The 52,191-nt window shown below is 44.7% G+C and overlaps 2 protein-coding genes and 1 long non-coding RNA gene across 7 annotated transcripts; all 3 read left to right on the plus strand.

The window, feature by feature from the left end:
- Positions 1-270: 270 nt before the first annotated feature.
- Positions 271-1,634, plus strand: LOC106612795 (uncharacterized). Of its 2 annotated transcripts, XR_001330371.2 has the most exons (4): positions 271-562; positions 680-723; positions 893-1,049; positions 1,391-1,634. It is a non-coding gene; the product is annotated as an uncharacterized lncRNA (long non-coding RNA). The 2 variants fall into 2 exon arrangements; XR_001330367.2 differs by having other exon boundaries at positions 472-723.
- A 7,717-nt stretch (positions 1,635-9,351) lies between these two features.
- On the plus strand, positions 9,352-28,163 carry LOC106612794 (transcriptional adapter 2-alpha). Of its 2 annotated transcripts, none has more exons than XM_014214300.2 (15): positions 9,352-9,627; positions 12,318-12,424; positions 12,518-12,577; positions 12,729-12,820; positions 13,008-13,165; positions 13,724-13,812; positions 14,118-14,190; positions 14,328-14,391; positions 16,432-16,475; positions 25,496-25,606; positions 26,114-26,185; positions 26,457-26,589; positions 27,043-27,086; positions 27,402-27,481; positions 27,911-28,163. In XM_014214300.2, exons 3-15 carry the CDS (start codon positions 12,575-12,577, stop codon positions 28,094-28,096), a joined length of 1,149 nt encoding a protein of 382 aa, XP_014069775.1. In that variant the 5' UTR covers positions 9,352-9,627; positions 12,318-12,424; positions 12,518-12,574; the 3' UTR covers positions 28,097-28,163. The 2 variants fall into 2 exon arrangements, with proteins under 2 accessions (XP_014069775.1, XP_014069774.1); XM_014214299.2 differs by lacking the exon at positions 9,352-9,627 and adding an exon at positions 10,852-11,142.
- A 12,266-nt stretch (positions 28,164-40,429) lies between these two features.
- On the plus strand, positions 40,430-49,015 carry LOC106612793 (dual specificity protein phosphatase 14). 3 transcript variants are annotated; one of them, XM_014214296.2, is made up of 3 exons: positions 40,430-40,522; positions 40,622-40,970; positions 46,898-49,015. In XM_014214296.2, exon 3 carries the CDS (start codon positions 47,009-47,011, stop codon positions 47,636-47,638), a length of 630 nt encoding a protein of 209 aa, XP_014069771.1. In that variant the 5' UTR covers positions 40,430-40,522; positions 40,622-40,970; positions 46,898-47,008; the 3' UTR covers positions 47,639-49,015. The 3 variants fall into 3 exon arrangements, with proteins under 3 accessions (XP_014069771.1, XP_014069772.1, XP_045580568.1); XM_014214297.2 differs by having other exon boundaries at positions 40,463-40,970; positions 46,995-49,015; XM_045724612.1 differs by having other exon boundaries at positions 40,477-40,970.
- The last annotated feature ends 3,176 nt before the right edge of the window (positions 49,016-52,191 follow it).

The following is a 52,191-nucleotide window of genomic DNA, read 5'->3' on the forward strand; positions in this document are numbered from 1 at the left end:
TAGGGACCATTCATCCCTCAGAGCAGACCACAGTTTAAGTCAGTTTTGGCCAGGTAACCAACACACGCAGAACTGCTAAAGGCCATTGAGTTTCAAATGAGTAAACTACAACAATTTAACTATATGATCGAGGAAATTGACCCTCAAGCTTGTTTGAGACTTAGTTTTCACTTCCATTATGTTTTATTCAGTACAGAGGATATTAAAGCTAGGAATGCATTTTGTAATGTTGCAGACCCAGAGTGAGGAACAGCATGAGAAAAATAAAGATGCTGGCCCCTCTGAGTGTCAGAATCATAACAATTGCCATCCTCACCAACCTCTAACGTTATTGATTTCAGCTACTGAACTGTCCAACTACTCATCACTGAATTTCAAATGTTACAATAACAGATTAAATTAATGTGTAACTCAATTAGCTTATATTTGCTGTAACATCAAATAGGTGGCTATGACTATTTTTCTAGATCCCACAACAATGTAAAGAAGACCAATCTGGCACCAAGACAGAGGTGTATTATGAAAACCATTTTCTTCCTTGGGAATGGAACATCACAGCCTTGTGAGTTGTCTGTGTATTTGTTTTAGTGATTGGAATTTGGTGATGGTAAGGAACCTTAAGGTGTCTTGAAAAATGAACCAATCTTTTATACCTAGGTCTACTTTTTTTTCTTTTTAGAATTCAGAACAACCACGTGGAATCAACTGTGCCTGTAAATAGCAGTAAGTAAAGCTAGTGGAATTAAAATGGCCTACTAGAAAGTATTCAGTCTACTGGTTTGTCTTAAAGTTTTGAGATTTCAAAATTGTACTAATTGACACCTGTGAACATTGTATGATATCATGTCATTTATTGCTTTCACTTTAATATCTTCAAATCTCCTCACAACAGCGGTGGTCCCATTTCAGGCTGGGGTGGCAGCTGTGAATATACCTCATCTAGGCTCCATCTCAATAGGATCATCTCCAGACTGTGTCCAGGAAGCTCTACCTCATACCGACGGCTCTTCCTCACAGCATTCACCTCAACACCAGATTCTGCAATGATGGTAGTGTTTCAAGATAGTGAGGGAACAAAAGCACAACCATATCTTCAATCAAGCAAGGTATCTAGTTATAGCTCAAACAGAATGGAGGCACACAGAGCAGCAACATTAGTAAACATATTAATATTACATAGCGTACACAAGAATCCCCAAGTGTGAATTCACAGCAACTGCTAAATGAAATGATACCATGCAGAAAGCACACCCTCATGTTATGACTGATCTATCACAGATCTAAAACTGAGAGGAAACTGGTGGTGTTTACCAAATGAGTCACTCTCAGTCAGATATGAACAGCTGTCATTTCATGAGTGCTTCTAACCTGTTCTATCCTGTTGTTGCAGCAGCCATAACATCAGGTATGAAGAGCTCCAGGAGCCTTGGAAGAAGAGATTAAGTGAAGGAAGTGGCTGCTTTTGAAACAATTTCTGCTGCTATTTTCTGTTGTTTTTAAGATGTATGTATGTATGTATGTATGTATGTATGTATGTATGTATGTATGTATGTATGTATGTATGTATGTATGTATGTATGTAGCTAGGCCATGTATGTTTTTGTATTTAAATAAATATATGTTATTACTTGTGCATTGAGATAGCATTTATGTTCCAATCAAAATCATAAAAACACCAAGAGTGCTTTGGTGGTTCCACTCTAGTTGCAGATAGTTTTTTCTGATATATTAGTTATCCTTCAAAATGCTTTACATTTGAGCATGAACGGTGCAGCATTTGCGTGAATGCAGTGCATCGATCTAGCCATAATATTATCGCCTTGATCACACTGACAGCGTCATTGCCAGGATGACCAGAGGAGGGTGACGTGTGGTCCCAACAGATCAAACGATCGCGGACAGCAGACGGAACATACAGACGCCCAACTGGACACTGGGTGGGAGTGGGCTCTGTACGTAACGCCCGCTCGATGTCCGCGTTTACCTCCCATACCACCGGTGCCACCAGGCAAGAAGCCGGAAGTATGGGAGTGGGATCCGTGGACCGCTCCTCTGTGTCATACATCCGGGACAGTGCGTCTGCCTTAGCGTTCTGGGAACCTGGTCTGTAGGATAGGGTGAAAACAAAACAGGTGAAAAACATGGCCCACCTTGCCTGGCGAGGGTTCAGTCTCCTCGTCACCCGGATGTACTCCAGATTGCAGTGGTCAGTCCAGATGAGGAAAGGGTGTTTAGCCCCCTCAAGCCAATGTCTCCACGCCTTCAGAGCCTTCAGAGCCCCACATCATAGTTTCGCTCCGCCGGGCTGAGTTTCTTCGAAAAGAAAGCACAGGGGCGGAGCTTTGGTGGCGTACCTGAGCACCGAGACAGCACAGCTCCTATCCCAGCCTCAGACGCGTCCACCTCTACTATAAATGCCAAGGAGGGATCAGGATGAGCCAGCACGGGAGCCGAGGTAAACAGAGCCTTCAGGTGACCAAAAGCCCTGTCCGCCCCAGCTGACCACTGCAGTCGCACCAGTCCCCCCTTCAACAAGGAGGTAATGGGAGCCGCTACCTGACCAAAGCCTCAGATAAACCTCCGGTAGTAGTTGGCAAACCCTAAGAACCGCTGCACCTCCTTTACCGTGGTTGGAGTCGGCCAATTACGCACGGCTGCAATGCGGTCATGTTCCATCTCCACTCCTGACGCGGAAAGGCGGTACCCTAGGAAGGAGACGGACTGTTGGAAGAACAGACATTTCTCAGCCTTGACGTACAGGTCATGCTCCAACAGTCGACCAAGCACCCTGCACACCAGGGACACATGCTCGGCGCGTGTAGCGGGGTACATTAGAATGTCATCTATATACACCACTACGCCCTGCCCGTGCAGGTCCCTGAAAATCTCATCTACAAAGGATTGGAATACTGATGGAGCATTCATCAACCCGTACGGTATGACGAGGTACTCATAGTGCCCAGAGGTGGTACTAAATGCCGTCTTCCACTCATCCCCTTCCCGGATAAACACCAGGTTGTAAGCGCTCCTGAGATCCAATTTTGTGAAGAAGCGCGCCCCGTGCAATGTCTGTCACACTGGCTATGAGTGGCAGCGGGTAACTGTACTTCACCGTGATCTGATTTATACCTCGATAGTCAATACACGGGCGTAAACCTTCATCTATCTTCTTCACAAAAAATAAACTTGAGGAGGCAGGTGAAGTGGAAGGCCGAATGTATCCCTGTCCTAGAGATTCGGAGACATATGTTTCCATAGCCACCGTCTCCTCCTGTGACAGAGGATACACGTGACTCCTGGGAAGTGCTGCGTCTACCAGGAGATTTATCGCACAATGCCCCCGTCGATGGGGTGGTAGTTGAGTCTTCTTACAGAAGGCGAGAGCCAAATCGGCATATTCAGGGGGGATGTGCATGGTGGAGACCTGGTTTGGACTCTCCACTGTAGTTGCACCTATGGCAACACCTACGGTACACACCTCCCTGAGCACTAACGTGACCATCCCTTGAGAGGCCTCTGTTGCTACGAAATATTGGGGTCATGATAGGTCAACCAGGGAAGGCCCAACACCACAGGAAACGCAGGAGAATCGATCAGGAAGAGACTAATTCTCTCCTCATGACCCTCCTGCGTTATCATACATAGGGGAGCTGTGACCTCCCTAATCAGCCCCGACCCTAACGGACGACTATCTAAGGCATGTACAGGGAAGGGCACATCATCAGGAACAATAGGGATCCCTAATCTAAGTGCAAATGAACGGTCAATAAAGTTCCCAACTGCACCTGAATCTACTAGCGCTTTATGCTGGGAATGCAGGGAAAACTCAGGAAATTCTATACACACACGTGCGCAACAGGAAGCTCTGGGTGAGTCGGGTGCCTACTCACCTGGGATGATCCACCAGTGCCCTGCCTGCTGCCTCGACTCCCTGGGGAACCTCCCCAGCACCGATCAGCAGTGTGCCCTCTGTGGCCACATGTGGTGCAGGAAACGGCCCCCCCTCCGGTCACCCTCAGAGCAGCACCTCCGAGCTCCATAGGTGTAGGGTCGGAGGTGCTGGGGGATGGAATGGACGAGCCCCGATCCGGACGTCCGCAGGTGGCCAATAGGTTATCCAGCCAGATGGATAAATCAACCAGCTGGTCGAGGGTAAGGGTGGTGTCCCTGCATGCCAGCTCCCGACGAATGTCCTCACGTAGACCGCACCGGTAATGGTCGATCAGGGCCCCTTCATTCCGTCCCGCGCTGGCTGCCAGGGTCCTGAAGTCCAGTGCGCTCCTCATCCCCTGTCGAAGATGGAACAACTATTCCCCCGCCGCTCTCCCCTCAGGTGGATGATCGAATACCGCCCGGAAGCGGTGGGTGAAATCCTCGTAGTGGACCAACGCTGTGCCTTCTATCCCCCATACGGCATTGGCCCACTCAAGTGCTCTCCCCGACAAACAGGAGATGAGGGCGGACACGCTCTCGTATCCCGAGGGAGCCGGGTGGACGGTCGCCAGGTAGAGCTCCAACTGGAGCAGGAACCCCTGGCAGCCGTCCCATCATACGCCCTCGGGAGCGAGAGCCGAATCCCACTGGGTCCATGTGACGGAGGAGTGAACAGCGGTGTGGGTTGGGGTGAAGTGGATGGAGGTGTGGGAAAACCCCCTCTCTTCCTTCGCTCCATGGTGTGCAGCACGCGATCCATGGCTGTGCCCAGATTTTGGAGCATTGTCGCGTGCTGCTGGACATGCTCCTCCACTGGTAACGGAGGTGCGTGTTTAGGTGCGTGTTTCTGTCAAGTGTCTGTGTGCAGCGGGTAGGACGGAGTCAGGCGCAGGACACAGAACTGTGTAAAAACGTACTTTACTCGAAATAAAACACAAACTAATTCCATACAGGGAATACAATCCAGCTCTACACAAAAGAGCGACCACTTAACAAAGAACAAACACGCACAAAACCATGTGGGAACCAGAGGGTTAAATTGGGAATAAATTATAATGTAATGGAAACCAGGTGTGTACAATCAAGACAAAACAAATGGAAAATGAAAAGTGGATCGGCGATGGCTAGAAAGCCGGTGACGTCGACTGCCAAACGCCGCCCGAACAAGGAGAGGCACCGACTTCGGCGGAAGTCGTGACATAAGGCCTGGCCATTTGTTTGTTTTTGCCCTATGTTTTACCAAACACACATCTGCATACACACACACACCACCTGTCTATACAAATACATATTTGTTAGTGGTGTTAAAACCGTGTCTGGTTTATTGTGTGAGTTTTTCTACTTTTTTTTTGTAGGTTCTTCACAGGTTAAAAAGGATGTACCTTAAAGATCACACAAATGCAATTTACTTAAGTATCTATTGTCTGAATTTTGGATGAACACATGTAAGTTCTCCTGATGAGAAATGTACTGAAAAACCCAATGTAAACCTGGTGTAGAGAATCTTTGAAATGTTTTACAATAATGAGTCTGAAGTAAAGGGAAAGAAAAGTTAAAGAACAGACTCAAAGAACAGGTTTTGAATGACCTCTGTTCTGACTTTCTAATCTGTTCACCCTCGCTAGAAAGATCAGGGACATTGGTTGAAATTTAAATGTAATATGTAAACACTGAGAATTATGAAGAAGTTTATAATTGATCAGTAGTTCTAATTGTGATTTGGATTGTGAGAAGGAGAGAGAGAGGGATCGCTGTCCCTGAATAAGGGAAACCTGTCTCTAGTCTATTTGACTATTCCTTGATGTCATGACTTCTGCCGAAGTCGGTCCCTCTCCTTGTTCGGGCGGCGTTCAGCGGTCGACGTCACCGGCTTTCTAGCCATCGCCGATCCACTTTTCATTTTCCATTTGTTTTGTCTTTGTTTTACACACCTGGTTTCAATCCCCCAATGACTTGTTCATTATTTAACCCTCTGTTCCCCCCATGTTTGTTTGTGAGTAATTGTTTGTCTTGTATACGGTCCGTTATTGTGGGCTCGGTATATTGTGTTTTAGTTGTGAATACTTTAGTAAATACGTTGATTACTTATATCTGCTGTTCTGCGCCTGACTCTCTACACCAGCTACACACGGGCCCGGTTACACTTGAATTCCCGTATTATATAAAAGTATTTCCTTATGAGTTATCAAGGGTTGTAATTCTAATTTTATTTGTTCAGATTTGTTTATTTTTATTTAACCGGCACTGTTGGGTTACCTTGGATGCATGGATCACAGTGTGGATTGAAGCCTTCCCCACATGAAATAAGGAAGCAAAGACTGTGGCTTAATGCCTGCTACATGATATTGTTCCACGATTCAGTGTACCACAAAGTCTAGATAGCAATAAGGGGACACATTTCAACTCAAAGATAATAAAAGAACTGTGTGACATTGTCACGTCTGCTCCTGCTCCTCCCCCCTGGCGTACGACGTTGCCAGAGTACTAACCACCGGTCCTGAGATTCATCTTACGCACAACTGTGAATCATTATGATCCAACAGTGCCGGTTAAATAAAAATAAACAAATCTGAACAACATATAAAATTAGAATTACAACCCTTGATAACTCATAAGGAAATCATTATGATTCACACCTGGACTCCATTACCTTCATCATATTCCTCCCCTTTGTACGTCACTCTCCCATGTTTACTCACCAGTTGGTATTGTTCTTGTGTATCGGCATAGTGCCTTATGTTAGTGTAGTGTGCTTGGTTTTGTTGTTTTATTAAAACGTTTCACCTGCACCTGCTTTTGACTCACCACCCCATTATTACAGACATGATGCAAGTTAAGAGAAATGTGCATGTACCAATTCAACCGGAAAATTCTGAACTTGTAGAACACTACAATGGCGTTCTGAAAAATTAACTGGCAAAAATATGTGCTCAACCAGGACTTACCTGGGTGGATACACTACCCATAGCTTTGTTTTCAATGCGTTCCACCCCAGTCAGGAAAACTGGACTTAGTCCACATGAGGTACTCATGGCCTGTCCCATGAGGACCCCAGCATCGCCACCAGCAGCAGTCCCAGATCTGCATCTGTTGGATGACACTATGATGAAGTACAGTATAACTCTGACTAACTGTACTCAAGCTGTTCACTCACAGGTCTCTGCTGCCCAAACCTCCCCAGACGACTGTCCCCATCACCATCTCCAGCCCTGAGATTGGGTAATGGTGAGGAGGCACGGCAGAGGTAAAGAACCTTCAAAACCCAGGTGGAAGGGACCACAACAGATCACCCTCACAAGCCCAAAGGTGGTAAAGTGCTTAGGAAAAGACGCCTGGATCCACACCTCCCACTGTAAGCAGGTAGCAGAGCCAGAAGATGTTACTCCTGTTACTCCTACAACCCAGTAGAGGCACTCTGCTTACCCTGGGACCTCCTACAACCCAGTAGGGGCACTCTGCTTACCCTGGGACCTCCTACAACCCAGTAGGGGCACTCTGCTTACCCTGGGACCTCCTACAACCCAGTAGAGGCACTCTGCTTACCCTGGGACCTCCTACAACCCAGTAGGGGCACTCTGCTTACCCTGGGACCTCCTACAACCCAGTAGAGGCACTCTGCTTACCCTGGGACCTCCTACAACCCAGTAGAGGCACTCTGCTTACCCTGGGACCTCCTACAAACCAGTAGAGGCACTCTGCTTACCCTGGGACCTCCTACAACCCAGTAGAGGCACTCTGCTTACCCTGGGACCTCCTACAAACCAGTAGAGGCACTCTGCTTACCCTGGGACCTCCTACAACCCAGTAGAGGCAATCTGCTTACCCTGGGACCTCCTACAAACCAGTAGATGCACTCTGCTTACCCTGGGACCTCCTACAAACCAGTAGAGGCACTCTGCTTACCCTGGGACCTCCTACAAACCAGTAGAGGCACTCTGCTTACCCTGGGACCTCCAAAAACCAGTAGAGGCACTCTGCTTACCCTGGGACCTCCTACAAACCAGTAGAGGCACTCTGCTTACCCTGGGACCTCCTACAACCAAATAGGAGCACTCTGCTTACCCTGGGACCTGCAGCCATTGTGTCTGTGGGCATCCTCTGGGTGGTAGTAGACTTCGAGCAAGAGGCGGGTGAACGTGCTAGTAACCTCTCCCAGACCTCTCTGCTCCAACGAGGCCCGGCTTAAACAAGGGGAAGCCCAGGAGTAAATGACCCCGCTGACCTGAACCTGGACTCTGATGACCCCGCTGACCTGAAAAGATGAAAAAGAGGACATGAACCTTATGGGGTTTTCCACGGGTCAAACACTTTCTTATAATTAGCTAGTAATATCTCTGTATTACAGAATGAATCACATTGTTGGGTTTGTTACCAGACAGTGCTGAGACTATGCCATTACTAGCTATACCCCTCTGTGCTTATTAAATATTGATGCGGACCAAAGCAGGTGACCTTAGAGACATAGAGCTTGATTGGGTGGAGGACAAGGTGTATTATTTTAGAAGATTTGATTTTAATAATGCCACCTCTCTGCCTAAGCAACCCATCACCCTGGCCTACTCTCCCCCAGGTTATTTGTGTTATATAGCAAATGGAATCGGGCTCCAGTTTGGGGAAAGTTATTGTAAGTATAACCTTTCAGTCTACAATAACATAACCTTACCCTTATTGTTGAGAAATGAAACATTCCACCCTAACATGTCGATGGGAATACATTATAAACTTTAGAATGTCAGTGTGTATGCTAAACCTACTTCCTCAGTCAGTGAAACTATGTATGTGTTTGGGGGGAAAGCCTACTATTATCTGCCTACAAACTGGTCAGGATCATGCTATGCTGCCTATGTTGTTCCTGCTGTGCGTGCTACCCCAGTACCCCCAAATCACCTTTTCTCCCACTTGTATAGGAGGACCATTGTAATGTTTTTTTCTCTGCATTAATTCCCAAAATGGCATGACAACTGTGCTTGATTCCATTAGAGAACTAGCAAATGAAGTAGAAAGAATACGTAATGCTACCGCTACTGCTTTTGAAGAATTAACTGCTGAACTTGTGGCTATACCTACCATGGTCTTACAAAATAGATTGTCTTTGGATATTCTCCTAGCAGCTGAGGGGTTTGTGCAGTGGTGGGTGAAGAATGTTGTACTTACATTCCAGACTTATCTATTGGTGTTGCTGAGTAAGTTGCCACTATCAGACAGGTGGTATATACTGTAAACCAACAAGATAACGAGAGAGGTCAGCATCTGTTTGCATGGGTGAAAAGTAGCCTGAGGAACATTAGAACTCTTGTGTTGCAATGTCTCCTAGCCCTGGTTGGAGTCCTTATGCTATCATTCTGCCTGTTCTCATGCATTACGACCTTGGTGAGGAGATTGTGTGAAACAGCAGTATCTCTTCCCCACCAGATGGTCATGACCACAGAAGTAAACATGAATGAGCTGATGGATCTTACCACTGTTTCACTCTTTACCATTTAGAGTTTGAGTTCTTACCTGTGAAATCAGAGATAGATCTCCCTCGCAGCTGCTTGATTAAAGATTTTTCTATTATACAATTAAACAGTCTCTACCTTAATCTTTGGATCGAGTTGTCCACAACAGTACTGAAGGTCGGGTTCATAACACTTCCTGCGGATATTTTGCATCAGATTACCCCCCCGAAATAGGGACAAAATCAGCAGACAACAGGTAAAGTAGGTTGAAATGTTTGTTCAACATTCTGACTTGTAATGGGACTGTTCGGGAATGCTGAGCCTAGATGATAGAGATGAGTGTGTAAGTATTTCACTCTCAGATTCTAAAAGATCCTAGCTGTATGTATGCCTATCTATAGTGCCTTCAGAAAGTATTCACACCCCTCAACTTTTTTCCATATTTTGTTGTGTTAGAGCCAGAATTGAACATTTATTAAATAAAGATTTGTTTTGTCACTGGAGTACACACAAAGTGGAATTCTTTTAAATTTTATTTTGACAAATTAATAAAAAATGTTAACTTGAGTCAATAAGTACTCAACCCCATCATCATTGCAAGCTTAAATAAGTTCAGGAGTAAAACTTAACAAGTCACATAATAAGATGCATGGGCTCACTCTGTGTACAATAATAGAGGTTAAAAAAGAATGTTAATGCCTACCTCACCTCTGTACCCCACACACACAATTATCTGTAAGATCCCTCAGTCAAGCAGTGAATTTCAAACACAGATTTAACCACAAAGACCAGGGAGGTTTTCCAATGCCTCACAAAGAAGGGCACCTATTGGTAATTGGATAACAATGTAAAAAGCAGATATTGAATATCCCTTTCAGCATGGTGAAGTTATATCACTTTGGAGTTTGTATCAATACACCCAATCACTACAAAGATATAGGCGTCCTTCCTAACTCAGTTGCTAGAGAGGAGGGAAACTGTTCAGGGATTTTCCCATGAGGCCAATGGTGACTTTAAAACAGTTAGAATTTAATTGCTGTGATAGGAGAAAACTGGCATTTTAGTTACTCCGCAATGCGAACCTAAATGGCAGAGTGAAAAGAAGGAAGCCTGTACAGTATAAAATATTCCAAAACATGTATCCTGTTTACAACAAGACACTAAAGTAATACTGCAAAAAATTTGTTGTTCATTAGTTTACTCCAATTAGGGGAGGGGTGGTTTGGACACACCTACTCATTCAAGAGTTTTTCTTTATTTTGACTATTTTCTACATTGTAGAATAGTAGTGAAGACATCAAAACTATGAAATAACACATGAAATCATGTAGTAACTAAGAAAGTGTTAAACAAATCAAAATATATTTTATATTCGAGATTCTTCAAAGTAGCCACCCTTTGCTTTGATGAAAGCTTTGCACACTCTTGGCATTCTCTCAATGGGATGAGATTTGGGATGGTATTTTCATGTTCCACTCAAAATCATAAAACAAACCCACCGAGATAGCTTTGGTGGTCCAACTCTGGTTGCAGATAATCGGTGTTTTCCGATAGATTAGTTAAGCTTCAAAATGCTTTACTTTTGAGCATGAACGGTGCAGCGTTTGCGCGAATACATTGCATCCATCTAGCCAGAGAATCAACAAAGTTGCGCAAATGCTGCCTTTTCAGACACGCTGAATCGAACGCGAAGAAATACATTGGCAACAAACAACATATTCGGGCTTCAGCTGATTGGTTGACCTTATGGACGGCTTGGCATGTTTTGGAAGTAAGTGTTGGCTAAATTGCAGATAGAAACAGCGCACAAACACGGCTGAAAACGAGTTTGCACGAGATATGGTTATCCATCTAACTATCTGCTCAGCTCGTCGCACTAACGCAACGTTAGCTACATATAGCTAGATAGAAGGCTAGCCCAGCTAGCTAACAATTATCCATTTTAGCTAACTATGTATTTGCCTTCATGTAGCTAATCGATTCAACCAGCTACTGTAGCTAGCTAACCAATGCATCACTGTTAACTACATAATTGTCAGCTAGCTTCCGACTTGAAAGACCTAAACTAGCTTGCTAGTTAGTGTATTCAGACCCCTTGACTTTTTCCATATTTTGTTACGTTACAGCCTTATTCTAAAATTAAATTATTTTTTCCCTTCATCAATCAACACACACTACTCCACAATGACAAAGTGAAAACAGGTTTTTAGAAATGTTTGCAAATGTATAAAAACTCGAAATTGAGCTCTGGTGCATCCTGTTGAAATTGATCATCCTTGAGACGTTTCTACAACTTGATAGGAGTCAATCTGTGGTAAATTCAATTGATTTGGAAAGGAACACACCTGTCTATATAAGGTCCCACCGTTGACAGTGCATGTCAGGGCAAAAACCAAGCCATGACGTCGAAAATTGCTGTACAGCGACGTTCCACCTTAAAACTTGACAGAGCTTGAGAGGATCTGCAGAGAAGAATGGGAGAAACTCCCCAAATACAGGTGTGCCAAACTTGTAGCGTCATACCCAATATCACTCGAGGCTGTAATCACTGCTAAAGTTGCTTCAACAAAGTACTAAGTAAAGGGTCTGAATACTTTTGTAAATGTGATATTTCAGTTGATTTTTAATGCATTTGCAAAACATTCTAAACCTGTTTTTGCTTTGTCAATAGTGTGTGTAGATTGATGAAGGGGGGAAACAATTTGATCAATTTTAGAATAATGCTGTAATGTAACAAAATGTGGTAAAAGTCAAGGGGTCTGAATACTTTCTGAATGCACCTTCTGTTAACGTTGGCTAACTAGTTAGCTACTGCTTAACCTGTGATGCTGGCTTTAAATCTGACCAATAATACAGATTTTAACAGAAGATTTCTAGTAGCTAACGTCTGTGTATGGTTACCAGTAGAATTGGCCAGATTTGGACATTACTCTGACTTATTTTCAGATGACCCTTCTGACAAGCCCCCATGTCGAGGTTGCTCATCTAACCTGGTGGAACCCTACATAAAATGTGCTGAGTGTGGACCCTCACCTTTCCTTCTATGTCTCCAGGTGAGGGGTGCACATTGCATACAACTGTTAATACATTTAGCCTAACTTGATAACTCTACTGACACTATACCCCCCCCCCCAAATATGTTTCAGTGTTTTACCAGAGGGTTTGAGTTCAAGAAACATGAGAGTGATCACAAGTATGAAATAATGGTAAGATATTGGTGTTAATTGTGCCGTCATCCATTCTGAGTAATGCATATTATTATAATATTGACTATTAAGTTATCCATTATTTACCAAAATTATGTTTCTGGCTAAACAATACTGACCATGCTCAATACCATGCCTCCCCCTCACACAGAAGTCAGACTTCCCTGTGCTGGAACCTGGCTGGACGGCACAGGAGGAGATGGCCCTGCTGGAAGCAGTCATGGACTGTGGCTTTGGGAACTGGTTAGTACACGCACACACACAATCGCTCTCTCTCTCGTCATATATTACAAACTTGCAGACGAGGGGCCATTTGCAGTCTGTGACTTGTTTCGTAGCAGCCCTCTCGTGTACTGTCTGCCAATATCAATATAAACATGTTCAAATTGATTACAAAAAAACGATCACTTTCCTATTTGACTCTGCACAGGCAGGATGTGGCGTATCAGATGCGCACCAAAAGCAAGGAGGAGTGTGAGGCCCACTACATGAAGAACTTCATCAACAACCCCTTGTTCTCCTCCACCCTGCTCAATCTCAGACAGATAGAGGAGGCCCGTACTGCAGACACAGCCATTCCCTTCAAACGTCAGTATACACACAACACACCTACTCCTCTGGATTTCTCCCTCCATAGTAATAAGGAGAGTTTGTTTGTCATACAAGTTATTATAGAATTCTGAAGCCATACAACAAATACAATTTAGGCTATGCTTCAAAAGAAATTGTAAACTGGGTGGTTCGAGCCCTGTATGCTGATTGGTTGACAGCCGTGGTATATCAGACCGTATGACAAAACATTTATATTTACTGCTGTAATTACGTTGGTAACCAGTTTATAATAGCAATAAGGCACCTAGGGGGTTTGTGATATACGGCCAATATACCACACCTCAGAGCTGTGTCCAGGCACTCCACGTTGTGTTGTGCGTAAGAACAGCACTTAGCCGTGGTATATTGGCCATATACCACACCTCCTCGGGCGTTATTGCTTAATTAGACTTTTGTGTATGATTTCCAGCTGATAAAGGCAGGGAGGAATACATGGCTTTTGTCATTTATTATCTCATATGCAACTACATTGTTCTTCATTTATGCTTGCTTTCTTTCACAGCAGTAACATGTCTATGTTGGTTTTCCTCCCAGCCACTGACGACCCCCCCAGGCCCACCTTTGACTCCCTGTTGTCTCGAGACATGGCTGGATACATGCCTGCCAGAGCAGACTTCATGGAGGTGAGGGGAACTAGGGTCTTAAAGCATCCATGCCTTTAGTTGTTCCAATCTCACAAGCCATAGTCAGAGATTCACTTTTTCTCTTCTGCTAAAAACATTTCCCCATGTCATAATGAGCATGTCCACATACTCCTGGCAAGTTATAATTAGAATCATAGTAACTACTTGAAGATAACCAAGACATAACCCTTGCCACCCTGCTTATGTATGCATGAATGAAGATAATAGTTATCCAGTCCTATTGAACTCTTACTCATCTCCTTGTCCTTCTGTGGTCCCCTCCTGTTATTTGTCATCGTGTCTAGGAATTTGACAACTATGCTGAGTGGGATCTGAAAGACATTGATTTTGTGGATGATGACTCAGACATACTACATGGTGAGTTGAAAGTGCTACCATTGTATTTGAATTGAAAGTAAAGTCCAACCCCGCTTTCAATAGAGATTGGAAGTGTATGTTTATTGTACAAAATATCCTCATTGCTTTGTCTGACATATTTTTCTGGTTCAATCTAGCGTTGAAGATTGCCGTTGTTGACATATACCATTCAAGGTTAAAGGAGAGAGGTAGAAGAAAGAAGTAAGTTGAAATGTTTTGTTTAACTCTAATGTAAGGGGCTTATTCAGCCACTAGATGGCCTCAAATATCTTTAAATCTTTGCCCTTCATCATATGCCTATAACACTGCAAATGTTGCCACAAGAACATTTAATTGCTTTCCAAAATTGGAAATGTGATACCTACACAAGTAACACAACACTCCACTGACACTAGCCTATTACCATAATCACTGAAGCACTGGTTCAGAATCATCGGTTGCTGTGAATTCTGAAAGGCTTAAACATTACACAACTGTCAAATTTGAGTATTCTTTGACCTGGTCACTTTTTTATTTTCTTTTTAGATTTGAGACGTTCATGAATTGTCACACTCCGTCCTCAGCCCCCTTCAGTGTGTGTCAGTACTGGTCTTGGCCACGGTGGTCAGTCCATTCATGTGGTAATACATCCATCACTAAATCAAACATAATGAGTTGCTGCTCCCTTAACTCTTTGGAATGGCATGTGGGGCGTGTATTGTATGTTAGCTGGCCAGAGCTCCCAGGACCGTGCATGTTTGTCTCTTCTCAAATGGCCCCCTATTCCCTACATAGTGCACTACTTTTGATGAGCCCTGGTCAAAAGTAGTGCACTATGTAGGGAATAGGGGGCCATTTGGGATGCATACACTACTAGCCTGCCCGCTGACCCCCACCCCCAGCTGGTGACATGGCAGAGGCCCAAAGCAGTGACACTTGACTTGCAGGCCACAGAGTTCAGACTCAGTAAGCCCCACTGTCAGGTCCTGTTTCATAGCACAGGAAGCCTACTTGTTGCAAAGCTGTTCTGTCACAACCATACCTTCAAGCTATACTATATATACAAAAGTATGTGGACACCCCTTTTAAATTAGTGGTTTCGGCTATTTCAGCCACACCTGTTGCCGACAGGTGTATAAAATCGAGCACACAGCCATGCAATCTCCATAGACAAACATTGCCAGTACAATGGCCTTACTGAAGAGCTCAGTGACTTTCAACGTGTCACTGTCATAGGATGCCACCTTTCAACAAGTCAGTTCGTCAAATTTCTGCCCTGCTAGAGCTGCCTCGGTCAACTGTAAGTGTTATTGTGAAGTGGAAACGTCTAGGAGCAACAAAGGCTCAGCTGCGAAGTGGTAGGACACACAAGCTCACGGAACGTGACTGGTGAGTGCGGAATCGCGTAGTGCGTAAAAATAGTCTGTCCTTTGTTGCCACACTCACTAATGAGTTCCAAACTGCCTCTGGAAGCAACCTCCGCACAAGAACTGTCTGTCGGGACTCAGGAGCTTCATGAAATGGGTTTCCAGCTGCACACAAGCCTAAGATCACCATACCCAATGCCAAGCGTCTGCTGAGTGGTGTAAAGCTCACCACCATTGGACTCTGGAGCAGTGGTAATGTGTTCTCTGGAGTGATGAATCCCGCTTCACCATCTGGCAGTCCGACGGACGAATCTGTGTTTGGCGGATGCCAGGAGAATACTACCTGTCCAAATGCATAAAGCAAACAAAAGTTTTTAGTGGAGGAGGAATAATGGTTTGGGGCTGTTTTTCATGGTTTGGGCTGTGGGGCTTTGTTCCAGTGAAGGGAAATCTTAACGCTACAGCATACAATGACATTCTAGACTATTGTGCTTCCAACTTTGTGGTTTGGGGAAGGCCCTTTCCTGTTTCAGCATGACAATGCCCCCGTGCCCAAAGGCTCTTGTGCTGCGGGGATTTGCTTCCTTTCGGCCAATGTTTCAACATCTAGTGGAAAGCCTTCCCAGAAGAGTGGAGGCTGTTTTAGTAGCAACGGGGGGGACCAAATCCATATTAATGCCCATGATTTTGGAATGAGATGTTCATCGAGCAGGTGTCCACATACTTTTGGTCATGTAGTGTATGCGGTTCAGGTTTAGCAGCTATATGGTACCATCACTCATTCAATAAATGTCAGTCTAAACCCTCTGCTGTTTTCACTCACTCTACCAGCCTGAGAGTTGGCTGGTATTTACCAATGGACGGTGTCCATATTTTTGGCTTTGGTGTCTTACAGGATCATCAGGGACCATGGACTGATCAACCTGCGGAAGTTCCAGAGTAAGTGCTCTCCTAACAGATTAGAGCTGGGCTGCAGAACAACCAGGAGACCAGGCGTTACTATAACACCCAGACTGAATATGCATTATGTATCCTTGGTTGCATGTAAACAACTGTTGCAATAATGATCAACAGTAACCCAAGGGACCCTGGAGGCACTCCCTGTGCTTTTATTTACGCTGGAAGCTGAGAATAGCCCAGTGTGACGTGTGCCAGAGAGCGTGCCGCAGAATAATTATTGCTCCACTATGAATAGATGCCTATGAAATGAACACTGCAGGTCTAATGACCTGTATTGGAGATTTGTGAGCTCTTATTGATCCCCTCTCCATGGGCAGTTTTTCATCTAGTTTAGTAATATAATCAATTTTCGTGTCCCGCTTTTTGTTCATGGGAGATGGGACTGCAAGAGACTCCCTGAATAGATTTATACAATCAGTTCCTCTTTTTCCATTACTGCCCAGTGCAGTGTTATCTCCAGGTGATGCCCTGGGAAATTGGCTGTAGTTTTAGGGGTGGAATTTACCAGTCTCCAGTCACTACGGCCCTCCTCCCCATCTCTCCTCCAATCTCGTTAGTCTTTCAAGACAAAAGAGAACCCAGAGTTGCGGTGAAGCTGCAGCGTGGTTGTCATGGAGACTGTCAAAGTGTGTGTGTGTGTGAGTCACACGGTAATGGAAGCCGTGTCCAAGCCTGGGTGGCTCACAGTGTCGTGCCTGGGCTGATCATGCTGTTGCTCCAGGCGGTTTGAACAAACCGTCTCACTCTTCTTATAGGCATCAGTACCACCAATCCAGCCCATTCCTGTTATGGAGTGTTTCAAATCTTTGACTCAGCAGGACATTGACTCTACCTGTGTGTGCATGTCAGACACGTTCCCATCACTGTACAGCCACTAAATCAATGAGGAATTTGGCTGCCAGCTTGCAGATAGACAAAGCTATGCGGGTCGCCAGCCTTGAGCTGCTGTCATACTACCCCACATTCACTGTGTACAGAATATATAATATAGACATCACCATGTCTGCAAAGCCACGAGAGTCCACTCAATATATATATATATTTCTCAGCAAAAAAAGAAATGTCCCCTTTTCAGGATCCTGTCTTTCAAAGATGATTTGTAAAAATCCAAATAACTTCACAGATCTTAATTGTAAAGGGTTTAAACACTGTTTCCCATGCTTGTTAATGAACATGCACCTGTGGAACGGTCGTAAAGACACTAACAGCTTACAGACGGTAGGCAATTAAGGTCACAGTTATGAAAACTTAGGACACTAAAGAGGCCCTTCTACTGACTCTGAAAAACACCAAAAGAAAGATGCCCAGGGTCCCTGCTCATCTGCATGAACGTGCCTTAGGCATGCTTTAAAGAAGCATGAGGACTGCAGATGTGGTAAGGGTGATAAATTGCAATGTCCGTACTGTGAAGTGCCTAAGACGGCGTGTTAGAGCCGATTTGGACATATTTGTATAAAAGACAGAACATACAGAGCTCCATATACATTTGTGTAAATATATTAATGTATATGATGAAATATTAGGTACGTACCTTTATGATTTATATTTACCTGATTGAGATATGTTCATTTGTTGTTAGAGTAACTTAGTTTTTGGCCCCCCCTCTTGCCCATTCATTGTACTGTGGTAAGTGTGTTAGGATAAAGGCAGGAAGTTGGGCAGGAGTCCTCACTAGCGGTATAGTTTTTTGACCATACATACAGACATACAAACAGGTCATATTATGTATTTTCCATATCAAGTAATCTATGCTTTAAGTTGATTGGAGAAACATTTTTTTTGTTAGATATAAGAAGAATAAACATTTTTGTTGCACCATATCCCTGGATCTCATTGAATGTTTGGCCGTTTGGAAACCTTGATTGTGCACTGTATGCGTACGAAACAACTCCGCTTCAGGCTTGGGCAGTGGCTATGGTAAAGAGGAAAGGAAGCCACTACATTCAAGTCAAACTCAGTGAAGGATTACTATCGGAAGGAAATCTCCGGTTCGGACACATGCTGGATATTGTTCTATTTGTAATTGCATTCGGACCATAAGGACAGCTCGCTTGGAAGGACTTGAACTCCTAGAATTCGCCAGCCGTGAGTAAACCACTGCGAATGAATGAGCTGCCCTGTTCAATGCGATTGATTGATCATGCATATTATGGAAACGCAAATGTGTTTATAATTGGAATGTTTGATAAACTTGGGAATGGAATTCAAAACACAGCACTGTGAAAACAAGAAGTTGAAGTTTGGGAAACGCTGAGATCCTATGCACAATGTAGCCTAATCATATGTCTAATATTTGGCCTAACATGGAAATGCAATACGTCAGCGGAATGCAACTAATGGACCTAAAGATACTGCGTGTTTAAACTTCATTAAAGGGGACAAAACGTATAATGGAGTGAAATGTTTGAAACGCATATAAAATGCCGAACTTGCACATGTTCAATAAAAAAAATAGGTCGATATGCTGAAATGGATGACTGTGTTTTAAAGGAGGTCTAAAGGGGCATTACGTTTAACAATCAAACCAACAACTGTGTCATTGTAAATTGAGTGAACTAAAAGTGAATGATGGAGGATGAAATCCCAAATAAGACTCCACTGGAGAGGGCAGAGGAGCATCTAAATTCACTCTATGCAGCCCGGAGAGGCAAACTTGGAGTGTGTACACGCAAAATGAATGAAATTAAAGTCCTTGTTGATGGAGGAAACATTGAAACTGTGAATGAGAGTCTTGAAGCATTTGATGCTGTTCTCAATGAATTAAAGAATGCTCATGAATCTGTGCTAGAGCTGGTCACAGAGGAGGGACAGGAGAGTATTAACTATTATCAACCAAGAATGAAAACGTATGAACATTTCCTGAAAGAGGTGGAAATATGGGGGAAAAAAGCTGAAGTTGAGTCACAAACGCTCATTGAACCACACGACAGCATTGCCAATGTGTCAAAAACATCAAGTAAAACAAAGTATTCTAAGACGGCTTCCTCAGTGTCCTCTGCACGCCTAAAAGCTGAGGCAGAACAAGCAGCTCTACTAGCTCGCCAAGCATCATTACAGGACAAGCATGCATTGGAACAACAGAAAGCTCAACTGGAACAACAGAAAGCTCAACTGGAACAACAGAAAGCTCAACTGAATGTTAGGATGGAAAAAATGGCACTGGAAATGGACATAGCAGCATATAATGCCAAACTGAAGGTCCTGGAGAATGAGTCAACTTCTCAATCCCATGCTGTGGCAGCCCATTTTCTAAGCCAAGAAGATGGAATGAACTCTTATTTTGAGAACCAGGAACCCGAGGTCTATGTGGAACCTAACCATCACCTGTTGAGTTTGCTGCATTAGGTGCAGTTCCAAAGACCCCACTACAAAGGGTTTTACAACAACCGACAACAAAGCCATCAAATCCTATTCAGAAAACAGTCATAAACCACACCCTTCAGCAGCCAACAGCAAGGTCTAGCAATCAACACTGCGGGTATCAGACAAAATACCAGCCATGATAACCTCTCTACTGTCATGCAAAGGCAGAATGAAATTGCTGACCTCCTTGTACTACAGCACAAACAGGCCACACTCCCTGTTAGGGAGATACCTATGTTTGACGGTGATCCTCTAAACTTTAGGCTATTCATGCATGCATTTGAGCATGGTATAGAAGATAAGACAAGCAGTCACCAGGATAGGCTCTATTACCTGGAACAGTACACCTCTGGTCAGCCCAAGGATCTGGTCCGTAGTTGTCTGCATATGGAAGCCAGAAGAGGCTATGCAGAGGCTAAGAGGTTAAAGGAACACTTTGGCAATGAAATCAAAGTCACCACTGCTTACATGGAAAAGGCTTGGAATTGGACAAACATCAAACCGGATGATGTAAAGGGACTGGGTGGTTATGCACTCTAAGAGGTTGCTGTAACGCTATGCAAGACCTACAGAACATGGAAGAGCTTAATCTTCCCTCCAACATAAAGTTGATCATGTCAACTTCCCTACAAACTAAGGGAAAAATGGAGGTTTACGGCATGTGATATTTTAGAGAGAAGACACCTGAGGGCCCAGTTCAGTGACCTTGTGACGTTCATGGAAAAACAGGCCAAAATACTGTAGGATCCGTTGTAGGGAGATAGTCAAGATCCCCTGTCCAACAAAAAGTTTTTAAAAACCAAAACAGAAGCAGACTTTAAACAGCAGTTCAAGTCCAAGAGTAGGGGAAGCAGCTTTGCCACTGCAGTAGCTGTAGTGACAGATTTGTTCTTTTAGAGGTTTTTCAGAGTCACAAACATTTTAAAGTCAAGAAACCAGGCTCCTACCCTTCTGATGCTCCCAGTATCTCATGTGTATTTTGCGCTGGTGAGCATTTATTGGTCGACTGCCAACAGGTGAAGGCACAGCCACACAAAAATCCAAGGTTGAGTTTCTGAGATCAAAAGGCCTTTGTTTTGGCTCTTTGAGATGACACTTAAGCAAAGAATGTAAAAGAAGGATGACCTGTCAGAGCTGTCAAAGAAAGCACCCCACTATCCTGCACATTGAAGGAAGAGAGATTTAGATCTCAAAAGGCAGATATGAGTGGTGTAGCAGTAAAACGGGAGGAGACTGTCAGCAGTGCTCTTGTTTCACTGGAAGCTGGTGAAGATGCCGGGGCCGGTACAGATTGTTCACTTGCAATTGTGCCAGTTCAAGTAAAGGTGGCAAATGGAAGCAAGTCTGTGTTAACCTATGCGTTGCTGGTATCTCAGCAACATTTTGTACAGAGACTCATGAGGCAGCTGAAAGGTAAATGCAGTGAGACTGAAATTCTGCTATGTACAATGGGGCAGGAGAGTCCTATCAAGAGCTTTGAGATATCTGGATTAGAGATTGGCAACGTGGAAGGCAACACATTTCTTTCATTACCAAAGGTCTACACCCAAAATAAGATCAGTGACAAGAGAGAACATTCCCACTCAGTAAGATCTCAAAAGGTGGCCATACCTGAAAGAGGTTCAGTTGAAGGAAATTGATGCCGACGTCGAACTCCTGATTTGGCGTAAATGCTCCAAAGGCAATGGAACCCTGGCAAATCATAAATAGCCAAGGCAACGGACCATATGTAGTGAAAACCCTCTTTGGATGGGTGATGAACGGTCCTCTTAACAATTGTACCATGGCAGAAGAATCTTGGTGTCCTACGGTGATGGCCAATCGTATCTCAATGGCCGACCTGGGGGTTCTTCTTGTAAATCAGTACAACCATGACTTCCCTGAGAGACAGTATGAAGAGAAAAGTGAGATGTCAGCTGAGGATCGTAAGTTTATGGAGATGGTATCAAGCTCCATAACCCTCAAAGACCATCACTACTACTTACCGTTGCCCTTTCGCAACAAAGATGTAGTCCTGCCAACAATCGTGACATGGCAAAGCAGCAGGCTCTAAATATTATCAGGAAGTTCAAGAAGGACAAAGGTTACGCTGCAGAGTACAAAGGCTTCATGGAAGAGATGATAACCTTTTGTTATGCCGAGAAGGTACCACAAGAACAGCTCCTCAGAGAGAAAGGCAAGGTATGGTACATACAACACCATGGCGTTCACCATAAGCTTAAAGGAACAATACGAGTGGTGTTTGACTGTTCATCATCCTATAAAGGTACATCTCTTAACAGTGAACTCCTTCAAGGCCCTGACCTGGCAAACACGCTTATCGGAATCTTGCTAAGATTTTGGCAAGAGCACATTGCCATGATGGCAGACATTGAAGGAATGTTCCATCAAGTACGTATCCATGAAGATGACTTAGACTTCCTGCGATTCCTATGGTGGCCGGACGGTGATACTAACAAAAGATTGGAGGAGTACAGAATGACGGCGCATCTTTTCGGTGCTATATCCTCTCCAAGTTGTGCGAACTTTGCACTGCGAAAGACTGCAGAAGACAACTGTGAGAGGTACGATGAAGAGGTGATTCAAACAGTCAAGTCCAACTTCTATGTTGATGACTGCCTCAAGTCAGTGGCCACAGAAGAACAAGCCATAGCTCTCACAAAAAACCTCAGGGATGTGTGCTCTCAGGGTGGGTTCTAATTGACCAAGTGGGTCAGCAACAGCTGCACTGTGCTGGCTTCTATCCCTGATGAACACAGCCAAGCAGATAAAAGAACTGGACCTGGACAGAGATGCTGCCTGTTGAAAGAGCACTTGGAATCCGATGGAACATTGAAAGTGATGCGTTTACCTTCCGAGTCACTGTCAAGAATAGACCCCTTACAAGAAGAGGTATTCTCTCAACTGTCGGCTCTGTTTATGATCCATTAGGTTTCCTCGCCCCATTCATATTAAAGGCAAAGCAAATTCTTCAAGTGCTCTGCAAGCTAAAGTGTGGCTGGGACGAAGTCATCCCCGAAGAACACTCCATTTCATGGAAGAGATGGCTCTCAGAGCTGGACCAGCTCTCCAGATTCCAGATAGACAGGTGTATGATGCCTGAGAACTTTGGTCAAGTCATGACCGCACAGCTGCATCACTTCGGTGATGCACGTGAACAAGGTTATGGCACGGCAAGCTACCTTAGGTTCACAAATGGTATGGAAAAGGTCCACATCACATTCATACTGGGGAAATCAAGGGTGAGTCCACTCAAGCAGATGACGATCCCCAGACGGGAACTTGCCGCAGCAACATTGGCAGTGCGAGTGGACAGGATGTTATAAGGTTGGAGCTCCAGGTTGAACTTGAGGAGTCAACTTTCTGGACAGACAGCCAGTCTGTGCTAAAATACATCCGCAACGATACTAAGATTCCATACCTTTGTGGCTAATAGGGTTGCTATGATCCGTGACCTATCGAAAGCAAAACAGTCGAGGTATTTGAACTCCAAACACAACCCAGCCGATGATGCCTCGAGGGTTACATGTTGAAAATTTCCTGAACTCAAAGAGATGGCGCAAAGGACCAGAATTCCTGGAGGAAACAGAAACACAATGGCCGAAAGTCCCCGAGGAGCTTGGCTCCATCCCTCCGGATGATCCAGAGGTGAGAAAAGACGTCATCGTAAACAGTACATGTGTGGAAGAAAAGAGTACGTCCAGCAAACTGATTGAGTACTATTCAACATGGAACAGCTTGAAGAATGCAGTTGCCTGGATTCTGAAACTGAAGACTTCTTCTAGTTAAGCCAGAAAAGGAAAGTTTTCACACAAACTGATCCAGGATCAGATCAGTCTGACAAACTGCTTTGATCCGTGACCTATCGAAAGCACCCTCTTGCCCACCCTCTTGCCCATTCATTGTACTGTGGTAAGTGTGTTAGGATAAAGGCAGGAAGTTGGGCCTTCGGGGGCAGGAGTTCTTGCTAGACGTAGGAGCGGTATAGTTTTTTGACCATACAGACATACAAACAGGTCATATTTTGTATTTTCCATATCAAGTAATCTATGCTTTAAGTTGATTGTAGAATAATTTTTTTGTTAGATATAAGAAGAATAAACATTTTTGTTGCACCATATCCCTGGATCTCATTGAATGTTTGGAAACCTTGAGTGTGGACTGTATGCATACGAAACAACCCCGCTTCAGGCTTGGGCAGTGGCTATGGTAAAGAGGAAAGGATGCCACTACACAGCGCTACAGGGAGACAGGATGGACAGCTGATCGTCCTCGCATTGGCAGACCATGTGTAACACCGGCACAGGATTTGTACATCCGAACATCACACCTGTGGGACAGGTACAGGATGCCAACAACTGCCCGAGTTACACCAGGAACTCACAATCCCTCCATCAGTGCTCAGACTGTCTGCAATAGGCTGAGAGGCTGGATTGAGGGCTTGTAGACCTGTTGTAAGGCAGGTCCTCATCAGACATCACCGGCAACAACATCGCCTATGGGCACAAACCCACCATCGCTGGACCAGACAGGACTGGCAAAAAGTATTCTTCACTGACGAGTCGAGGTTTTGTCTCACCAGGGGTGATGGTCGGATTCGCGTTTATCGTCGAAGGAATGAGCGTTACACCGAGGACTGTACTCTGGAGCGGGATCGAGGTGGAGGGTCCGTCATGGTCTGGGGCGGCGTGTCACAGCATCATCGGACTGAGCTTGTCATTGCAGGCAATCTCAACGCTGTGCGTTACAGGGAAGACATCCTCCTCCCTCATGGGGTACCCTTCCTGCAGGCTCATCCTGACATGACCCTCCAGCATGACAATGCCACCAGCCATACTGCTCGTTCTGTGCATGATTTCCTGCAAGACAGGAATGTCAGTGTTCTGCCATGGCCAGCGAAGAGCCCGGATCTCAATCCCATTGAGTACGTCTGGGACCTGTTGGATCGGAGGGTGAGGGCTAGGGCCATTCCCCCCCCAGAAATGTCTGGGAACTTGCAGGTGCCTTTATGGAAGAGTGGGGTAACATCTCACAGCAAGAACTGGCAAATCTGGTGCAGTCCATTAGGAGGAGATGCACTGCAGTACTTAATGCAGCTGGTGGCCACACCAGATACTGACTGTTACTTTTGATTTTGACCCCCTCCCCCTTTGTTCAGGGACACATTATTCAATTTCTGTTAGTCACATGTCTTTGGAACTTGTTGAGGTTATGTCTCCAGTTGTTGAATCTTATGTTCAAATGCCCATCGGGGGAGCTTTTAAACCGTTCATGGCCACAGCAGGTTATCTCACTGATGCAAGGGGGTCACTCAATGTGCAATGTCTGGACATTTTCTCCTCTGGTGTTCCTCAAAAGCCTCTAATCTACCAAGATTTAATGTGATACAGATCACTGCTGTCATATCCTCTACAACAGGGCTGCCAGACCCTCTTCCTGGAGATCTACCGGGTTTACAGTCCAACTCTAATTTACCTCCTCATTCTACTCATTCTGCTCACCAAGATCTTAACTGGCTGAGTCAGTTATATAGTGTTAGACTGAACCTACAGGACGGTAGATCTCCATGAGGAGGGTTGGGCAGTCCTGCTCTATAATTACAGCTACGTCTCGCGACCGTTGTTTTTGTCTTCCAGTCCTGGAGCGTCGCTACCCTAAGGAGGTACAGGATCTGTATGATGCTATGAGACGTTTCGCCAGGGTGGTGGGCCCCATCGAACACGACAAGTTCATAGAGAGTCATGCATGTGAGTATGACATAATGCACGCACAGTAGCCATTTGATGTTAACACCAATAGAATTCAGTTTCTTCCAACCCTTCTCCCTCCACAGTCACACATCCTGTGATCCCTTTAATATTGTGGGTAACACTAAGTTCATCGCTGTGGTAATGAGCCTATCACATTATCTCCTGTCCTTACACAGCAGCAGATTCCAACGGCTGGCCTGCTGGAGGTCACATCACTGTGTCTGGGGCTGAAACATCTCATTCTGATTAAAGGGCTTGGGCTTCAGGATAGCATGGCACTACTCCTTTGTGCAGAGAGAGCAGCAGTAGAGGTAGAGCCTGCCTGGGTTACAACTCTGATCTGATGTTCAACTCAGATGTTGGTAGGCACAGGTCTGAGGGGTAAAGAGTTTCTCTCTCCACCTGTCTTTCTGTCTCCGCCTGTCTGTCTGTCCCTGTCTGCAGTATAGACCGGTGAGGTGAGTGGACAGGCCTGTCTGACCTCATGTCATCCTTGTCTTTCAGTGGAGTTTGAGCTGAGGAGAGAGATCGGCAGACTGCAGGAGTACAGGAGAGCAGGCATCCAGTCTTTCTGCAGTGAGTCCAGTCTACCCATCTAACCCTGTCCACCCTACTGCCAGACAGTCCCCCTCAGAAACTGTGTCCCAAATGGCACCCTATTCCCTATTTAGTGCATTACTTTTGACGAGAGCCCATACAGCTCTGGTCAAAAGTAGTGCACTTTGTAGGAAAAGGGTGCAATTTGGAACAGAGGCAGAGCCTCATTAGTGACTTCCTTGTGTCAGCCAGGACCCAGGGCTGACTGACTGCACCAGTAACCCCCTCCCTCCTCTTTGTCCCTCTGCAGGTGCCAAGGTGTATGAGCATGTGAAGCACGTGCGGGAGGATGAGCGGAGGAAGAGGACCATGCTAGTGGATGTGCTGCAGTACATTCAGGACGGACGGGCCTGCCAGCAGTGGCTCAGCAAACAGGCTGCCATGTGAGCCCCGTCCTCTTACCCTTTTGTCTAGTGTTTCACAATCCATTCCTCTGGACAATATGGTTGTACGTTCATGTTTAAGTCCAACACTAGCCCACCTGATTCCACCAATCAATGGCTTGATGATTAGTTGACTATTTGAATCAGGGGTACTAGTGCTGGGCTGTAACTGAGATACCACCCACCTCTGCAGTTTATTACTGTGTGCTTGGCTCTAACTGCAACAAGCAGGGCTTGATTTTTGATTTTAAAAAATGTAAGGTAGACCTGTTCTTGTCATTTTGTTGTTGTTTATCCTAAGCACAGCTCTTGGGTGTTCTCCAAGTTCTGATAATTATTCTTCATGAAAAAACCCAGAACTGCTAGTGATTAATTCTCTGTGGACAAGGATCCCGGAGAGTGAGAATTGTGTTTGTGTGTGCACTGCCTGTAGTGACACTTCTCTCTCCACAGTGATGCTGGTATCACTCCTGTTGTCACCACCATCACCACATCAGGTAAGGACTCTCTTCCTTTCCCACTCCCTCCCTTCCTCTCCTCCCCCCGCTCCCTTTTCTTGTCATGGTCCCAGGTGCAGTCACGTTAATGTATTCTCAGAGATGCTCATCCAGAAATACAGTCAACGTACAGGACTGTTATGCTTATTTGTCGGCTAGCTTTTTCTTCCCAGTTTCCGTTGTCATTCAGTGACCTCCAGTGCACAAGTAGGACACATCTATGTACTCAGTCATTTCCACACAGCTATATTTACACTAATTTGCCTGTCGTAAATGTTTTTTTTGGATCTGTTTAACAGTGTTATTGTTCCACAGCAACAGGCAGGAGAAGCGCCCCTCCTCTCAACCTGACCGGCCTGCCAGGGACAGAGAAGCTCAACAACAGGGAGAAAGAGGTACACATAGAATCCATTCTATTACATATGAATTCTAGGATCTCTATGCATGTAAGGCTCTCAGCCCCACCAGGGCAGGAAATGAAGGGCTAAACAGAGAGTGCATCCTAAATGGTACCCTATTCCCCATAGGCCCTGGTAAAAAAAAGTAGTATACTCTATAGCAGGGCTCCAACTCTGTTCCTGGAGAGCTGTCCTCCTGCAGGTTTTTGCTCCAACTTGTAACTAACATGATTCACAGCTAATTATTAGAATCCGGTGCCCTAGATTAGGGTTGTAGCAAAAACCTACAGGACAGCACCTCTCCAGAAAACGGCTTGGAGAGCGCTGCTCTATGGGGAATACAGTGGCATTTGGGATGCAGTCACGACTGGCATTTTGTTGATGTAACATGGCGTGTCTCGCTCTCTCTCCTGTGGCTGGCTGCAGCTGTGCCAGGTGGTGCGTCTGGTGCCAGGTGCGTACCTGGAGTACAAGCAGGCTCTGCTGAACGAGTGCAGGCGGCAGGGTGGTCTACGGCTGGCACAGGCCCGGGCACTCATCAAGATCGACGTCAACAAGACACGCAAGATCTATGACTTCCTGATCAAGGAGGGCTACATCAACAAGGCCTAGGCCAGCCTGAGACGAGGTTGTGTCACAAATGGAACCCGATTCCCTAAATAGTGCACTACTTTTGACCAGAGCCGGGTGCCATTTGGGACGCACCCAGAGTCAGAACTGTTCCAGCAGAGGTCATGGCTGGACTGGACACTAACTGATACGTTTTATACTCATGTTGTCTTGGTGAAATGATGCTGTGAGAACTACGTTTCAATGCCCTTCCTTTGAAAGAAAAACAAAGAATTGTACACTATCTTTACAAAAGTATGTGGACACCCCTTAAAATTAGTTGATTCTGCTATTTCAGCCACACCCGTTGCTGACAGGTGTTTAAAATCGAGCACACCGCCATGCAATCTCCATAGACAAACATTGGCAGTAGAATGGCCTTACTGAAGAGCTCAGTGACTTAAGTCAATTCGTCAAATTTCTGCCCTGCTAGAGCTACCCCAGTTAACTGTAAGTGCTGTTATTGTGAAGTGGAAACGTCTAGGAGCAACAACGGCTCAGCCGTGAAGTGGTAGGCCACACAAGCTCACAAAACAGGACCGGCGAGTGCTGAAGCGAATAGCGCTTAAAAATTGTCTGTCCTCGGTTGCAACACTCACTACCAAGTTCCAAACTGCCTCTGGAAGCAACGTCAGCACAATAATTGTTCGCTGGGAGCTTAATGAAATGGGTTTCCATGGCTGAGCAGCAGCACTCAAGCCTAAGATCACCATGCGCAATGCCAAGCGTCAGCTGGAGTGGTGTAAAGCTCAACGCCATTGGACTCTGGAGTGATGAATCACACTTTACCATCTGGCAGACCGACGGACGAATCTGGGTTTGGCAGATGTCAGGAGAACGCTACCTGCCCGACTGCATAGTGCTAACTGTAAAGTTTGGTGGAGGAGGAATAATGGTCTGGGGCTGTTTTTCATGGTTCGGTCTAGACCCATTAGTTCCAGTGAAGGGAAATCTTAATGCTACAGCATACAATAACATTCTATATGATTCTGTGCTTCCAACTTGGTGGCAACAGTTTGGGGAAGTTCCTTTCCTGTTTCAGCATGACAATGCCCCCGTGCACAAAGAGGTCCATACAGAAATGGTTTGTTGAGATTGGTGTGGAAGAACTTGACTGGCCTGCATAGAACCCTGACATAAACCCCATTGAAAACCTTTGGGATAAAATGAAATGCTGACTGTGAGCCAGGCCTAATCGCCCAACGTCAGAACCCGACCTCACTAATGCTCTTGTGGCTGAATGGAAGCAAGTCCCCGCAGCAATGTTCCAACCACTAGTGGAAAGCCTTCCCAGAAGAGTGGAGGCTGTTATTGCAGTGAAGGGAGGACCAACTCCATATTAATGCCCATCATTTTGGAATGAGATGTTCGACGAGCACATACTTTTGGTCATGTAGTGTATCTCTGAATTTATCAACTTCAGGTCCTACATTTTGCATCAGTCTTGCCTTGTATGTTCTTACCAAACTGACACAGTACCAGTCAAAAGTTTGGACACCTATTCAAGGGTTTTTCTTCATTTTACTATTTTCTACATTGTAGAATAATAGAGAAGACATCAAAACTAGGAAATAACACATATGGAATCATGTAGGATTGGAAAAAAGTGTTAAATCAAAAATATATTTTAGATTCTTCAAAGTAGCCACCCTTGGCCTTGATGACAGCTTTGCACACTCTTGGCATTCTCTTAACCAGCTTCACCTAGAATGCTTTTCCAACAGTCTTGAAGGAGTTCCCACATATGCTGAGCACTTGTTGGCTACTTTTCCTTCACTCTGTGATCCAAACCATCTCAATTGTGTTGAGGTCAGGTGATTGTGGAGGCCAGGTCATCTGATGCAGCACTCCATCACTCTCCTTCTTGGTCAAATAGCCCTTACACAGCCTGGAGGTGTGTTTTGGGTCATTGTCCTGTTGTAAAACAAATGATAGTTCTTGGCCCAAGCAAGTCTCTTCTTATTGGTGTCCTTTAGTAGTAGTTTCTTTGCAGCAATTCAACCATGAAGGCCTGATTCATGCAGTCTCCTCTGAACAGTTGATGTTGAGATGTGTCTGTTACTTGAACTCTGTGAAGCATTTATTTGGCCTCCAATTTCTGAGGCTGGTAACTCTTAACTTATCCTCTGCAGCAGAGGTAACTCTGGGTCTTCCTTTCATGTGGCGGTTCTCCTGAGAGACAGTTTCATCATAGCGCTTGATGGTTTTTGCGACTGCAATTGAATACATTTTCAAAGTTCTTGAAATGTTCCGGATTGACTGACCTTCATGTCTTAAAGTAATGATGGACTGTTGTTTCTCTTTGCTTATTTGCTTATTTGAGCTGTTCTTGCCATAATATGGACTTGGTCTTTTACCAAATAGGGCTTTCTTCTGTATACTAAACGAATTTGGAAGGAAAGAAATTCCATAAATGTACTTTTAACAAGACACCTGTTAATTGAAATGTATTCCAGGTGACTACCTGATTTAATCTGGTTGAGCGAGTGCAAAGCTGTCATCAAAGCAAAGGGTGGCTACTTTGAAGAATCTCAAATATAAAATATATTTTGTTTTGTTTAACACTCTCTTATTTATTGTATTATTTCATAGTTTTGATGTCTTCACTATTATTCTACAATGTAGAAAATGGTACAAATAAAGAAAAACCTTGAAATGAGTAGGTGTCAACTTTTGACTGGTACTGTACCTTCCTATTTGTACTGTACTTTAATTGTCAGTGACACAGGAGCAGATAAGAAAATGAGTATTTATTTCTCCTGTAATTAATGTTTTATGTAAAATGTATAACAGTACATGATGTATTTTACTTATCATTAATGTGTAATAGCAGTTACCTGTTACATGTAATAGCAGTTACAGTTACCTGTTACATACCAACTTTCCATCGTAGCATCGGTGCTGAGTTGCTTTATCTAAGCAGGTTCTGTTAGCAACACCTCTCCCAGTTTGATTATGGGCTCCATCTCTGATTCGATTCCTTCTCTGCCAGTGGAGTGGGTCTGGGGCTGTATTTATACAACTTTTCAGAGTAGGAGTGCTGAACTAGGATCAGACCCCCCCCCCACCCATCCATGTAATCTTAGAAATCTAAAAGGCAAAACTGATCCTAAATCAGCACTTTTACCTTAACTCTATATGCATACAGGCCCTGGTGTGACGTGAGAGATGTGACTAATGCTAGCTACCACCTAGACCCAGCCAGCCCAGCGGCCTCTCCCTCTCCCTCTACTCGGATGGCATTATCAGAGCAGTGTGGAGCAGCGGCGTCACGTCAGCCAGCGCTAATAGTCTGATTACAGCTCCAGATCCCCCCTTTGATAAGGAGGAGGCTGCTTCCTGAAATGGAGGCCTTGGGCCTGGAAATGTGCTCTGTCTACAGGGATGAAGAACCCAGAAAGTCTGTTTTGCTGATTGTTATTTATCTTTTTTGCTATGATACTAGAATATTGTTTATGATTCTGAGGTTCAGCAAGATCGGTGTCTGTTACTGTGGTCCCTAACGAGTATCCTTTGCTCCAACCGCATAGTTTCTTATAATACCAGTCTGCTGCAGACTATGCAGGACCTTGTTAAGACCAATGCAGTTCAAGACGGCTTGTGGGGTTGTAGGTGTATGGGAGAGTTTGAAGAAGTTGTCAGCATTGTAGGTGTAAGCGCTGCCTCCCAGGTACAATGACTGGACTCTCAATCAATGTGGCTCAGTGGGGCCACGTGAACCCCTTATCTACGTTCCAAATGGGTCCTGGTCAAAAGTAGTGCACTATATAGGGAGCAGGGTGGCATTTGGGATACACACACTCTGCCACCTGCCTACCTCCTGGTGAGAAGATGGAGTGTGAAATAGGAAAGAGAGACTGTCCCAAAAGGTACACCACTGTCCCTATAAAGTGCACCACTTTTGACCAGAGCACATAGACCCTGGTCAAAAGTAGTGCACTATAAAGGTACTAGGGTGTTGTTTGGGACATAGACAGAGCGCAGCTGTCAGTAGGTGTCATGGGAGGAAATCAGGATGAGGTTCTGTGGGCGAGAGAAAACATTTATCAGGCAGTAAGAAGCTCTGGGACATTCATTTTGACACCAGTGTCTCATGGCCAGGTAAACAAGTACATTTTCTGGGTTGTCTTGAAATAAGCGTGACATGGCAATGATTAATAAAATAACGAATCAGTAAGGTTAGTTGTTAAAATTACAAGAGCTGTTGATAATGAACTGTTGCTAGTCATGGGGGGAGTGTAAAATTAAGCAGGTTAGGTTTAGCTACAGTGTAAAACCAAGCATGCTGGGCTCAGCTACACTGTAAAACCAAGCATGCTTGGCTCAACTACAGTGTAAAACCAAGCAGGCTGGGCTCAGCTACACTGTAAAACCAGGCAGGCTGGGTTTAGCTACAGTGTACCATTTCTCTCCTCACCCACACACTGTCTGTTCAGATGCACTTACCATCACTCCCTTCCCCCATCCATCCCTCCCTACAAAGGTGAAGTGATACTGACTTCCTTTAGGGGGAACTCTGCCTCTGTTCATCCATTAAAGTTAAAGTTCATGTGGTGGAATAGCGTCACTCTGCATAAAGCACAGAACGCAAGTGGAACATGTGTAAAGATTTTAAGAGCTATCTTGTTGTCACACACTCCTGTTGTTTTTCATTTTTGCTGACAACAGCTGTTGATTTTTTTAAACTTTTATTTCACCTTTATTTAACCAGGTAGGCTAGTTGAGAACAAGTTCTCATTTACAACTGCGACCTGGCCAAGATCAAGCAAAGCAGTTTGACGCAAACAACAGCACAGTTACACATGGAATAAAAAAACATACAGTCAATAATACAATAGAAACGTCTATATACAGTGTGTGCAAATGAGGTAGGTTAAGGGAGGTAAGGCAATGAATAGGCCATAGTGGCTAAATAATTACAATATAGCAATTAAACACTGGACTGATAAATGTGCAAGTAGAGATACTGGGGTGCAAAGAAAAGGAGCAGTGATCTGTGAGCTGCTCTGACAGCTGGTGCTTAAAGCTCGTGAGGAAGATATGAGTCTCCAGCTTCAGGGATTTTTGCAGTTCGTTCCAGTCACTGGCAGCAGAGAACTGGAAGGAAAGGCGGCCGAAGGAGGAATTGGCTTTGGGGGTGACCAGTGAAATATACCTGCTGGAGCGCGTGCTACGGGTGGGTGTTGCTATGGTGACCAGTGAGCCGAGATAAGGCGGGGCTTTACCTAGCAAAGACTTATAGATGACCTGGAGCCAGTGGGTTTGGCGACGAATATGAAGCGAGGGCCAGCCAACGAGAGCATACAGGTCGCAGTGGTGGGTAGTATATGGGGCTTTGGTGACAAAATGGATGGCACTGTGATAGACTGCATCCAATTTGCTGAGTAGCGTGTTGGAGGCTATTTTGTAAATGACATCGCCGAAGTCAAGGATCGGTAGGATAGTGAGTTAATATATGAGATGCATTGGATGGCATCAGTACCCTTGTTCTAGTACTCTCTGCTCTGTGCTAAATCTGAAGCATTTCTAATGCACAACTACCAGATCAATCAGTTCAATTCTTTAGGCCTATGTTCAGTCATCGAGGAGATATGATCAATCGATAACCTACAATACATCTGACAAACGTATTTGGATGAATAGTACTCACAGCTCTGTTGTGTACGCATACACAATAAGGACAAGATACTGTATGATAAGATAAATTGACCCTTCAGGGATCATGAACAGGAAATCATGTTAATTTGCTACTTATTTGCAAAGGCATTGTTAAGTGCCTGCCAAGTCTCCCCTCACATGATCTCATTCTGCGCAGTTCTGTGTTGAAGTGAGGATACATTTTACAGAGCCCTAAGTACAGTATTGTGTAAACTCTGAAGAGACCTTGGTTAGAAACACAGCTCTCCTAAAGAAATGGACATCTTGATTTTAAAGCATCCCTCGTCTTCCTCATTATCGATTTTGAACTGCAGTGTTATTTGGTGAAAATGGAAGAGAGATGTTTCCTTCCAGTTGGTTGAATAAACAAGCAGTCTTGGCTTTTCTTCTGGTCAGTGGAGTCCTGGGCTGTGTGCTAAATGACACACTATTCCCTATATAGTGCACAACTTTTTGCCAGGATCAATAGGGTCCTAAACCCTGTATAGTATCCCATTGTTTAGGGAATAGGGTGCCATTTGGGACATAACCCTGCTCCTGCTGAAAGGACAAGCTCTAGCTGTTGCCCCCCCGCCCTTCTGCCTGGCCCCTTTCAGCCATTATTGCTAGGCAGTGATTAACACAGAGTGGAACCTGTCTGCCATTGTCAACACCCTAGGTTCCCTTGGCAACCAGGTCTCAGGCACTCTAGAGCTGAAGTCTGAAAAGAGGATTGGCTGGTGGAAGGAGGAGCAATGGGGGGAGATGTGTCAATAGCCACACACTCGCGCACACACACACAAGCACACACACACTTTCTCTTGCCCTGTTGCTCACGCTCATCACTGACTGAGTCGCTGTAACGAAAGCCGGAGAGCAAGCAGCTGCAATCCATTTAACACATAACATAGTGTTTTTACACTCAATGAGGCACACTTATCGCAGACATTTACTCCAAGTGGAATTTGAATTCTCAGTCAGTCAAATCCTTATCCTATCAGGACACAGAGCAACAGTGAAGAGTGCTACCTCCCTCCTTCAGAGCTCTTTGATGCTCTGTTATCACAGGTTGTGCATGGTTTTCTTTGCAGGAGCTAGCAGCAGCTAAATGTGTTGTTTGATGTGGGAGTAGTCCTGGTCACTGTGACAGAGACACCATGCTAAGCCCAGCCTCTCCTGCTGACATGTTGCCACTGCAAACACTTACGATCCCAGGTCTATTTACTGCAGTCACAGCTGGAGCGATGCAGGGAGGGAGGCGCCTGCGTGATCAATGGTAGCAGCCAGGGCTTAATTTAGACCGCCAGCCAGGGCTTAATTTAGACCGCCAGCCAGGTCCAGCGCATCTACTCTCCATCACTGACCACAAAACACTTTCCACACGCCTCATCTTACCACCTCCCTGCCAAGGGGGAGAATGCATCAATGGCAGTCCCAAAATAAATGGCAGAACAATCCGCAATGTGGCTCTTCCCTTTTGGTTGCGATAGTGTTGCAGCAAGGCTATGTGACAGAGCAGAGCAGAGGATTAGGGTGGATCAGACTGTGCATCTGTTGATTTAGTTTATTTTCTCAGGCATCATCATTAATCATATTATCAGAGGAGAGTATCAGGTCCTGTCTGAACTTTGTCCAACTAAGCCGTTTTTACACAGGCCTTTAATTCCACTATAGAGACTGTACTGTACCGACATATAATTCTGTGGAAAGATGCCATGCTGTCTAGAGACATGCCCACCTAAACCATTGAAGCTCCCTGGCTGACCCCTAAACCCAAGGCCAGTCTCCTCTCACTCTGGGAGAGAGCAGTACACTCTTAGAAAAAAAAGGTGCTATCTAGAACCTAAAAGGATTCTTCAGGTGTCCCCATTTGAATAATGCTTTTTAGTCCCAGGTAGAACCTTTTCCATTGATATTTATACATGGAACCCAAAAGGGTTCTACCTGGAAACAAAAAGGGTGCTCCAATGGGGACAACCTAAGAACCCTTTTGTAAAAAAAAAATCTAAGAGTTTACAAACATATCTTATGGGGCAGGTCTCTCTCAGCTCCTGCCAATGCTTCTGGCGCAGCACTTCTATTTCTGCTGTAGGGCTCTCTCTCACTGGGACACTAAAATGGGTTAGCGGTCACGTCCAACATTCTTCCTAAATTATTTAATTAGAATCTTGCTCTCGTGCCATGTTTTATTGTTCTTGATTTATTAGTGGGATTCAAGGTTTTCTATAGGCCCCATTGACAAGCCATAGTAGTTACAGTGAGGGAAAAAAGTATTTGATCCCCTGCTGATATTGTACGTTTGCCCACTGACAAAGAAATGATCAGTCTATAATTTTAATGGTAGGTTTATTTGAACAGTGAGAGACAGAATAACAACAACAAAATCCAGAAAAACGTATGTCAAAAATGTTATAAATTGATTTGCATTTTAATGAGGGAAATAAGTATTTGACCCCTCTGCAAAACATGACTTAGTACTTGGTGGCAAAACCCTTGTTGGCAATCACAGAGGTCAGACGTTTCTTGTAGTTGGCCACCAGGTTTGCACACATCTCAGGAGGGATTTTGTCCCACTCCTCTTTGCAGATCTTCTCCAAGTCATTAAGGTTTTGAGGCTGACGTTTGGCAACTCGAACCTTCAGCTCCCTCCACAGATTTTCTATGGGATTAAGGTCTGGAGACTGGCTAGGCCACTCCAAGACCTTAATGTGCTTCTTCTTGAGCCACTCCTTTGTTGCCTTGGCCGTGTGTTTTGGGTCATTGTCATGCTGGAATACCCATCCACGACCCATTTTCAATGCCCTGGCTGAGGGAAGGAGGTTCTCACCCAAGATTTGACGGTACATGGCCCCGTCCATCGTCCCTTTGATGCTGTGAAGTTGTCCTGTCCCCTTAGCAGAAAAACACCCCTAAAGCATAATGTTTCCACCTCCATGTTTGACGGTGGTGATGGTGTTCTTGAGGTCATAGGCAGCATTCCTCCTCCTCCAAACACGACGAGTTGAGTTGATGCCATAAGAGCTCCATTTTGGTCTCATCTGACCACAACACTTTCACCCAGTTGTCCTCTGAATCATTCAGATGTTCATTGGCAAACTTCAGACGGGCATGTATATGTGCTTTCTTGAGCAGGGGGACCTTGTGGGCGCTGCAGGATTTCAGTCCTTCACGGCGTAGTGTGTTACCAAATGTTTTCTTGGTGACTATGGTCCCAGCTGCCTTGAGATCATTGACAAGATCCTCCTGTGTAGTTCTGGGCTGATTCCTCACCGTTCTCATGATCATTGCAACTCCACAAGGTGAGATCTTGCATGGAGCCCCAGGCCGAGGGATATTGACAGTTCTTTTGTGTTTCTTCCATTTGCGAATAATCGCACCAACTGTTGTCACCTTCTCACCAAGCTGCTTGGCGATGGTCTTGTAGCCCATTCCAGCCTTGTGTAGGTCTACCATCTTGTCTCTGACATCCTTGGAGAGCTCTTTGGTCTTGGCCATGGTGGAGAGTTTGGAATCTGATTGATTGATTGCTTCTGTGGACAGGTGTCTTTTATACAGGTAACAAGCTGAGATTAGGAGCACTCCCTTTAAGAGTGTGCTCCTAATCTCAGCTCGTATAAAAGACACCTGGGAGCCAGAAATCTTTCTGATTGAGAGGGGGTCAAATACTTATTTCCCTCATTAAAATGCAAATCAATTTATAACATTTTTGACATGCGTTTATCTGTATTTTTGTTGTTGTTATTCATTCTCTCACTGTTCAAATAAACCTACCATTAAAATTATAGACTGATCATTTCTTTGTCAGTGGGCAAACGTACAAAATCAGCAGGGGATCAAATACTTTTTTCCCTCACTGTATACCCCACCAGTCTTCATTATTTAGAAACGACATACTATTATGTTATGTGAAAAGATGCCTGTGTGTGAAATGTTTGACACTCCAGTGGTAGGTGTGACAGATGTCACTATGCTTGCTTAACAGCTTTGCTTCCACAAGTCTGCTACAAACAAACTCTGTTATATAGGAAGCCTCAGTCAAGTCATTGTGGCCCTTGTGCACTCTGCACCCTCATCTGAGCACCTCTCTGAGTAGCGGGAAGTGATACCGCCCACCCATTCGGACCAGACAGCTCCACTGAAATGAGGCTGCAGGTGCTTGTTGTTTTTGGGTGACAGTGAGTGTATATTTTCAGCCTCCATCACAGGAGGCTCTGGAACAATATTAAACCACCTCACCATCTCACCGGAATGCCTGTGACTCATCTGACATTTCCGTCTCCCTCTCCCTGCAGCCTCCAGCACTCAAACACACTCTCCTCTCTGTGATTCTATGTGTCCCAAATGGCACCCTATTCCTGATATAGTGCACTACATAAGGAATAGGGTGCCATTAGGGACATATCCCCTGTCGCTCTCCCTCAATCTTTTTTCAGTTTTGCCCTCACCCTCTGTCCCAACACTCCTTATTACATCTTACTGCTGGCTTTAATCTCCTTCATTCTATTGGCAGACCACTATTTGCTCTGCTTTCACAATTTGCTCCCCTCCCCACGCATTTCTCCTGTGGTTCTTTGATAAGCACTGATATGTAGCATGAGCTAATATCTGTCTCCTACACCTTGTGCTGTCCTGTGAAATATGACATGCCAATATAGAAAGAGGAACAATGTGTGACTAGCTGTCTACTCCCTGTGTATGTCCCAAATTGCACCATAATCCCTATATAGTGCAATACTTTTGACCAGGGCCCATAGGAAAGAGAGCGCCATATGGAACGCACAAAGCTTTTCGGTTTTCATTTGCCCCCTGTTTCTTTGCCCTGCTGCCCATCCGGCCAGGCAGCCAGCTCTATATCACCAGTGTTGTGTTGTATTGTGGCTGCACAGCCAGGTAGACAGACCACTGTTTCTTTGCCCTCCTGCCCATCCGGCCAGGCAGCCAGCTCTATATCACCAGTGTTGTGTTGTATTGTGGCTGCACAGCCAGGTAGACAGACCACTGTTTCTTTGCCCTGCTGCCCATCCGGCCAGGCAGCCAGCTCTATATCACCAGTGTTGTGTTGTATTGTGGCTGCACAGCCAGGTAGACAGACCACTGTTTCTTTGCCCTCCTGCCCATCCGGCCAGGCAGCCAGCTCTATATCACCAGTGTTGTGTTGTATTGTGGCTGCACAGCCAGGTAGACAGACCACTGTTTCTTTGCCCTCCTGCCCATCCGGCCAGGCAGCCAGCTCTATATCACCAGTGTTGTGTTGTATTGTGGCTGCACAGCCAGGTAGACAGACCACTGTTTCTTTGCCCTGCTGCCCATCCGGCCAGGCAGCCAGCTCCATATCACCAGTGTTGTGTTGTATTGTGGCTGCACAGCCAGGTAGACAGACCACTGTTTCTTTGCCCTCCTGCCCATCCGGCCAGGCAGCCAGCTCTATATCACCAGTGTTGTGTTGTATTGTGGCTGCACAGCCAGGTAGACAGACCACTGTTTCTTTCACAGTTGATTGAGTTTGGTGATTATCATCATGGAACGTAATTAGGAATGACTCAGAGCGGGGACCATGCTTGGGTTTATGGGTAGGAAAATACCCCCCTCAGGATCTCTTCAAATAACATTGACTTTGCCTGCATCCCAAATGGCACCCTATTCCCTACATAGTGCACCATTTCACCAATAGGACTCTGGTTAAAAGTAGTGCACTTTATTTGAATTACGGTGCCACCATGGGATGCAGACTTTGGCATGCAGCAGCCCTGATAATGGCTGTGTATAGATGTAGTGAAGACAATGTAATGTATATCACAGTGGCTTTATGGAAAGCTCTACTGGGGCAGCTGTTCTGCCTGGTCTCAGAGCTGTGACATAGTTGCCATGGGTCATGTACGGTCATCTCACCCAGCCAGCAGACTGCCTCAACACAGCTCACAGCTTGGGCTGCCTCCGTCTAATCTGCTCTACAAGGAAATCAAAGAGATTACTCACAGGATAGGGACACCTGTATTATTAAACACATTGGCCTAGAGCAACAGGCTTATGTAGTCCAGTCTTTGTGAAATAAATGTACCTCATTGTTTGCATTTCTTTTGTGTTTGTCGTTACATTTCCTAAATCACATAATTCAAATGTAACGTGAAGAATTCAAGGATACCCAATGGAAAAAAAGTTCAACCGGTACACTGTAGTGGATGGAATTCTCCATCCTGTGTTCTATCTCTGAGCCTTTCCTTCAATTTCCTAATGACACAAGCCAGACCATCACAGGGGCTTGGTAACTGGCCAACAGCATTCATAGAACTGGGATGTCTATTGTTGTGTCAGTCCCAAATGGCACCTGATTCCTAATGTAGTGCAGTACTTTTGATCAGGGCCGATAGGGCTCTGTATAGGGAATAGGGTGCCATTTGGGCCCCATAATAGACATTCCAGATCTGATTCCTGCTAAAGGTATCAGGTTTTCATCTGACCTTTTCTCTCTTTATTTTCTTTGACTCCTTTAAACCATGAGGCTGGCTGTTCTAACAAACAACAAACACTGGCATTGTGTCTTGGTTCAGAAAATGTCAAGTTCAAGTATGCTTCCTTGCAGTTCTATTAGTAGACATCGGTCAACTATGACAGCCATGCTCTTTGTGACCCTGCATGGCAGAACATTTTATTGCTTTCTGTTGCCCTTACCGCATGGACCTACTTTGACCCATGGCTGTGACATTTTTTGAAGAGATGCAAATGTTCATGTCTATGTTTCCAAAGAGCTGCCTTTAGGAGAGATGTCCCCAGTGACCAGCTATGTGAGGCAATGTAGGTGAAGTTCTGTAGAATACCTAGTAGCAAGTCAGATTTCACCATCATTTCATGAAAAAAAATGTATGGTACTAACCTATTGTACCCTACCCACAGCTACTTCTACTGCGTTGTTCAGAGGGGAGGCGCTTCAATATACCACCTAGGTTCTCGCTTCAGTACGGAATGTTTTCCTGCGCGACACTGTTGCTGCGCGAACGTTGGAGAGCTGGCTGAGAACATTTCATTCGCATGGAGTTCTCTCTCTGCCGACTTTGACATTTTAGTGATATTGTTACATACTTATTCTTTAATATTGTTTTTTATTTCCCACAAGACTACGACTGTGCGAATTATCTGCTTTACGTAATATTCAGAGTTTGAATCATCTGCAACCGCATGCCTGGAATCGTGCGTTAGCAATTCGCTTGGAAAATCATCGACTCAGGCAAAGTAAAGTGGTTTGGTAAGTTGGTTTTATCCTCTACTGTATGTAGCCTATAGATCAAATATCTAGATTTAGTTTTCTTCTTGTGATGATAATATTTTGTGTAAAACTCACATATTATGCAAAGGATACCCTATGCATGTCTTTCAGAATGATTTTCTACAGTATCTTATAGTAGGCAGAGATTGTAGGATATACTGCTGGCCAAAGAGACCAAAACATGTTGTCTAGCCTATATCGCTCTATATATATTCACAATTCCTTTGCATAATTCGTAGTTATTTTATCATACCCTGCTCATTTGGTGTGTGATCAAGATGGGATAAAGCTAAAAGGGGAATAATGTGTTTGCCCTACAATCAAATAGACTACCATGTGATTTACAAGACCTTACAGAAATCACAAGTCCTTGTATTCTTGTAGTCTACTGGAATTATGTTCAACACATGGCATACACGCACACCTATTCATTTTGCACACACACACACACACACACACACACACACACACACACACACACACACACACACACACTGTAACAGGTTGAGGTTTCCACTCTCATATCTATGAAAGTAGCAGGGATGAAAGGGAGATGACTACTCAATAAACAACAACATGTATCTCCAAACTCTTTTTTAATACTGTACAATGCCATGGTCTGATCATCACAGGTAATGCTATACCTGTGACATAAAAATTGTTGTAGACTGTACAACACTCACTCACTCACTCACTCACTCACTCACTCACTCACTCACCCTTATCGTGCCAGCTGGCCATAGGGCAGCAACAAAGGCTCTCCATGTTAGTAAATGCATAATAAATACAGTAATACCTATCATATCATTTATACTGTGTATTCTGCCACAACAACCAATGAATGTGTTCAGTCTTTGTGTCTGTATCGACTAGAGCGAGAGAGATCAAATTACATACATTGAACAAATCAAACCATTCAAACAGGATATTCTCAAACAATAAAACATAGCCTTATCTTATGGTCACTCCTCCACAATGTTCTGTCATTAAATTAGCTAGTGCTGCAGGTGGCTTGGGTCCACTTCGCTAGCTGAGAGAGAGAGGGACTTTAAAAAGGGGGTGGCAGGACTGTGTAGAGGGTTACATGGCAGCTTCCACAGACAGGAGACAAATTGGTGGTGTGAATGAGCAGCACCCAGTCGCCGGTGTCATAGGGAGGTGGTACTCTGCTCAGACAGGTGCCAAGACAGCCTAACCCTGGCCTCGCATGAGGTGTCATCCCTGATATACTGGAAAACACACCAGACCAGATTCTCATCTAGCACTTCAAGTTAGGCTGAAGAGGTTCACTAATCTATGAATAACCCTGTAAAACAACCCATTTCACATCACCTATCTGGTGTACGGTGCATTCGGAAAATATTCAGACCTCTTGACTTTTTCCACATTTTGTTACGTTACAGCCTGATTCTAAAATTGATTCAATTCATGTTTTTCCTCATCAATCTACACACAATACCCTATAATGACAAAGCGAAAACAGGTTATTTATTTACATAAGTATTCAGACCCTTTGCTATGAGACTCGAAATTGAGCTCAGGTGCATCCTGTTTCCATTGATCATCCTTGAGATGTTTCTACAACTTGATTGGAGTCCATCTGTCGTACATTCAATTGTTTGGACATGATTTGGAAAGGAACACACCTGTCTATATAAGGTCCAACAGTTGACAGTGCATGTCAGAGCAAAAACCAAGCCAAGAGGTCAAAGGAATTGTCCGTAGAGGTCCGAGACACTACTGTGTCAAGGCACAGATCTGGGGAAGGATACCAAAACATTTCTGCAGCATTGAAGGTCCCGAAGAACACAGCGGCCTCCAGCATTCTTAAGTGGAAGAAGTTTGGAACCACTTAGACTCTTCCTAGAGCTGGCCGCCCGGCCAAACTGAGCAATTGGGGGAGAAGGGCCTTGGTCAAGGAGGTGACCAAGAACCCGATGGTCACTCTGACAGAGCTCCAGAGTTCCTCTGTGGAGATGGGAGAACCTTCCAGAAGGACAACCATCTCTGCAGTTCTCCGCCAATCAGGCCCTTCATGGTAGAGTGGCCAGATGGAAATCACTCCTCAGTAAAAGTCACATGACAGCCCGCTTGGAGTTTGACAAAAAGGCACCTAAAGGACTCTCAGACCATGAGAAACAAGATTCTCTGGTCTAACGAAACCAAGATGTAATGTTTTTTAGCGGCAGGGACTGGGAGTCTTGTTAGGATCGAGGGAAAGATGACCGGAACAAAGTACAGAGAGATCCTTGATGAAAACATGCTCCAGAGCACTCAGAACCTCAGACTGGGGCGAAGGTTCACCTTCCAACAGAACAACGACCCTGAGCACATAGCCAAGACAATGCAAGAGTGGCTTCAGGACAAGTCTCTGAATGTCCTTGAGTGACCCAGCCAGAGCCCGGACTTGGAGAGACTTGAAATTAGCTGTGCAGCGACGCTCCCCATCCAACCTGACAGAGCTTGAGAGGATCTGCAGAGAAGAATGGGAGAAACTCCCCTAATACAGGTGTGCCAAGCTTGTAGCGTCATACCCAAGAAGACTCAAGGCTGTAATCGCTGCCAAAGGTGCTTCAACAAAGTACTGAGTAAAGGGTCTGAATACTTATGTAAATGTAATATTTCAGTTTTGTATTTTTTATACATTTAATTTAATCCATTTTAGAATAAGGCTGTAATGTAACAAAATGTGGAAAAAGTAAATGGGTCTGAATACTTTCCGAATGCACTGTATGCACTGTACAATACATAACCCCCCCCAAAAAACAACATATAGATGCAGAGCCCTTTATTGTACATAGAAGGCTCTGGGTAGGTATACAGTTCCTCACAGCTCCCATTTAGCGATAGTGTTCTAGAATAAAAAGTCATTCATTAGGAACACTGTCTATGAGGGTGAACTAATATGAATTGTATTGTGGGAGAACAGTACACTACTGCTTACCCTCTCTGTTCCAGTCAGACAGCAACATGTTGATTCAGGAATTTTCTGTGTTTTCAAACATGTCTTGGCCGGCGGGTGTGAGTGTCAATGAGCTGCTAAGCCAGCTGCACATGCCCAGTTCAGATCTGATTTTGAAGGTCCACATTCGATGTGGGAGAAGAGCTCATTTATGAGGGTCCAGTTTCTCTGCAACGTGGCTCACGTTCCCCATTTGTGCTATAGGAGGTGGAACCGGACTGGAATCTCGCCATGCAGAGAGAGAGAGAGTCGAGATGTGCGTCAGAGAATCTGTGATGGGCCCTGTGTTGACATGCCCTGAAACGAACACTGAGTGATGGGCCGTGTGTTTGCAATGCAGATGTGGTCGGATAATTTATTAGTTTCAGACACCTGAAATAGCCTTTTCCTGCAATCTAGAGACATAATCATTATGCCTAATTCTATGTCAAAATGAAGTATATGTTTCTGCTTATCTAAGCATACCTCTTGAGCTGTCTGTATCCTGGTTATTTTAAATAAACTAAATATGCTTCTCTGCATCTTTGCTCAAATCTGGTAAGAGATTTAAAGGAATGTGAGTCTTATTCAGTACATTTAGTCTAACTACTTTGCCCGCAGGCATGCCCGGTAACTTGATTGATAACCTGAAAGGTTGGGAGATTGGGAACCTATCTGGGCTAGCTAAAGCCAACTTCATACAATTGCTAGGTAGTATTACAAAGAAACATAAAATACAATTAAAAAACTGGACAAATCTGAGGGGACAACTGCCCCTGTGCCCCCTATGGGCATGACGCCTCTGGTACAGTATATCCTGTTCCCTTTCTCCCATTAAATGTCATTTTGAATCAGTCACTATCTGTATATACACAGTCATAGACTGCTCCTAGTGTTGCTGTCACTGCAGGTATTTTTGGTTTATCACCAACGGCAACTGTGAGAAAGATTGTGGAGTCAGCTGCACCTAAGTGTTCCATAGCAACCACTGCATGTGTGAGCAGGCAAGATGCAGACCAGAGTGAAATGTAGCTCAGGAACAAGGGATTCCGTGGCCGGGCTGAGAGGATAGATTTCTTTGAAGTTAGCATCGGAGGGGAATAGGATAGCAGGATGTGTATCAGTGCTGGGGAAGGAGGGAGGGCGGGGAATAAGGGAGATAGACAACTTGTTCAAACTGGGCCATTGATGGGAATGCAGCCTCAGCCCCCAGTGAATGGCATTCCTGTGACTGCCATTAAAACGAAGCTCTCTGGTAGAAGGCAGGCGCTATCTGTCCTGGTTAGTGGCATTATGATATGTGTGTGTGTGTCATACAGAGAGCCTCAGAGAACAGGGTGACATGGGGTGTGCAGGTGTTTTCAGCACAGACGGCAGATTGAATTCATATTTCATGTGTTTGATTTGATCTGTGTGGCTTGTTAACCAGACTGTGGCAGAGAGGGAGAGAGACCCCCCCGGCTAGTGTGCAAGGTGTTGATGGGATGACGCACGACGAGTGCAACAGTGTGTAAGGTAGTGCCTTAAACTCTGTGATCCCCCCAGATAACTAACTTCAATTTAAATGCAGATGGATGAGGGGTCCTTCTCATCAGAGACTGGAGCGATGTGATCTGTATGCAGGAGCTGTGGAGGACCTGGTAGTGTTTATCTGCCTCCAGAGGACTAATGTCCATATGGTAGAGGGAGGCAGGGGGAGAGAGAGACAGATAGAGGGAGACAGAGAGAGGCTGAGAGAAACAGAAGGGGACAGGGTGAGTCCGAAAGGCAAAGGATGGAAGAGGGAGACGCATTACTCAGAATGGAAGACGGTAGCTTCAGTAACAGTTGTTACTGTGCAGGGGAACAGTGTTGTCTTTCTCTGGAGCTCCAGTGCAGTGAAGGGAGAGAGTCACATTGAGCAGGTTGGCACATTTCAAACAACCGTTCTGGTTCTACTTACTGGAAGCCACTGTGTGACCTGTTACAGGAAAACGTCCCCAGCCCAGTGTATTTGAATTGTTTTTGTGTTGTTCAGTTTGTTCTTATTAGCCTCTTCTATGCTGTGATGGGGCATCTGGCTCTCTGGCTCCCCTCCATAGATGCCTTAGAGGCATTTTACAGCCACTGAGCCACCACCATACCTTCCCTGAGGGGGTAAATGGACCCTGCCTGGTACTGGCACTGCGGGCCACACACACATCTCTCTCTCCTGGCGAGGGATGACTTGTGGTAACATTTGCCTGACACAGAATGTTTCTGTCACAGCACAATGTCATCCAAAAAGATCCTAATACCTAATTTGATGAGTCATTGCAAATAGCTTTAATGGCACCCTGCTGCTGGAGTTGTATATGTAACTGCCAAAATAAAGGAAACACTTGAGTAAATGAGGGATACAACGTATATTGAAAGCAGGTGCTTCCACACAAGTGTGGTTCCAGAGATAATTAAGCAATTAACATCCCATCATGCTTAGGGTCATGTATAAAAATACTGGGCAGGCCATTATATTGGCTACCATGGCTATGCCCCCATAGGATGACCATGCCTCCATCAGCAGGGCACGAGTGGCCACTGAATGGTTTGATGAGCATGAAAATGATGTAAACCATATGCCGTGGCCCTCTGTCGCCAGATCTCAACCCAATTAAACACTTATGGGAGATTCTGGAGCTGCGCCTGAGACATCATTTTTCCACCACTAACAAAACACCACATTTTAGAATTTCTCATGGAAGAATGGTGACAAATCCCTCCAATAGTTACAGACACTTGTATAAATTATGCCAAGGTGCATGGAAGCGGTTCTGGCTCGTGGTGGCCCTATTAACTATATATTGGTGTTTTCTTTATTTTGAGACTTACCTGTATGTTTGCCAGTCTGAGAGTGGTCATCACAAATTGAATAAAAAAAAAAAAAAAATATGAAAAAATTATTGCCCATTTTGGTCTGAAATTGGGATGTGTGCCTTTGTTATTTTAGGTGAATCTCCTGCTGTCTGGTTCTGCTGTTCCAACATGACCTCAGGCTACTGAAGACTTTCCTGTTATTCCTCCTGCTCTCTCTGTACCACTCCTAGTACTCTATTCTCCAATGGGTTCCCGCAGTCAAGGTGCCTTTTTCCACCATCACCACCACCACAGCTCGGTGGTGCCCACAGCCGTGCCCAGGCTTCTCACAGAGAACGGCAGTCTGCTTGGGGGCATTGCCCAGATCACCCCTAACCTCTTCCTGAGCCGGGGCAACGTGGCGTCCAACCGCAGCCTGCTGCTGTCCAAGGGCATCACCTGCGTGGTCAACGCCACCATTGAGCTGCCCAACTTCAACTGGCCCCACGTGGAGTATGTGAAGGTGCCCCTGGCTGACATGCCCCACTCTCCCCTCTCCCTGTACTTCGACAGCATAGCTGATAAGATCCACAGTGTGGGGAGAAAGCGGGGGGCCGTGCTGGTGCACTGTGCTGCAGGGGTGAGCCGCTCAGCCTCCCTGTGCCTGGCCTACCTGATGAAGTACCACCGCGTGTCTCTGGCCGAGGCCCACGCTTGGGTCAAGGCCCGCCGGCCAGTCATCCGGCCCAACGGGGGCTTCTGGCGTCAGCTCATCGACTACGAAAGGAAGCTGTTTGGCAGGAACTCTGTGAAAATGGTGCAGACGCCCTACGGGGTGATACCTGACGTCTACGAGCGGGAGCGCAGGAATCTGGCACCCTACTGGGGCCTGTAGAGGAGGTCTGGGGCCTCGCCAAGGGGGGAGGGAAGGAGACGGAGAAGAGAGTGTCCTCCAGGGCTGCTGGTTCATGCATGTTCCCCCAGCCAGAGATGCAAAGTGAGATGAAGCGTGTGACTGTCTGTCTATGTGAAGCTTAATTAATGAATGCATTGGGATGGAGGGAGTCTTAGTAATCAGACACTACACTGCAGACTGGTTACTGGTGGGTGATGCTACACTACACTGCATCAACCCCCGTCTGTCTGTCTCTGAGAGGAAGCAAGGCCACCTCAAGTCTGGAATCCTCATGACCAAAGGAGTAACAGAACCACGACCAAGCCAGACCCCAGATCAGCTGACATGGCCAGACCCAGACTGTGACTTTGGAGTCTAGCTTAATAACGCCCCAGACTCCAAAGAACAGGAGCATTCTGGGAAGGTGTAGGCGGTGCTTTAGACTCAGCAGTTTTGACAGGCAGCGGTGTGACTCACTGAAGTCCTTCCCCGATGTAACGTCATGTGATGGTATTGTGCCAGTTTTGCTGTTGTCTTTAGTGTGAGAACTAGCAGCAGTCCTGCTCTGTTTTGTTTGACAAATTGAATTATGTTCTTGAGAGAGAACTGAAATCAAGAAAAGATATGGTGCACAATGAATATTTAAGGCTGTTAGTGTATACACATGTTAATCAAGACAACATCTAAGGCTGTTAGTGTATACACTTAAAAGTCCCTACTTACTATGGGGATGATTGTGCAGAATATACTGTATTGGTATTGTACAATATTATGCTATTTTAGAATGTCACCACCCTCTGTTAAGAGGAAGACAGTACTGTGTTAGGGGTTGGGAGAAACACTTTCTATTTCCCTATTTTTTGCCTCATATTGATGTTTAAGTGAAAATGAGGTCCAAGAAAGAACACAACCAGTGTGCTTAACTGATGTACTGTCATTGATAAACCTTCCTATTTTTGTGGTTTGGAAGAATGCTATACCTTACACACGAAAAGCTTTTAAATAAAATGTTAATATTACTGTAGCAAGTGAACAATGCCTTTGTCACAGGTGTAAGCAGAAAGCCAAGCTTACATGAATTTAGTGCTCTATTCAATCTATCGCTGAAGCGTTACAGATTGTGCGATAGAAATGTAAAGATACTTTCCGACTGAGCCGACATATGCAGCGTTTACGGTGAATGCAGTCTCCACTAACGCTGGAACAGTGCCCCAAAATGTGTATCACGCTGTAACGCTAAACTTCCGTGATATGGATTGAATAGAGCCCTAAGGTTATGAAACTAAGGCAATGAATGATTAACAAGCTAATGTAACGGGTTAGCTCATGCAACTGTTTGTGTTTGAAATGAATAATAAAATCAATTACTGATATGAATTATTGTCCGTTTATACTTTACCCTGTAAATATGGAATAGTACTGAAGCAGAGTACCATAATGGATCCAGATACAGTGTGACTACACCAGCATATATAAAAAAAGAAAATCTATACACTGAGTATATCAAACATTAGGAACACCTCCACAAACCGGTACACGTGGCTGGCACCTACTACCATACGCCGTTCAGAGGCACTTCAATCTTCTGTTTTGCCCATTCACCCTCTGAATGGCAAACAAACACAACCCATGTCTCAATTGTCTCAAGGCTTAAAAATCCTTCTTTAACCCCTCCTCCTGGATTTAATTGGTGACATCAATAAGGGATCATAGCTTTCACCTGGATTCACCTGGTCAGTCTATGTCATGCGCTGGTCTTCTTAATGTTTTGTATTCTCAGTATATATGGAACGTTTAGAAATGGGGGATTTTCAAGTCCCTCGGTCGAGCACCTGATTCCCTTTTTTTTAAGCTGGGCTGAAGCGTGTTTTTGGTACACAATCATTTTTATTTGATTGATAATGGTTAATATTCATCCATGGTGTTAGTAAAGTCGTCATTTTGAGAGCTAATCAGTCGATTGTAACTGACCATGGGGATATTCATTGTAATATTCATGGTGATACTCATGTTCATTTGTAAGAAACATTGTTTCTCAAGTTCTTTATTCAGACCAGTGGAAAATAAAGACGTAATGAGGTTAACAGTCAGTTTAGAATAATTGCAGAATTTTTCACTTTTGATAGATCCTGTTGAAGTCCTACTATCCAGCTGTGCCAACAGTGGGGCTGGAATGATTATAACATGGTTCTCTATAGCAACAAAGACAATTCAGATTGAAAATGCACATTCTTACAAGTTAACCGTGTGCTCTCTGTTTCTTTGTGACTTTAAACATCTTTAATAGAGAGGTTGATATAAAAGTGCACTCTGTACACCGGCTCCTTCAACAGAAGACCATGGATGCATCCCAAATGGCACCTTTTTCCCTATATAATGCACTTCGTTTGACCAAAGCCCTATGGTGTCTGGTCGCAAGTAGTGCTCTATAAAGGGAATAGGGTGTCATTTGATTTGGGACACACACACCCTACTGATGTTGCTCACAACAGTTTTCCTCAGAGAAGTCTTCAGATGTCACAGCAACATTCTATCATTCATTTTCATTTGGAATGGCCACAGAGAACCAGGCAGACAGTGATGGGAACTATTTGTCTTGTGGCCTATTCTACTGAGGGATCTCCAGAATGGTCTACACAATAAACACCATTAACCACACAGACACTGGCTCCATCAGATGACAGGCCAAGTGTGATGAAGATGCAGGAGTGATGGGCCCAAATGATACGTTTCTGTATCAGCTTACTTCCCCCAATAGACTGACACTCTGTGTGTATGTGTGTGTGTGTGTGTGTGCGTGTGTATGTCTCTCACTCACTGATTCTCAGCAGCAGAATATGACCATTAATCAGGAAACTAGTAAGCAGAATGATCTACATTACCCTGAACATCACAGGCAGTAGACTGGGCAACAGTGCTGTGGTGCAGGCCATGCAGAACAAACTGCTATGATGAACTGGATGAGATGTCATTAGGCTGTATGTAGGAAGATGTGACTGGCAAGAGGGCTCACAACAAACTGCCTGCCTGACTGCAGCTTAATACGCTTTGCAAAGCTTGGATGGTTGCACTCACATCAAGTTGTTCTCTTTAGAAGATCCTCAATTTTAAATTGGAATATGATAAAATACAAATGATGTGAACAAGCTAATAATATTTCTCATGACACTAACATAGTAGTAATGTTATGATGCATCGCCTCTCTGAAAAAAAGGAAAGTATTCCTATTCCAGTATTTTATTTAGCCTTTATTTAACTAGGCAAGTCAGTTAAGAACAAATTCTTATTTACAATGACGGCCTACCCCAGCCAAACCCTAACAATGCTGGGCCAATTGTGCGCCGCCCTATGGGACTCTCAATCACAGCCGGTTGTGATACAGCCTGGAATTGAACCAGGGTCTGTAGTGACACCTGAGATGCAGTGCCTTAGACTGCTGCGCCACTCGGGAGCCCGAACTTGAATTGATGCCCTGAACACTACAGATGTAGGATCTTAATTTGAGCCAGTTTGTTACAGCAGGAAAATAATCATGCAACACCAGGAAATGTGAATTGCACTGAAAAAATATATAAACACAAAATGTAAAGTGTTGGTTCAATGTTTCATGAGGTGAAATAAAAGTACCCTGAATTTTTCCACCTGACAGGTTTGTCATATCAAGAAGCTGATTAAACAGCATGATCATTACAGAGGTGCAACTTGTGCTGGGGATGATGAAAGGCCACTCGAAAATATAGTTTTGTCACACAACACAAAACCACAGATGACTCAAGTTTTAAAGGGAGTGTGCAATTGGCATGTTGACTGCAGAAATGTCCACCACAGCTGTTGCCAGAGAATTGAATGTTCATTTCTCTACCAAAAGCTGCCTCAAACTTCATTTTAGAGAATTTGGCAGTACATTCAACCGGCCTCAAACGCAGACCATGTGTAACCATGCCAGCCCAGGACCTCCACATCCGGCTTCTTCACCTGCGGGATCATCTGAGACCAGCCAGCTGGACAGCTGATGAAACTGAGGAGTATTTATGTCTGTAATAAAGCCCTTTTGTGGGGAAAAACTCATTCTGATTGGCTGGGCCTGGCTCCACAGTGTGTAGGCCTGCTCTCATGCCCAGTTATGTGAAATCCATAGATTAGGGCCAAATGAATTCATTTCAATTGACTGATTTCCTTATGAACTGTAACTCAGAGAAATGGTTAATTGTTGCATGTTGCGTTTGTATTTTTGTTCAGTATAATTATGTGGATTGTAATTAATGGATATTTTGTGTATAGGTTGATGCATTATACATTTGGGCAAATGTTAAAGTGGAAATTGCAAACTTTAGAAGCCTTTCTAAACCTTGAATACACTACAAGTTTGCATTTCCTGCTGTGCAAGAAAATTCTCATCAACAAAAGAGTGATCAAATTAGATCCTACATCTGTAAGCTTACTTTTAATTAAAGCAGCTGATACAGTTCTTTTCCTGGTATATATCATGCTTTTCTATTTAATAACAAGGTACAGACGGAGAGCATAGTCAATATTCAGACAAATAATAATCA

The sequence above is a fragment of the Salmo salar genome, chromosome ssa09 (genome assembly GCF_905237065.1).
Source record: "Salmo salar chromosome ssa09, Ssal_v3.1, whole genome shotgun sequence".
NCBI lineage: Eukaryota > Metazoa > Chordata > Actinopteri > Salmoniformes > Salmonidae > Salmo > Salmo salar.

Bases quoted from the DNA above. Each gene is read 5' to 3' on its own strand.
- LOC106612794 (XM_014214299.2), top strand. From the start codon at position 11,118: ATGGACGGCTTGGCATGTTTTGGAA. The intron at 14,392-16,431 runs GTAAGTTGAAAT...GGTGTCTTACAG, and splicing joins GAGAGAGGTAGAAGAAAGAA to GATCATCAGGGACCATGGAC. The intron at 26,590-27,042 runs GTGAGCCCCGTC...CTCTCTCCACAG, and splicing joins CTCAGCAAACAGGCTGCCAT to TGATGCTGGTATCACTCCTG.
- LOC106612793 (XM_014214296.2), top strand. From the start codon at position 47,009: ATGGGTTCCCGCAGTCAAGGTGCCTTTTTCCACCATCACCACCACCAC.